The sequence below is a fragment of the Papio anubis genome, chromosome X (assembly GCF_008728515.1).
Source record: "Papio anubis isolate 15944 chromosome X, Panubis1.0, whole genome shotgun sequence".
Taxonomy (NCBI): domain Eukaryota; kingdom Metazoa; phylum Chordata; class Mammalia; order Primates; family Cercopithecidae; genus Papio; species Papio anubis.
The window spans coordinates 91,269,416-91,339,702 of NC_044996.1; the positions used below are offsets into that span (position 1 = coordinate 91,269,416).

Sequence of the window (70,287 nt, forward strand, 5' to 3'; positions counted from 1 at the left end):
TAATGCCTAATAAAGTGTAAATGCTATGTATATAGTTGTTATACTGTATTGTTTAGGGGAATAATATCAAGAAAAAAGTATGTACATGTTCAGTGCAGATGCAATTTTTTTCCTGAATATTTTCCATCTGAGGTTGGTTGAATTCACGGATGTGGACTGCCCCCCATAGGGAGAGCTAATTGTATTTTACTGTTGTTCGTCGCAGTATTCTATGCAGATGTTAAGATGCTTTTTTAAAATGCAGAGTTTTAAGGCTATACTCACTGAGTCCTCTGCCCCAGGGCCTAGAATCTGTATCTGTAATAAGTTCCCCACATATTTCCTCCGCAGTACCCACGGATCCGGAAACCATGACCCCACACGTCCTTCAGGTCTGGTGTCCTTTGATTGAAGTGAGTGACTCTGGTGGTGTCATTGATCGCTCTGACAGATTTTTCTTTTGCTCTAGTCTTGCTGCCAGGTCTGCGGAAAAGAGAATCCTGTGTTCTCAGGCTCGGCTTGCGTCTCATTCAGCCTGGGCCGAGCTACGGAGGGATTGGGCCGCCGGGACGTCACGTGGACCGGGGCCGGATAATGGCGGGCGCTGCAGAAGATGCGCGAGCTCTTTTCCGGGCTGGGGTCTGCGCGGCCCTGGAGGCCTGGCCGGCCTTGCAGGTCAGTGGGGCCAGGGCAAGGTCAAGGTTAGGGCCAGGGGCAGAACAGGAGTTGGTTGGGCTAGGTGCCTGAGGCTTGGCTAGGCGGCGTAAGAGGAGTTGGCTGGGCGGCGTAAGCGGCCTCCAGGCAACTCCAAGTCTGCTCCCAAGTTGACGTGATGGGCTTGGACCTGTGTTTACAGATCGCTGTGGAGAATGGCTTCGGGGGTGTGCACAGCCAGGAGAAGGCCAAGTGGCTGGGGGGTGCAGTGGAGGATTACTTCATGCGCAATGGTGAGTGAATGTGAGGCGCTGCGACCCGCCTGTGTGGGGGTGTGGAGAGGAGCCCCATCCCGCAGAGCCTGCATTTCCTCTCGAGCAGTTGTGGATTGTTACCTAAAGGCGAGGTGGAATGAATTCAGTTTTTGGAGTCAGAATCCTGGATTCCAGTGCTTTACGGGCTGTGCCACTGACTCGTGGGATTACTCTGGACAAGGCAATTTACCTCCCTGAGACTCCGTTTCCTTGTTCCTAAAATGCGTATAAAAGTATCCACCACAGCGCTGTACAGTAGAAATATTATGCTAGTCACATGTAATTTAAATTTTTTAGTAGCCACTTTAATAAAGCAAAAAGCAGATGAAACCAATGTTAGTAAACTCATTGTATACGAAATATTTCAACATGTAATCAGTATAAAACATTGAGATATTTTACATTTTTTAGTATTGTTTTCAAAATCTGGTATTTTACAGTTTTAGCACATTTCGATTTGGCCTAGCCATATTTCAAGCCCTCAGTAACCACCTGTGGCTGTTTGGACAGCAAAGATCTTCACTGTAGGCTTGTCTTGAGGGATATACAAGAACAAGAGGCCCAGTAGAGGGCCTGTTGCATAGTATGGTTTTAAAAAAAGCCTTCATTCAATTTCTAGCTTTGGAGATGACATTAGGCACAGTCATCTCTCTCAAGAAAGTATACTATCCAGTGAGGATCCACACACGTAAATAGTTACAACATTGATAGATTTTCTGATAAAGAGGAGCTCAGTGTGCATGGGGTAACAGGCTGGGGAGACAGGTTCTCAGTGGAGGTGGTGAATTGGGCTGGATCTTAATGAGAAGGAGTTAACTAGGTGGGAGAAGCAGAGAGACAGCAATACTCAAGTTCTGTGGCATGAGGGTATAATGTGTTATATTTGGAAAGTAGCAGGGAGCTCAGTATTGGAGTATGGGTGTGTGTGCATGGGGGTGGGTGGAGGAGTGGTAGAGAATGAAGCTGGGGTATGGGAAGCCCCCCTGAAAAGCATAAGACATGGAAGCCCTTATGTGCCTTTGATTTTATCATTTAGGCCAGTGTTTGCCAAAATTCATGCTAACTAGTCCTGTTAGATGTTCAGTGAAGAAGCTTCTCCAGTCACGTTATGTAAGAAAAACTCTTTTCTTCTGCTCCCACTGAAAAGTCTCAACACTCATGAACATATTAAAGGCTTGGGTAAGAATAAGAACCACTAAAAAACCTGTTTGCTTTTGTTTCTCATTAGCTTTCTATGGATAGTCCCTTAAGACCCAGCAGAACAGATATTTCTCAAAGGCAAACTATGAAACACTGCAGTAGGTGGTAAAAATTCGTGGGCAGGTTCTAAGGTGAGAAATAGGGTGGGATTTGCTGGCTAGAAAGTTCAGGAAGTAATCAGTATGAAGCATAGCCTGGAGAGGGAAAGACTGATGAGAATGCTGTTTTTGTCTGGACACTGATGAGGCCTGAAGTAGGACAGTGGCAACAGGCATGGAAAAGAAGGGGTGGAATAGGGCCTTGGAGATTGGTTGGCTGTAGACAGGGAGGGAAAAAGAGGCAAGTTCCTGGTTTGAGTTGATGGGTGGATTAGGTGTCTTTTCACGGAGTAGAGGAACCCTGGAGGATGCGAAGCAGGTTCAAAGAGTAAGGTGATGAGTCTGGCTTTGGATATGGAGGATTTGCGGCATCTGTGAAATGTTCAGGCACAGAGTAGTCTCAGTTGGAGATAAATTTGGGGGATATTAAGTTTGAGTGGTAGGCAAAGCCAAGAGTGTGGATGAGCTCTCCCAGGGAAAGCACATAGAGGGGAGAGGGCTAGGAGCTTTGTGGAAGACTTTCTTGAGATACTCTCTAATTCAGAAAAAGTAGAGCATAGGCCCATGGGTAACTGAAGCCCAGAGAGGAAGGTGGCTCAGTCAGAGTCACACAGTAGGATGTCAGTGTCAAGGCTATGGTGATTTCATCATTGGAATTACTATGTCCATTTCTTCTTAACTATCCCATTGGTCTGTGGCTTCTTTTTATCAGTGGAACCACAGTTGTGAAGGTTCTCTACACTTCAAAAACTTCAGCTTTTACATGACACAAATTAACATGGATTATGGATCTTCACTGTGCTAGGCATTGTGTTGGATGGTTCCTCCTAACAGACCTTTGAGGAGGCCACCATTAGCCCCACTTTACAGATGAGAAAACTGAGGCTCAGAAAGAAGTAGCTTGCTCAAGGTCTCATAGAGGGAAGGCTAGTTAGAATAGGCCAGATGAAAGAGGGTGAGTGTAGGGCTAGGAGTTGTGGAAAGAGGCCTTGGTAGGAAGAGATTGGAAATGAGGTATTAATATTTAGTGGTTCTTTAAAAACTTATGTTAAAACCCGGAATGCAGAACACTTTAGCAGATAAAAGGCAGGATGGAAGAGATTGGAAATGAGGTATTAATATTTAGTGGTTCTTAAAAAATTATGTTAAAACCTGGAATGCAGAACACTTCAGCAGATAAAAGGCTTACTGTGCCTTTACCCACCCAAGTTGCAGATCCACCAAGTAGATATTGAAGAGCAGTGGGCAGGGGTGATGAAGTTGGCTGGTCTTTGACTCAAGGGCCCTGTCCTTTTCTACTTAGCTGACTTGGAGCTAGATGAGGTGGAAGACTTCCTTGGAGAGCTGTTGACCAATGAGTTTGATACAGTCGTGGAAGATGGGAGTCTGCCCCAGGTGAGCTTACCATGGGCACAACTGCAGTCTCCCTACCTGCAGTCTTTCTTCTCCCCAACTGTCTGTTTTGGGCCAAAACTCTTGACTGTGACTCTCTGTTGCCTAGAGGAACAAGTGTGGCCTTTCCAAACCCTGCCTTCTTTTATTTCTTTCTATACATCATTCCCATCCAGGCCTGTTCCTCACCCCCATCCCAAGGGCAGGTCAGGCCAGTCCAGATCCATTTTGGCTCCCCAATAAGATTACCTGCCCTTTTACATCTTCTTTCTTTCAAAGCCCAGTTCTAGAGCCTTCCCTGCTAGTTAGGCCCTCTTTTGCTGCTTTAGGCCCTCATGTCATGCGTTAGGCCCTCATTTGAGCCCTTCATATGTGGTTGCTTCATTGGTTAATTCCTTGGGGAGGAAAGAGCCCTGTTCTCTTCTGGAAATATCCAACCTACTCCCGACTGTTGCTTCAAAATGGGCTGTTTGTATAGTAGATTCTCTGGAAAATCCAAACTGGTTGAATATTTTCTTGGTAGGTGAGCCAGCAACTGCAGACCATGTTCCACCACTTCCAGAGGGGTGACGGGGCTGCTCTGAGGGAGATGGCCTCTCGCATCACTCAAAGAAAATGCAAGGTCACAGCCACTGCACTTAAGACAGCTAAAGAGACTGATGAGGATGAAGATGATGTGGACAGTGTGGAAGAGATGGAGGTGAAGTGGGTGCCCCCTGGGTTGGGGATGCAGATGTTTTCAATTTTCTGGGAGAGCAGCTAGATTCACAGGGAAGTGATAAGGGGATGGTGGTGGTTGGTGATAGTAGTGGTATCCAAAGAGGGCAGGGAAGTTTCCTAAAGTTACACAGCCAATCCTGGAAAAACTGGAGCAGAGCCTGGGTCTCCAGTGGCCAGTGTATTCAGCTCTCTTTTAAATCTCCCCTCCAGGTCACAGCTACGAATGATGGGGCTGCTACAGATGGGGTCTGCTCCCAGCCTGAACCCTCTGATCCAGACGCTCAGACTATTAAGGAAGAGGATATAGTGGAAGATGGCTGGACCATTGTCCGGAGAAAAAAATGAGTGGGCATGGTTGGAAATGGCTTTGGGCCCTTATTTGCTAGTTCTGAGAGTTGTCTGTAGGGTTTTTTTTTTTTTTGAGGATTGTAGACCTGTGGACTGGTTGCCCCATCTCTACCCTCTCCCCTGTTCCCCTGTCTAGCTCCCTCCAGGGCAAGGAAACCCTAGGGTCCTTGGTCTTGGGGGTGGGGGGACCTTGTCCAGCACATTCCCTTGGGCCTTTAGTTAACATCTGAGTGACGAAGCCGGGTTCCCCAGTACAGTGTCTTTTGGGTGCAGTCATTGTGAGGAAGGGGATGAGTGAGTGTGGGTGTGGCTGGAGGAGGATCTAGATGCCAGTGGACGGTGGGCAGGTGGATTTGGGGAGGACAGGACCAGCAGCAGCAGCAGTACTCAGTGATAGGGAGCTGGCTGGGTCAGGAATGTGAGATGAACATGCAAGTGGAAGGGAGAATAGGTGAAGATGTGAACGAAAGTAGCTCTGGAGCCTTTCCCTTACCCCACCCCCCACACACGCAACAACTCTGTACCCCTGCCCAGAACTTGGAACCTCCCAGGAATGCTGCCTTCCTGCAGCCCAGCCTCCAGCCCTGGGTTCCCTCAGGAATTCGAAGACCTTGGCTAGGTGGTGAGCTTGGAAGGGCTGGGCTTTGTTTTCTGTCTCCTGTAACCTCTTTCCTTACTCCTTATCCCATCCCATTTGAGTTCAGGAGTGAGGCTTAAGATCTTAATAAATAATACCTTACTGCTTAACCTGTGGCTTGACCTGTGAGGAGTAGCCTTCAAATCCACCTTCTGGGAGCTGAGCTTCCGAGTTTACAAGGGAGCGGTTTTCTGAGCCCACCCTAGCAGCCTGGTACTTCGGACAACCAAACAGATGGACGAACGGAGCACAGCAGTGCTATGAAAGTTACTGTAAGCCTGAAATAAACTGTATTTTTCTTTAAAAAAAAAAAAAAACAAAAAAAAACGAGTATCCATTGTCTTCCCCCCGTTCCCCTGTCCTGCCCGGTGGCCCTGCCATGGGTCTGGACGATAAAATACTGGGTAGCCTTGGGGCCGGGTCGAAGCTGTAAGCCATGGGAGAGGCAGGAGAGGTCTAGTTGCCACCCCACGTGGAGTTGTACGTGTGAAGACACTGGCTGAGGAGGCAGGGGTGGGTCGGGGCCCCAGGGTCAGTGGCAGAGCTGGCAGTTGAATCCAGGTCTCCTACCTCTGGTGCTTTGTGGGGAATTGGGTGGAGGCAGGATCTGTGCTAGGGTATTGAGGGATGAGGGAGAAAAACGACCTAATTCAGGTGGGTCTAGCAATGGCTCCCACCCTCTCTGGGGACAGGGATTAATAAAAATTAACATCACTGTAGGAATATATTTTTTAAAAGCCCACGTTTTGTGAAAAGATGAATTAAAAAACCCAAGACCCAGCATTCGGGATTGAAAGTGCCCGTGATGGGAGTTCAAGTATTGACTGAGCTGGGAGGGAAGGGGCTAGAGCCCCCAATCAGACATGGGCAGCTAGAGTGTGGGGTGGGGGCTCCCAGTTTGCCCCAAACCCTCTAGGTCTTGTCTCGGGTCTGGGGGGATTCGGGGGGTTCAGCAGTGGCTCCTAAAGCAGCCACCGGTGCCTCCTCCATCTCCCTGTCCTCAGACAGTGTGGGCCCCGGGCAGAACGTGTCCCCTCGGCCCGCCCGGCCAAGCACAGCCATCCAGCGTCGCTGTAGTTCCTCTGTCTCAGGGCTGAAGTACCAGCTGAGGTGGCTCTGGGTAATCTTGAAGACATGCCTTCTGTCAGGCCGCTCCCCTGCCTCGGGTGGTCCCACCTCGAAGCCAATGAGGGGCAGGCTGCGCTGGGCTTTCACATCCTGCGGGGAGGAGGGACAGAGCTGGGGCCACCTTGGGGCTAGACCTTTCCCCCTGCCCCAGCTTCTAACTGGTTTTGCATATGCTCTTGTCTTCTTCCCCTACTCAGGAACCTTCCGTGGCTCCAGTGTTATCAACAGGAACATGTCAGAACTGGGGCTAAAATGCAGGCTGGTTTAAATACCTGTCTCCCCCCGCCCCTGCCTCTTCCCACAAAACTGCTGGGCTAATCTCTTTAGCATACCAAATAATGTTTTCAGGCCTTTGTCTATGCTATTGCCTCTATCTGCATACTTTTTATTTTATTTTTTTGAGACTCTTGCCCTGTTGCACAGGCTGGAGTGCAGTGGCATGAACTTGGCTTACTGCAACCTCCACCTCCCGGGTTCAAGCAATTCTGCCTCAGTTTCCTGAGTAGCTGGGACTACAGGTACACGTCACCATGCCAGGCTAATTTTTGTATTTTTAGTACAGAAGGGATTTCACCATGTTGGCCAGGCTGTTCTTGAACTCCTGATCTCAGGTGATCCACCTGCCTCGGCCTCTCACAGTGCTGGGATTATAGGCGTGAGCCACCGTGCTTGGCCCCATCTGCATACTCTTACCCACTGCAAATTGGACCTAGCAGTTCCCCATCTCTACTCCTTCCAGGAAGCCAGGCCCACAACTCAACCTGGTTTTCCCTACATACCACAACCACTCTTTGTCTCTAGCCAGTCATTGTCTCTCAAGGGTTGGGGTTCTGATTTCCTCTTAGAGATAGTCTCATCTTATCTTCCAAAGCCAAGGAGAGGTCAATGACTGGAGGTAAGGGGGTACCCTGGCTTTGCCAGGTGGCTGAAAGGACCCAAAGGAGTAGGATGCATACCTGAGGGGCTCCGTAGATATACAGCACCAAAGGTTCATTTTCAGGGACCACGAACCATGCCTTGTGCCATCCTTTGCCACCCTTCTCCATGTAGTGCAGGAAGCTGCAGATGACACTGTTCTCCGCAGCCACCGAGGCCTGTTTCTGTGGCCAGAGACACAGGACATCGATGTTGACAGAAGGCCTAGCCTGGCTCCTCCTGGCTTTAATGCCTCCTCAGTGTAGGGACTGCTATTCCCATCTCAGATGAAGACGCTCAAGCTCAGGTGGCAGGAGTGATTTGTCCAGTGCCACCCAGTGAATCAGCTAGAGCTAAGATTCAAAGCTAGGTTTGTCTGCCTCATTTGGGCAACGGCTGCTGCCTCTACTGGCCAGTGGAAGGAGTGTGTAGATCTCAGTCAGGCATTCTTTCTTCAGTCAGGGCATTCATTCCTCAAGCCATTCACACATTTAGGCCTCATGTTTTCTTCTGTCTTTCATCACTCATCCATTTTCTACACTCAGTGAGAGGTAATCTAGCATTGTGGTTTTAAGGGGGTATGTCGGTGGTTAATGAAGTCTGGCTTAGAATCCCAGCTCTAGATGAAAATGTATTGACTTGGAAGGAGAGCAAAGAGGGCTGATGTGAGAATTAAATGAATTAATATATGCAAAGTGCTTAGAATAGTTCCTGGCACAGGGTAAGTACTCTTTTAAGTGTTAAATAAATACCTAGATTTATTTTTAAAAAACCTCCAAAATGTGTGTTTGTGCATATATGCCTCGAAAGATAGGATAAGCCCTAACAGTAGTTAACTTTTGGGTAGAAGGGATATGGTATTTTATTATTTTTTGTTTATATTGTTTTACTTACCCTACTTTGTAGTAACAGAAGACAATTTTTAATTTTTTTTTTTTTTTTTTTTTTTTTTATGACGGAGTTTCGCTCTTGTTGCCCAGGCTGGAGTACAATGGCGCGATCTTGGCTCACTGCAACCTCCGCTTCCCAGGTTCAAGCGATTCGCCTGCCTCAGCCTTCCCGAGTAGCTGGGATTACAGGCATGTGCCACCTTGCCTGGCTAGTTTTGTGTTTTTAGTAGAGACGGGGTTTCTCCATGTTGGTCAGGCTGGTCCTGAACTCCCAACCTCAGATGATCCGCCTGCCTCAGCCTCCCAAAGTTCTGGGATTACAGGCATGAGCCACCACGCCCGGCCAATTTTTTAATTAAAAAAAAAAAAAATCCAGTGCTGCCACTTATTTGCTGTGTAATTTGGGCAAATGACCCCTCTGGGCCTCAGTTTCCTCGTTTGTAAAAGAGAACAATAGCATGAGCAGATTAGTTACTGTGGGGATTAAATGTCTAAGTACTTAAAGATGACTGTCTTTCATTCGCTCTTGTCCTCATTTTACTCACTCCAAGCCTGGGTCCCTTGATCACTACTGTTTCCCAGCTACTCGGACCTCCTCAGTCTCACTGGGTAGAGTTGGAGCCCATTTGCCCACTGTGGGAGACTTAGTCAGGGGCCTGGCTCTTACCTCCAGGATGGACCTCCGGCGCTGGGGTGTGTGCTGGCTGCAGGCTGGACTGCTCCCAGGCACCCCGTGCAAGGCCACATAGCAATCAGTGCACACACGGTTGGAGCGGTTGTTGTCATAGACGAGGCGGGCCCGGAACTCGGAGCACTTCCCACAAACCACCTGGGGTGGCAAGTGGGCAAGAGCAGCCTGATTCCAGCGGGTCTTCCCTTCAGCATACCAACTCCCACAGCAGACTTGCGGCCTCCCACCACTTGGAGGGTACCCACTCTGCAGTGGGCCTTTGGGCTGCCAGGCTGTCCCCTCCCTAGCTCTGCCCCTGCCTCCCAACACTCACATGCCCGCAGGCCTTGCAGTGGTGCCTGCGTTTGGTGATAGAATTGAAGGGCTCCTGGCAGCGCATGCACATGGTGACTTCCTTTTCCCGGATGGGTGTAGGTGCCCGCTTCCCAAGATCCACGTTCTGTGGGGAGGGCCAGGTCTCAGGTCAGAGACAGCTACTCCCCAACCCAGTCCAGCCAGCCCTTGTTCCTCCTCCAAGGCTTGGATTATCATGGGGTGGGCATGGGCTGGGGGTAGGGGGAGCAGCCACATTCAGAAGACCTGCCTTTAAGTCCTGGCTCTGCTCCTAGCTACTGTGCTACTGAAGACAAGTCATTTCTATTATACTTTCTGGGCCTCAGTTTCCCCAATGATTTCTCTGTGGCCCTACCAATGGAATACTGCTTCTGAGGTCATGCATTGCCTCTCTGGTCATTACCCTCTGGGAAGGGGAGAGGATCATCTAAAGGTCAGGTGGGGATTTGAAAGTCTGGAAGGGGTCCCAGTACAGGGGAAAGAGGGCAGGGACTCTTACTGGAGAGTTGGGCGGGGTGTCTTCATCTTCCCTGTTTGTTGAGTTCAACAGTTTGAAGGTCTCCAGCGTCTGTTCATGCTTCAGGAGGGTGGAGTTGATGGCCTGGGGAGGAGGTTTAAGAAATGAGAAGTCAGATCACCCCACAAACCACCCATTTCTACCTTCACCTCACCTTCCTATACCCTAGCCTGAACTTAGAAAAGCTGGGTTTCAGACCCAGCTGTGTCGCTGGTAGGTGGATGACTGAACAAATCCCCTCCCAAATCCAGGTCTCAGTGTTACAAGTGTAAAATGGGGGAGGGGGAGTGGTGGCTGAAAAACCTCAGGTGGCTTTCTTGGCCACCTTCTGGGCTTAAGATTTTACAGAGCTTGACACCCTCACCTTACACACCCTCAGAGAAATCAGCTTCCTAAAAGAAGAGTTTGTGAGTTTCTGCTGAACCTCTGCACCTCAGTTTGCTTATCTGTAAAATGGGGATAGTAAAGTTTGTTGAAAGGTGTCTGGGACCATTCTGGTTAGATGTGAGTTTTGAGGGAGAATCCATCAACCCCTAGGAGATTGTTAATACTCTTCTAGCCCCCTACCACAGAGCCTTGGATGTTACCTGGACCCAGTCTTTCTTCTCCTCCTCAGTCCTTGGGGTGGGGAATAAAAAAGAAAGATGTTTGGTTAGGCAGGCCCACAAAAAGCAATTGGAGTGGAAGAGCAGGTGTTTTGGAGTCAGAAAGACCTGGGTTTGACCCTCCTCTTCTTCACCTATTATTTATATGACCTTGGGCAAGTCACATAATCTGCCTGGGTTTATTTATTCAACGATTATTAATACTTTCCAGACCCTGTGCTAAGAACTTGAGCTTCAGAGAGGACCCTGCCCTCAAGAAGCTCATGGTCCAGTAGAGGAAATAGACAGGGACAATACAGGGAGATGATGGTGAAAATAAGGCCAAGGAGCCCAGAGGAGGGGACATGCCCCAGTCTGAAGTTTGGGTGAGGACTTTTCAAGTAGGTGCTAGGCCTCAGGTAGAGGGGTAAGGGTGAAATGTATGGGAGAGAATATAGAACATAAAAGAAACCATGTCAATAATTATCAGTTGGCCAGGTGTGGGTGGCTCACGCCTGTAATCCCAGCACTTTGGGAGGTCAAGGCGGGTGGATCACTTGAGGTCAGGAGTTGGAGACCAGCCTGGCGAAATTCTGTCTCTACTAAAAATACAGAAATTAGCTGGGCATGATGGCTCATGCCTGTAGTCCCAGCTACTCAGGGGGCTGAGGCATGAGAATCGCTTGAGCCCAGGAGGTGGAGGTTGCAGTGAGCGGAGATCGTCCCACTGCACCCCAGCCTGGGCGACAGAGTGAGACTCTGTCTCAAAAAAGAAAAAAATATTCTCTGTTGCTGGGATGTCAAGTTTGAGAAAAGAGGGTAGTTTTTTTTTTCATTTGTAAAATGGAGATAATGATTATCACTCTCTGGGTTCTGAGCAGTAACTGAGGTAACGTGTACAGTGCTCAGCACAATGTCTGGCACACTCGATGCTCAATCAGTGTGAGTTCCCCTTCCCTTTGTCTTCCCTCCCTGACTCTTCTATCTGCTCTGCACTGCACTGCAATCACCTTATTCTGATTGTATTCTTTTTTTTTTTTTTTTCTGAGACGGAGTCTCGCTCTGTCACTCAGGCTGGAGTGCAGTGGCATGATCTCGGCTCACTGCAACCTCAGCCTTCCAGATCCAAGCCATTCTCCAGCCTCAGCCTCCCAAGTAGCTGGGATTACAGGTGTGCGCCACCACACCTGGCTAATTTTTGTATTTTCAGTAGAGACGGGGTTTTGCCATGTTCGCCAGGCTTGTCTTGAAACTCCTGACCTCAGGTGATCCTCTCTTCTCAGCCTCCCAAAGTGTAGGGATTACAGGCATGAGCTACCGCGCCTGCCCTATTCTGATCGTATTCTTTTAAAAAATTATTTTATTGGCCAGGTGCGGTGGCTTACGCCTGTAATCCCAGCACTTTGGGAGGCCGAGGCAGGTGGATCACCTGAGGTCAGCCTAGCCAACATGGCATGGCAAAACCCCGTCTCTACTGAAAATACAAAAATTGGCCGGGTGTGGTGGCGAGAGCCTATAATCCCAGCTACTTGGGAGGCTGAGGCAGGAGAATCACTTGAACCTGGGAGGCGGAGCTTGCAGTGAGCCAAGATGGCGCTACTGCTGCCACTCCAGCCTGGGCAACAAGAGAGAAACTGTGACTCAAATAAAAAATTATTTTATTTATCTATATTTTCTAATTTATAATTGCTTAGAAGTGAACAAGTGTTGCTTTTTATTTTTAAGAGCCACAATAGGCCGGGAGTGGTGGCTCATACCTGTTGTCTCAGCACTTTGGGAGGCTGAAGCGGGAGGATCGCTTGAGGCCAGGAGTTCAAGACCAGCCTGGGCAACATAGTGAGACCTCATCTCTACAAAAAATACAAAAATTAGCTGGGCATGGTGGCATATGCTTGTATTCCCAGCTACTTGGGAGGCTAAGGCAGGAGGATCACTTGAACCCAGGAGTCTCTTGAGGCTGCAGGGAGCCATGATCATGCCACTGCACTCTAGCCTGGATGACAGGGAGAGACCCTATCTCAAAAAAAAAAAAAGAACTACAGTAGTGTTTTTTTTGGCTGTTCATGCTGAAGTGTATAGGGTCCTGATATTTGTAATTTACTTTAAAATGGTTCAGCAAAAGACATTTAATGTCAATAGTTGTTGACTCTTAAATAAGTGGTTGTACACCCTGATACACACATTAAAATCACCTGGGGACCAGGTGTGGCGGCTCATGCCTGTAATCCCAGCACTTTGGGAGGCCGAGCCGGGCAGATCACGAGGTCAGGAGTTCGAGACCAGCCTGGCCAACATGGCGAAACCCCGTCTCTACTGAAAATACAAAAAGTAGCCGGGTGCAGTGGCATGCACCTGTAGTCCCAGCTACTCAGGAGGCTAAGGCAGGAGAATCGCTTGAACCCAGGAGGCGGAGGTTGCAGTGAGCCGAGATCGCACCACTGCACTCTGGCCTGGGCAACAGCGAGACTCCATCTCAAAAATAAATAAAAATTAAAAACTAAAATAAAATCAACTGGGGAGCTTTTAGAGCTCTCCATGTTCAGGCTATCCCCCAAGCCCATTAAATCAGAATCTCTGCAGATGGGTCCCAGGCATCCGTAATTTTTAAAAGCTCCCCAGCTGATTCCAATGGCTGCCAAAGTTGAGAAGCAGCTGTCTAAGTTGTGAGCATCTGGGTGCTTGTACTTGTATTTTTCTGGATATTTGAAAATTTACATTAAATTTCTGTTTTCTTTTAAGGGCAGTAAAAGTGACTGCAAAGCAAAGCAAACCCTCCATGCCTTCCTGCGGCCACTAGGAGAAAATCCTACACTGCTTGGCTGCCCCTTCTGGACCCAGTGTCCCACTGCAGCCCCTTTCCTCTCTGAAGATGATGAGTCCCTGTCACGTGGCTTGTCACTCCCCTGGATGTGCAGGGCATGTGCTTTGCTCTCACTTTCCCTGCTGCAGGCCTCCTTGAGGCTCTCAATCTCCCCAAGCTTCAAGACTCACTTCATCCCCGAGGAGGACACCCTCTATCTCACATTCATCTCTCTCTCCCACCTCCTCACAGTCACAGCCAGTCATTTCTCACTTTCTCACAGCCTGTCAGAAGCAGGCCATCTACTGACATGAATCCATCCTCTGACCCTCACCATGACCCTGATACCCTTTCACCTGGGCCCTCAGAAGGCAGCATAGATACTGGTTAGGAACGTGGACTCCAGGGCTGGATGACCTGAGCTCCAGTCTCAGCTCTGCTCCTTTCTTGCTCTGGGATCTTGGGCAAGTACATAAATATTCTTTTTCTTTCTTTTTTTTTTTTTTTTAAGAGGCGAGGTCTCGTTATGTTGCCCAGGCTGGTCTCGAACTCCTGGCCTCAAGTGATCCTCCTACCTTGGCCTCCCAAAGTGCTGGGATTACAGGTGTGAGCCAGTGTGCCCTGCATGCAGAACTGTCCTACACCTAAGTTTCCCCATTTGTAAAGTAGATTTATGGTAACAGTAGCTACTTCTAGGGCTCTTGTAAGCTTTTGACTAATCAACTTAGACTTAAAATTTTAAGTTAACATTCACTCAAAACAGTACCTGGCAAAAAGCTAAGTCTTCAGGAAATATGAGCTATGATTATAATCATCCAAGTAGAAAATGGATATGAAAGGCCCCTCTGTTAAATGGCTGGCCATTATCCTATGCTATTATTTAAAAATGTTTGTTATAAAAAACTTCAAGCATACAAAAAAGTAAACAGGATAGCACAAGTACAATACATATCTATATACCCACTATAGAGATGCAAAATTTTTTTATATTTTGCCATATTTACTTCATATATATGTACATACAGTCACACGTCACTTAACCACGGGGATGTGTCCTGAGAAAGGTGTCATTAGACCATTTCATTGTTGTGCGAATATCAGAGAGTGTACTGACACTAGTACACTAGATGGTCTAGCCTATGACACACCTAGGTTATAAGGTACAGCCTATGGCTCTTAGGCTACAAACCTGTAAAGCATGTTACAGTTGTACTGAATATTGTAGCAATTTGTAGCACACTAATTATTTGGGTATGTAAACATATCTAAACCTAGAAAAGGTATAGTAAAGCCAGGCGCAGTGACTCATGCCTGTAATCTCAGCACTTTGAGAGGCCACGGCAGGCAGATCACTCGAAATCAGGAGTTTGAGACCAGCCTGGACAATATGGCAAAACCCTATCTCTACTAAAAATACAAAAATTAGATGGGCGTGGTGGCGTGCACCTGTAATCCCACTTACTCAGGAGCCTGAGGCAGGAGAATTGCCTGAACCTGGGAGGCGGAGGTTGCAGTGAGCTGAGATCACGCCACCGCACTCCTGGGTGACAGAGTGAGACTGTCTCAAAAAAAGAAAAGAAAAGGTAGAGTAAAATATGGTACTTTAATCTTATGGGGCCACTGTATATATATGCTCTGTCATTGACCAAAATGATGTTATACAGTGCATGACTGTGTATGTGTATGTATGTATATGTGTACAAATGTGTATGTATGGTTACATATGTATTTTTTGGGTGCTGAACCACTTTTAAGTAATTAACAGACATTGTGATACTAAGCCCTCAGCATGCACTGCTGCAAAACAAGGCCATTCTCCTGCATAACCACCATACCATTATCACACCTAAGACAGCAATAATTTCTCAATATCTAATGTTCGCTTTACATCCACATTTTCTCTTATTGTCCCACAAATGTCTTTTAGGGCTCTTTATCCCAAACCAGTCTTCTGTCATGGACCAAGTACTGCATTTGATTGTTATGTCTCTTAGATCTCTGAATCTACAATAAACTGTTTGTGGTGGTATTATTCATGTTGGGTTTCGCATCCCATTCTTCTCTCTCCTCTAACAAAATCCACCAGAAGAAATTCTTGCTTTAATTAGGGAGAGCTTATTCATTTTCCAAATGGTTCCCCCGGCAGGAGTGGCACATTTCCCCACATCGTGAAGTACTCACCCTGAATCTAAATGGCGTCTAACCCTTAGGGATCACCCCCACCGCTGAAGAGCAAGCCTGCATCTTTGGGGAAAGGTGCCCATCCTGTCTCTGGAACAATCTCTGGGCCTGGAATGCCTCAGCATAGCTGAAGAAAAGGGAGGTAGGCGCTGGAGGAAAGGCATAGGCAAGGACAAGTACCTGGCCTGGAGCTCCAGGGAGCGCTGCTTTCCTGACACCAGGAAGGTTCGAGGCAGATTGAGGTTGGAGCTCTCCTTTAGCTGAATGGAGGGAGAAAGGGGCATGGTGAGGCCACTGAACTCCACAGGGCCCTAGCCCTCTGCACACATACACACACAGACTGGGGGTCAAAGCCAGTATCTTTGTTCCTCCCAACACCAATGCCCCACTCCAGGTTCCCATTTCCCACCTCCTGGATGCTCACCTCCATGCCATCTACATCAATGCGTGCCCGCACGCTAAACTTCTGGCCAAGGAGCCGCAGCCTGGGCACGCAGTAAAGGAGGCGGTCGTTGAACTAGGAAGGAAAAAGTTTGGGATGTATGTGCGGAGGGCCTAGTGGGGATGTGGCCCAGCTCCTTGCCCTGAAGCTTTACTGCTGAGGACTGTAGGCAATAGATGGAGAAAAGACAGCCCAAATTGGGCACAGGGGTCACAAGGAAAGAGCCTAGGCGTGGAAGACACTCCCTAGTGGGGAACCTCGGGCAAGTCACTTCTCTGCAAGGCTTAGTTACTTCATCTGTAAAATGGAGAAAAAAAATCCTAGCTAGGTAGTGAAAATACAGTTCATTACTAGAGGAGAGAATGGCTAGCAGGAGGTATAGTCTTTGTTTTTCTTTTTTTTCCTCTTTCAGGAATGAAAGGAGGTATAGTCTTGAGTGAGTACCAGGTCACTGTGTGTGTGTGTGTGTGTGTGTGTGTGTGTGTTGGGAGGGGCATGACCCACCCACAATTCCATGCCTGGCACTTACTAGTATGAGGTATCGGTCTTGAGTGGTCCCATTCTTTGCTGACAGCTTAAGGATGTGGCCTTCTTTTATGAGCTCTTTGGTGGGGCTGACAATGTCCTCCTCGCCCCCTAACAGCTCATATACTTTCAGCAGCTTATGCATTCGCTCCTGGCAGAAGACAGGGAACAAAAGGCATGGTTGGGGTGCCAGCCTCCTGTCAGATGCTCACAAGTCATGACACCCCCACCCCAGGATGGAGACACCACAGGTGGGTGGCCAAGGAAGGGCAGGGGCTAGAAGGGCCACTCACCATTTTGCGGATGGCAGCATTCGAGTGCTCTGCTGCTGTGGCTATCAGCTCCAGAGACTCTACAGGCATAGAGAGGTGAGGTCAGATGGGGGACTAGCAGAGAGGAGCCTTGCCGGGGCTCCTTTTTTTTTTTTTTTCTTTTGAGACGGAGTCTCGCTCTGTTGCCCAGGCTGGATTGCAGCGGCATGATCTCGGCTCACCACAACCTCTGCCTCCCAGGTTCAAGCGATTCTCCTGCCTCAGCCTCCCAAGTAGCTGGGACTACAGGCGTGTGCCACCACGCCAGCTAATTTTTTATTTTTAGTAGAGATGGGGTTTCACTATGTTGGCCAGGCTGGTCTCAAACTCCTGACCGTGTGATCTACCCACCTCAGCCTCCCAAAGTGCTGGGATGACAGGCGTGAACCACCGCACCCGGCCTCGGGGTTTCTTTCCTCCCTGAACACCTCCTCCTGGCTTGATCACACCCTCCCATCTCAGAAAGCTTCACCCTCAAAGAGGTCCACAGCAACATCATTTAAAATCAGAAGTCCAATGTCACAATGCCAGAATCACAATAGATGGAATAGTTGGCAGCCAATAAAAAAAATGCAAGCTTGCCAAGATTATTATTACCATTAATAATAACAATAAGAGTTACATATGTAACCAGAAGGAAGCATACCCATGTTGTCTCTGGACGGTGGGACTATGGGTGGTTTTTATTATCTTCTTTAGTTTTTCTGTATTTTCCATATTTTTGACAAAGAACATGTATTACTTTTATAATCAGAAAAAGCCATATAAAGAAACAATGAGATGATCCTGTTCTTTGTCTCAATGATTCTGATTCTGGGTATCTGTGCTAGGAAAATACACATCCTATACACAAACACACTTTCATCATATTGGTATTTACAACAGTTCCAAGTGGGAAACAAAAATGTCTATCTGTAGGGGAGCACACCCACCTGTACCTCTTCCCTGCCAAAAAAAAAAAAAAAAAAGAAAGAAAAGAGGCCGTGCCTCTTCCCTGCCAAAACAAATGGCCACCTGTAGGGGTTCAGTTAAATACATTATGCTGTCTTCATATAATGGAATATTAAACAACCTTTACAAATGATCCTCATGTAGGGCTTTTAATAATCTGGGAAATGCTCAGGGTGTTTTAAGAAAAGGATACAAACATGTTTATATAGAATGATCTCACTTTTACGAGTATACATGTCTAAAAAACACCAGGAAGAATTTATGTCACAATGTTCATTGTGCTTATTCTCTGGGGGCTCAGATCACAGGTGATTTTTTCCCTACTTCATCTTTTTCTGTAATTTCCATATTTCCTATAGTGACCAGGTACTGTCAGAAAAAAAAAAAAAAAAAGCTGAAATAAGTCCCTGTACATCTCCACCCACTAATAAATCCCACCCATGCTTAAGGCCTGGCCACAGTCTCCGTGTACCCCGTTGGGATCTCCCCACTCAAATCAGCCTGTGCTGGAGGAGCAGAGGTGCTGAAGAAGGTCCATATGGCTGGCCAACCAAGTCTTGTTTTCCTAAGAGGCTCTCTCTTCATGACCAAGTTTTGGTGCTCAAGGAGATCTATGGCCCCAGTCCCAGCTCAGGCGTCCACATGCCTTTCAGGGGCCGGGCTCTAATCTCCAACCCTTCTTCCGAAATCCTGGCTGCCAGAAGGAACTTTCTCACACCGTTTACTGCCACTCCTCTGCTCAAATCTGTCAGTGGCTCCCCTGTGCCTGCAGGGTAAAGACCTAGCCCTTTAGCCCAACACTCAAAGCCCTTGGTGAGGCCGGGCGCGGTGGCTTACGCCTGTAATCCCAATACTTTAGGAGGCCAAGGGGGACAGATCACCTGACTTCAAGACCAGCCTAGCCAACATGGCAAAACCCCGTCTCTACTAAAATTACAAAAACTCCCCAGGGATGGTGGCATGTGCCCGTAATCCCAGCTACTCGGGAGGCTGAGGCAGGACAATCACTTGAACCCTGGAGGTGGAGCTTGCAGTGAGCTGAGATCATGCCACTGCACTCCAGCTTGGGCGACAGAGCGAGACTCCGTCTCAAAAAAAAAAAAGAGAAAGACTCAAAGCCCTTGGTGATGTGGCTTCTGCTGACCACTCCAGCTTCCTGCACTTCCCTAAACATGTCCCGTCTTACTTCATCTGGCCAACGGTCACTCTGTCTTCTGGATCCAGCTCACCTCCTCCAGTGAGCCTGCCCAGAGTTGCCGGGCTGGGTTAGGACCCTGTCTGGGTTCTCACATTCTCCTTTGCTCCCTTCTGTCCCACTAGTCACAGTGCTCATCATGTATTTATACATCTGCATCCATATTCCTCAGTAGACTAGGAGCTCCCTAGGACAGGGCCAAGGTCCCAATGCCCTCTCCAGGCAGATGCTTTGGATAAATTAGCTCCTTCAACCCTCACAACAACCCTGTAACATAGGTGATTGTGCCCCATTTATCTAATGAGGAAATCAAGACTCAGGGAGAAGGTGGCCACCCTAGGTTGCCTACCTGGGTGGCAGAGTTGGCATCAGAGCTGGGAATGATCTCCCAGCTGCCTCTTTTCCTACACATCCTACATCTCCCCAACCCCAGGGCAGGGGGCAGGCTGAGTGGTAGAGGTAGGAGGTACCCAGGGAAGGGGATAGGAAGAAGACTCTGGCAAGTTGTGGGCACACAAGCTCAGGCCTGTGTAGGCTGATGGGCTCTGACTGGAGGCTTTGTTACAACGAGCTCTGTCTGGAGATGTCTCATGTGGAGTATAGACCGGCATTTCCAAGGATCCAGGGTGTACAGTCCTTATCTGGGGCCTCAGTGTGGGGATTTCAGTCTAGAATTTCACTTAGGGGTTCAGGCTAGGGACTGCAATCTGGGGGGCCTGATGTAGGGGCTTGGTTTGGAAGCTTTAGTGGGGCCTGGTCTGGGCTTGGCAGTCTAGGATCTTGGTTTGGAGTTTAGTCTTGGGCCCATTGTAGGCAACAGAGGCCAGGAGTTCCAGATGGCCTGGTATGGGGAGACTGGTCTAGGGTCCAGGCTCTAGAGTGCAATCTGGAAACTAGAAAGTGGGCAAGTCAGTTTGGGGAACCAGACATATGATTCTGTGAGGCTCAGCCTGGGGAATTTAGTCTGAGGGGTAAAAAATTGGGAGCTCAGCTTAGGATCTTGGGCTGAGAATCTTAGTGTGCATATCTCAGGTGGGCTCTCATTCAGAGATTCTCATTCTGAACAGCTCAGAAAACCAGACCGGGAAGTTGTTTCTGGGGACAAAGTTTCATCTCTGGACTTGATGTGGGGAGTGCAATCTGGGAGGCTCCATTAGGGAAGCTCAGATGGCCAAGCTCAAGCTCTGAGGTTCATGCTGGGGCCTGAGATAGGGTTGGGATTGATACAAAACAGGAAACTCAATTTCTTCAACTCAGGCTGCTCTGCCTATGGAGTAGCCATTCTTTATTTCTTTACTTCTTAATAAACTTGCTTTCACTTAAAAAATAATAATAATAAAAGGCCAGGCACGGTGGCTCACGCCTGTAATCCCAGCACTTTGGGAGGCCGAGGTGGGCAGATCATGAGGTCAGGAGATTGAGAATATGCTGGCCAACATGGTGAAACCCCATCTCTACTAAAATACAAAACTTAGTCAGGCGTGGTGGTGCGTGCCTGTAGTCCCAGCTACTCGGGAGGCTGAGGCAGGGGAATTGCTTGAACCCAGGAGGCGGAGATAGAAGTGAGCCGAGATTGTGCCATTGCACTCCAGCCTGGCAAAAGAGAGAGACTCAGTCTCAAAAAAAATAAAAATAAAAATAGGCTGGGTGTGGTGGCACATGCCTGTAATCGCAGCACTTTGGGAGACCAAGGCGGGCAGATCACGAGGTCAAGAGATCCCTGACTAGCTGGGATTACAGGCGTGCACCACCATACCTGGCTAATTTTTGTATTTTCAGTAGAGACGGGGTTTCACCATGTTGGCCAGGCTGGTCTCAAACTCCTGACTTCGTGATCCACCTGCCTCGGCCTCCAAAAGTGCTGGGATTACAGGTGTGAGCCACCGCACCCAGCCTAGGACTGCTCCTTCTAAGTCTCCTTTGCTGATTCCACTTCCCTGAGGTTTGTCCTTGGCCCTCTTTCCCCTCCTTTTACACTTGCTCCCTTTGGTGATCTCGGCCAGCCCTATGGCTTTGGAATACTATCTATGTGCAAATGACATCCAAATCTCTCCCTGGAATTCTAGATTCATCTAACTGCCTGACTAGCAGCTCACTTTGAACATGTCCAAAAACAGACTCCTAAGATCATCTTAGAAACCACCACCACCAGCCAAAAACCTACAAGTCATTCCTGACTCTTTCTCTCAAGCCCTGCATCCACTCCACCCTAGTCCTCTCAGTGCTGCTTCTGAAAAGAATATATCCTGAATCCAACCATTTCTCACAGATTCTACTGCTACTGTCCTCATCCAAGCCAACTTTTCTCACTTGGATTATTGCAAAAGCCTTCTAACTGATCTCTCAGCTCTCTCTCTTGCTCCCCAAGTGATCAACATCGAAACCTTCCCATGGCTACTCACCACACTCAGAATAAAATCCATCTCCTTATCTTGGCCTTCAGTCTTTGCTCCTCTCTCCAACCCCATTTCTACCATTCTACTCTCACTTGTCACGTTCAGAGATATGCAACCTGTCCAGCACCCCACCTCCTCTAATATCTCCCCTTGCCTTGGACACTATACTTGCTGTTGCCTCTGCCTGGAACATGCTCCACTCCAACAGGCATGTGCTTACCTTCTTTTTATTCAGGTTTTGACTCACTGTCTTCTAGTCAGACAGGCCACCCAATCTCAAGTAGGCTCTCCAGCCACTGTCATGCCATCCTCTTCTAATTCTCAGAATTACACTCAGCACCTATCTAATATTCTACTGTGTATTTAGTTACTTATTTATTTATTCTTGAGATGGAGTCTCTCTCTATCACCCAGGCTAGAGTGCAGTGGCTCAATCACAGCTCAATGCAACCTCTGCCTCCCGAGTTCGAGTGATTCTCCTGCACTGGCATCCCGAGTAGCTGGAATTACAGGCACCCACCACCACGCCCAGCTATCTTTTTTTTTTTTTTTTTTTTTTTTGAGATGAAGTCTTGCTGTTGCCCAGGCTGAAGTGTAGTGACGCAATCTCGGCTCACTGCAACCTCCGCCTCCTGGGTTCAAGCAATTCTCCTGCCTCAGCCTCCCGAATAGCTGAGATTACAGGTGCCCGCCACCACGCCCAGCTAATGTTTGTATTTTTAGTAGAGACAGGGTTTCACCATGTTGGCCAGGCTGGTCTCAAACTCCTGACCTCAGGCGATCCCCTGGTCTCGGCCTCCCAAAGTGCTGGGATTACAGGCATGAGCCACTGCGCCTGGCCTCTGCTGTGTGTTTATTATTTTTGTTTACTGTGTCTCTTGCTGACTAGAATATATGCTCCCTGAGATCAAGGACCTTGTCTGTTTTGTTCACCTCTATATCCCCAGTACCTAGAACAATGCACAAAAACATGGAGGTGCTCAGTAAGTAGCTGTTAACTGAATGAATGAATGAATGAAAATAACAATCTGAGGCCGGGCGCGGTGGCTCAAGCCTGTAATCCCAGCACTTTGGGAGGCCGAGATGGGCGGATCATGAGGTCAGGAGATCGAGACCATCCTGGCTAACACAGTGAAACCCCGTCTCTACTAAAAATACAAAAACTTAGCCGGGCGAGGTGGCAGGCGCCTGTAGTCCCAGCTACTCGGGAGGCTGAGGCAGGAGAATGGCGTGAACCCGGGAGGCGGAGCTTGCAGTGAGCTGAGATCCGGCCACTGCACTCCAGCCTGGGTGACAGAGCGAGACTCCGTCTCAAAAAAAAAAAAAAAAAAAAAACAAACAAAAAAAAAAAAAAACAATCTGGGGAAGAGAAAGTGAGGTAGGCTGTGGGGAGCTCTATCTGGGGTATGGGGTTCAGGCTGATACTGGAGGAATCGGGATAGAAGACTTTTCTAGTGGTTCAATGTATAAGGATTCAGTCTGGGGAGGAGGTATCTCAGCCTAGAGATCCAAATTTGAGAGGTGGAAAATTTGGGGTCCAGTCTAGGGTGCTCAATTTGGAGGTTCTTTTGGGAGGTTCATTCTGGGTAGTGGCTGATGGACATGGAGGAAAGCTCTAAATCTGGAGGATGGAAAATTGATGAGCCAGGGCTCTCTCTGGGTTGCTCAGCTGTGGAGATTCTGTGATGTGGGTTTGGCCTGAGAGGTCAGTCTGGCCTCTCAGCGTGGTGGCTCAGTCCCTGAAGTTTCAGGCTCAGTTTCCTTTCTCATTTGGTACAACTTCATTTGGGGGTGAGTCTAGGGGTCAGCCTTGGGGTCTCAATCTAGGAAATGGATGAGTTCCTTTAGGGGATCATAATAGGCATGCTCCTCAAACTCTGGGCTTCCAGTTGGGAAGTTCAGGTTGGGGGTCTCCTTCTGAATGTTCTCTTCAGGTATTTGGGCAGGGGTCTCAACTTGGAGGGTCCTGCCTGAATACCCAAAGAGAACATTCAGAAGGAGGATCTCATCCTGGGGTCTCACTTCAGAACCTCAATGTGGGCCTTTCAGTTTGGAGATCCTCCTCTGGGATCTCAATCATGAGGCAATGGAAGGCTGACCCTGTGAATTAAGTCTTGGGGTCCTGCCTCAGAGGTCTGGCCTAGAGTTATTAGTGTGGAGGAGCAGGAAGGGGCCTGGGTGCACACACTCACTTTGGGCATCCTTGCTGTCCGGGGAGCCATGGGGCAGCTTTAACAGATAGTCCTTGAGAAGAAGCTCATAGCGGGGGATGCGCTGCACAGGCTCCAGCATGTGGTGCTGCAATGTCAGGTTGCCACAGGCTTCCTCCTTCTGTGACAGGCAGAAGCAGAGGGGCTCAGATCTGGCTGCAGATCCCCCACCACGTCCCTGCAGACCTCTCCTCCCCCAGTCTGCTCCCTCCAGCTTGACCACTTACCTGCACCTCATGGATGATGACTTTAAACTGGGTGGAACGCTCTGTCCAGGTGTTGACCAGTTCCACAGCCCGGTCAAAGTTCTTCACATACTCACCATACATCTTGAGGAAGGGGGCCAGTTTCTGCAGGATGTCTCCAATGCGTGGGTAGCGGTCCCTGGGGTGGAATTAGGGGCTGATGTGGTCCTGCTGCTCTTTGCCCCTCAGAATCTTCCCCCACAGGTCTCCAGATACCTTTCATCTCAGTCTTAGAAACCTACTTCTCAGCTAGTCTGCTCCTTCAGAAATACTGCTTACATTACAGGCCAATGAGGCCAAGAGGCTCGGCTTGACTTCAGACCACAGCCTGGGATGCCACCTGCCTCAATTCTGCCCTGCCCGAGTGCTGGTTGGAGTACCCACCCTGAGACCTTACTGCCAGGACCACTTCATATACTGATTATCAACTGTGTGCTGGGTGATGCTTGGGACACAGAAATGAGTCACACCCATTTGAGCCCTGAGAGGGTCACCATCTGGTAGGTAAGACAAAGAGACCAGGCCTGGTCTTACTCCTCATTGGTCAGTCTGGTGCAGGAGCAAAGCAAACCAGACTTGGTCCCAGCCCTCAGGGTTCACAGACTCGTGGGGAAATATAGGAACCAGGCTTCATGCTGGCCCTCTGTGGTCACAGTCTGGTGAGGGGGACACACTTGACTCTGTAGGTGTGGAGAATCTGTAGGTATGGGGAATGTGGACATGATTTTAAGCAGGGAGAGACACGGTCTGACTGTTGTTTAGAAAGACCATTCTGGCAAATTGTGTGGACTCTAAAGGCTGGATTGGAAGAAGGCCTGGAGCCTGGGAGGCTGCCTGTAAACCTTGCCTTTCTACCTGAGGACTCAGCTTAGGCATCACCTTCTCCCTGAATCCTTCTGTAATCTCCAAGCTAGGCTTGGTCCAGTTGTCTGGATTCCCACAGCCTCCCATTCTCTGCTCTATCATAGCACTGTAAAAATAAAAAATGCTCATGTCCATTGAGCACTTATTGTATACACCTGGTACTGTTTTTTGTTTGTTTGTTTGTTTGCTTTTTGTTTTTTTTTTTTGAGACGGAGTCTTGCTCTGTTGCCCAGGCTGGAGTGCAGTGGCCGGATCTCAGCTCACTGCAAGCTCCACCTCCCAGGTTCACACCATTCTCCTGCCTCAGCCTCCCGAGTAGCTGGGACTACAGGGGCCCACCACCACACCTGGCTAATTTTTTGTATTTTTAGTAGAGACTGGGTTTCACCGTGTTAGCCAGGATGGCCTCGATCTCCTGACCTCGTGATCCGCCCGCCTCGGCCTCCCAAAGTGCTGGGATTACGGGCGTGAGCCACCATGCCTGGCCTATACTGGTACTGTTCTAAGCTCTTTTATGTATTAAGTTATTTAATCCTTAAAACAACCCTACAAGGTAGGCCGTTATTATTTTCCCCCATTTTATAGATGAGGAAACTGAGGCACAGCAACTTAAGAAACTTGCTCAAAGTTACCAATTGGCACAGCTGGAATTTGAACTCAGCCAATTTGGCTTCTAACCTAATACTCCTGTAGGCTATGCTATTCTGTTGTAATTTTCTGAGTTCTGGTCTGTGTTCCACATCAGACTGGGAGGTCCTGGAAGGCAGAGCTTGGGCCTGATTCTTTTTTCTTTTTCTTCTTTTTTTTAAGAGTCTAGCTCTATCACCTAGGCTGGAGTGCAATGGTGCAATTTTGGGTCACCACACCTCTGCCTCCGGGTTCAAGTGATTCTCGTGCCTTAGCCTCCCGAGTAGCTGGGACTACAGGCACGTGCCATCAGGCCAGGGTAATTTTTAATATTTTTAGTAGAGACAGGGTTTTGCCATGTTGGCCAGGCTGTTCTCAAACTCCTGACCTCAGGTGATTCACCTGCCTCAGCTTCCCAAAGTGCTGGGATGACACCGTGCCCGGCTCTGATTCTTTTTTCAAAAGTCACTAAGAGGAAGAGCAAGTAGCAATGAAGTCTTGTGTACACCTCTGGGTCTGGGCTCGGCAGGCAGGTGGACAGGGGAGTGGGCAGTCTAGGTCTAGGGTCCCTCACCATTCCTCCATGCGCTTCTCTAGCTCAGGCAGCAGGAACTGCTGGTGGAAGCAATAGATGGAGCAGATGTTAGAGAAGATGCCGTGGACAACGTCGGCCGGGAAGGAACTGCGGTTCCGAGCTTCTTCCAGCAGCCGGGCACAGAACACCTGTGGGGCAGGGCAGAAGCACTCAGCCCAGCTGGGCCTGGGGCTTGGCTGGTGAAGGGGCAGCTTATGGGTGAGGGCAGTATTTGTGGGGAGGCTTGTGGAGCTTTGGAATCAGCATTGGTCTTGAGACTGAGGATACAGGGAATGGGGTTAGGGTTATATATTGGGGAGATGGATTTCAGGTTATTCCAGCAGTCCCTGGCTTTGGCCCCCACACTTGTGCTTGATCCTGGCAGAGCAAGTATTCTGGCTGAGATCTAACTCAAGTGCGAGGGTGCCTTCTGAAGAAATGTTAGGCTGCCCAGGCACAGAAAGGGGTCCCTGCTGCCAAGAGTTAGGCTTTGGAACAATTAGAAGTCAGGATCAAGGTCAGGCTTAGAATTAGATTCGGGTCAGAGAGAAAGTTGGAATTAGATCCGTTTATTTAATGAATATTTTTGAGTGTCTGTTGTGTGCGAGGCACTGTCACAGAGGGTAAGATAGAGCAGTGAACAAAGATAAAAATCTCTACTCTCAGGGATTCTAGTGGATTTGGGATCTGGAATAGGGCTAGGGTTAGAATGAAGTTCACAGCTAGGGATAAATTCAGGATCTGGGTCTGAGTCAGTACTAGTGTCAGGTCGCAGTCAGGGCTGGTATACCTGCCCAGCATTAGGAGTGAGGGTTGGTATCACGATCAAGCTTGGGGCATAATCAGAGTTGGCTTCATGGACAAGTTGACTTCAAGGTCAGAGAGGAGTCTTACCGCCTCTAAATTCTGGCCACAATGGTGGGATTGAACTCAGGCCCTATCACTTCCTCCTTGAAATGCACCTACAAGGTCCTGGGGCCCTGGTACCCGCAAGGGGTCACTCACCTGATCCAGGAGATGGAGCCTGGAAACGTAGGCCTTCTCAGTTTGCAGGAGCTCATTGGCAATGTGAAACACCTTTTGCTGCACAGTCAACTGGAAAGGAGAAACAGTAACCCCTGATCCATCATCCTCTATCCTAACCCTCATCCAAGCCCCCAGAATTCTTAAAACAGTTCCCATGCCACTCTAAGCCTAATACCACCCTAAGATAACCTTGACCCCCATCTCCAGATCTGTAAGTCCTTCAGCTTCATCCCTGACTCCCCAGTCTACCATAAGGCCTACCCCTCCATTCTGATGACACGCACTCCCTCACTCAACAACTCATTCACCCGCTCTCTCTATTCTGACTCAGCAGAGTGTAGTGGTTAAGCATTTTTGGGATGGTAAGTCAGACTTCCTGGGTTCAAATCCTAAGCTCTGCCATTCACTAGCTTGCATAACTTCTTTAACAGCTCTGTATTTAGGACGCCTCATCCATAAATACAGATAATAATAGGATCTATTGAACGTAGAGGCTGGCGAGAAACAAAAACAAAATAATAATAGGACCGAAGTCTATTGATAATGTATAAATAAAACACAGCAGACTACAGATTAAATGGCGTATAAATGTGAATTAATCATTTATTCACCTATTCAGTACACTATCAGCAAGGGCTTGCTGAGTACCTGGGGTGTGAGAAAAGCACAAAAGTATAAGAACGTATAAAACTCATTGCCTGTTGGCCCAGTTTCCTATTCGTTAGATATATTTGTTGACTACCTGCCATGCTGGCAGTCCCTGGCTTTGGCCCCCACACTTGAGCTTGGTCCTGGCAGAGCAAGTATTCTGGCTGAGATCTAACTCAAGTGCAAGGGTGCCTTCTGAAGAAATGTTAGGCTGCCCAGGCACAGAAGGGGGTCCCTGCTGCCAAGAGCCTTCATCTGCACAGCCTCAGGCCCCTGCAGGGCTCTAGCTCTTGCGCCCCTCCTCCAGCTGTGGAGAAGTCTCTATGGATGTAAGAGACTTTCCATTTTACAAATAAGGAAACTGAGGCTTATGGTAGGGGAGCGGAGGGGGAAAAGACTTGCCCAGTGTCACAGAGCTTGGAAACAAGGTCTTATTTCGAGAAATACTGAGCTAGGGGAAGAATCAAGCATAAAAGGCTCCCAGGTTCTCCACATGGTCCTGCCTCTCAGTGAACACAGGTCAGTACCTCCACAGACTCCTGTCTCTCCATCAGGGGCACTGGGATTTCTCTGTCCTTCTCTTCCTCCTCCTCCTCGTCGTCCTCCTCCTCCAGGTCACTGTCAACCTCTTGGGAGCCAGGCCGGTGGGGGTCGGCCAAGGCAACAGGCACACTAGCCAGGGCAGCGGGCCCAGGGCAGAGGCTGTGGCTGGGGGGCCCGTCATCACTGACGAAGCAGGTCTCCTCGCTGTTGGATGGCGAGCTGATGCTATCAATGCCGCTGTCCCGGTTGGGCACCTTCTCGCCGTCCCGGGGCCCAGGAGCCAGCAGGAACAGGCAGCGAGAGGCCTCGCCCTCTGGGAGCTGGGGCACTGGTTGCTGCGAGGGTGGCTGTGGCAACATGGCTGGCTCTGGGGGACCTGGGCTGGGGCCAGGGGCTGGCCTATCCGAGGCGACAATCACAGGCTCTCTGAGGTGGGTGGTGGACACACATGGAGGCAGGGTATGAGCTTGACTGAGGCCTCTCCTGACTATCCTTTCCTGTCCCAGGCTCCCCCTTTCCCCTAGAGGGTGCCCTAGGGACCAGACTCACCTTTCAAACTTCTCAATCAGTGAGGATACTGCTGCAGAACTGGGGCTGGCCTCTGCTCTGGGGGCCAGGCCTTTGGCCACTCGGGGGTCGGCAGGCAGTGGGCGTGATGGTGGAGGGGGGATGGGCTCCAGTGGGGGTGGCATCCGGGGCATCTGCAGGTAGCTGGGCTTTGGGGGCACTGGAGAGATGAATGGGGAAGAGAGAAGGGAGACATCAGTGAGCTGGATTTGAGCCTGGCTAACATGGTGAAATCCCATCTCTACTAAAAATACAAAAATTAGCTGGGCGTGGTGGCACGTGCCTGTAGTCCCAGCTACTTGGGAGGCTGAGGCAGGAGAATTGCTTGAACTCAGGAGGCAGAGGTTGCAGTGAGCCAAGATCATGCCACTGCACTCCAGCCTGGATGACAGAGTGAGATTCTGTCTCAAAAAAAAAAAAAAAAAAAAGCTGGATTTGGAGGTGGCTGGCTGTCATGGCCAGGCCACAACCCCCTCCACAAACCACAATCTGCACCTTTGCCTGAGGTAGACACAAAGGGGCTGAGGTGAGATCACAGTATGCACACATTAGCCTCAGGCCACAGCCCTCTGTGCACTAGGTAGGTAGCACTGCCCCCGGAGCACGGTGCCTCCCCATCCTTCTAACAAACCCTCTTCTCTGCCACTGGCTAACTTCTCCCTTCCTCTGACCCCTCCCCTGGGCCACTTCTCTGCTCTTTTCTGGGACCACTTACCCTGTGGCTTTGGGCCCGGTGCCCGCTTCAGTGGTGAAGGACGCTGGCTAGGGGTTTCGGTGGGGGGGCCTGGGTCTGAGCGAAGCCTCTGGGGACCTTCTGGATGAGGCTCTAGGCTCTGGCCAGGGTCAAGGGACAAACTTTTAACCAGGATCCGGTTTCCCTGGTGCAGCCCTGCAGGAAGAGAGAAAATGGGTGTGAAGTAACTGACTTTAACCCAAAGGGGAATGGGGTTAAAGTTAAGACTGGCATGTCTTAGCAGCTATCTGGGGTATTGGGTTTCTCTGAGCCCCTTTCCTGGCCACAGTGTTTTTCTGGGAAGCCCCTACCCTAGCCCTCAGATGGAGAGCCAGACCCAGGGCTGGGGCTGGCTGTTTTCATCAACAGATAAGAATTCTTTGTGACTAGTGCATTGATTCCATGTATGTCAGCAGGCAGTATTACTAGTGAGTTTAACCAGGCTGGGGGTGGCTGTGAGCACCCTGAACTTTATATACGCATTTGTGACCTTTGTTTATACAGCCACATAGGTATGCTGAGTATAAACCATTCTTCAACGTTTTTGTTAAGGTTCTGACAATATCTAGATTTTCTTGTTTACAATTTTGTGCAGCTAAGTATGCTTAAAAATGATGAAATTGTGTTTCATGAGCAAGTTTTGCTTCTTGAAATCCCAACTTCTGGCTGGGCACAGTGGCTCATGCCTGTAATCCCAGCACTTTGGGAAGCCAAGAAGGGAGGATTGCTTGAGCTCAGGAATTCGAGATGAGTTTGGGCAACAAAGTGAGACTCTGTCTCTACAAAAAATATAGAAGTTAGCTGGGCATGGTGGTGTGCACCTGTATTCCCAGCTACTTGGGAGGCTGAGGTGGGAGGATCAGTTGAGCCTGGGAGGTGGAAGTTCCAGGGAGCTGAGATCACCCCACCGCACTCCAGCCTGGGCAAAAGAGCAAGATGCCGTCTCAAGAAAAAAAAAAAAAAAAAAAAGAAGAAAAATGAAAACAAAATCCCAACTTCTCAGCAATCTGTATTACCCTCCTCAACTTCCACATCTACACAGACCCACACGCATCTTCCACCCCTGCCACACACACACGTGCAGCATCCAGAGTTCAGGTCACTGAAATAACTTTAAATCAAGCAGCCAGTTTGGAAAAAGGGGAGGCCTTTTTGTACTGTCCCTCTTCCCTCACTGTATGTCCCCTAAAGCCACCTCTATCTTTGGCTCTAGAGGAGATGATGGTCATGCTTAGGAGAGAGGATTTGGTCTGGGAGGCAGTGAGGGATCCCCCACCCCAAAGAAAGGAATGTGGGGCTCATGTGATCCTGGCTGGGCAGGGGGCTGTGGGAGTGCCTCAAATGATAGAGAGGTCAGGTGGGGCCAGAGAGGAGTGGGAAAGGCCTTGGATGCTAGGCTGACATCCATCCTGTAGCAGAAGGGAGCCACAAAAACCCCTTGCAGAGGGAGAGATGGAGGCAAACAGGTGTGAGGACAAGAGAGTAGTAGTCAAGAGCTCCCGGAGGTACCACCATCACATGGTGTAGGTTATGCTGTGCCACAGCCACATGGCCTCCCACTCAGCGCCACAGAGGGTCTGTTAGCCTATATCACACACAGTCTCATAAATGACTAGACACAAATGGGCCCACTCAGTCACAGAAACACTTGGTGTTATTTATACCATCTCACCCAACTGTAGGTGATCGCCCTCCTGAAAGCCTAGTTACACACAGTCACAAAGATCTGCGGTCACAACCTCACATACGATCACACAGCCTCGCGGTATCACACACACCTGCAAACATGGTCATGCAATCACAAAGACACACAGTCACACAATGGCAATTCTACCATCTCACACACAGCCTCATATAACTGCCCAGCCACATACAATCATATACCCAGCTAGACATTCTTCAAACATGGTTTCACTGAGTCACAAAGATGTACATTGTCATTTACACCGTGTCTCACAATTGCAGGGCCATGGAGTGTCATACACACCATAATGTCACACCTGCAAACATGGTTACACACAAACACTATAGGCACACAGAGTCAATTATACCATGTCAGACACAATCACATACAGTGGCAAAACAGCATAAAGTCACATGATACCACACACTCAGAATCACAAACTCACAATCACAGACATGTGGCATACAGGTGGCCCTCCATATCCATTGGTTTTGCATCCTCGGCCTCTGCATGGAGGCTGATTGATCGAAAATGTTTGGGAAAAAAAACAAAAAATAGCAATACAACAATAAAAATTATATAAATAAAACCCAATACAGTATAGCAACTATTTACATGGCATTTACATTGTATTAGGTATTCTAAGTAATCTGGCGATGATTTAAAGTATACAGGAAGGGTCAGGTGCGGTGGCTCACACCTGTAATCCCAGCACTTTGGGAGGCCAAGGCGGGTGGTTCACAAGGTCAGGAGTTCAAGACCAGCCTGACCAACATGGCAAAACTCTGTCTCTACAAAAATACAAAAACTAGCTGGGCGTGGTGGTGGGTGCCTGTAATCCTAGCTACTAGGGAGGCTGAGGCAGGAGAATCGCTAGAACCAGGGAGGTGGAGGTTGCAGTGAGCCGAGATCACACCACTGCACTCCAGCCTGGGTGATAGAGACTCCATCTCAAAAAAAAAAAAAAGTATACAGGAAGATACACATAGTTTATATGCAAATAACATGCCATTTTATATAAGGGACTTGAGTGTTGGTGACTCTGGTATCTTCAGGCCATCCTGGAACCAATTCCCCATGGAGACCAAGGGACAAATGTCATTTACTATGTCATACTCATCTAACAAACACATCCACAGTGTCCCTGGGTCTTAGCCTTAGGCCCAGGAATATACACACCTGTGGGACACTTGCCACCTCCTAAACAGTCACTATGTCACATGCAAACTGTTGTGAAAACACACACACACACACACACACAAAGACCTCTGCACCCTCCCCTTCCAGGGTCACACAGGCAGAAAGAGTCACAGGGGATTTTAGGTCTCCCAGTCCCGGAGGGAAGAAATAGCCCAACCCACAGGGTTCCAGCAGCTTCCCTAGGCCTCTGACCTCACCCCTGGCTACATCCCAGTCAGGTCCACCCCAGGGGACTCAGATCAGGGTCCTTTCCCAGCACTGAGGGAACAGGGTGCCCCAGGCCCCAGGCCGAGCGCCCCTCCCCAACTCTGTACCTTGCTTTGGGTGTCGTTCCTCACTTCCTTCCCCACCTAAGCTGGCAGGGCCTGGCCAGAATGGAGGAGGCGCTCCTCTCCGCTCAGCTGTGCCGCTTACCCTGCCCTGCTCAGCACATCCTGGCCTGGTCTTGCCCTGCCCTCCCCCTAGGCGTGGGGGTGAGGAAGATGAATCACCTGGAGGGTGGCACAGGCGGAGACGTGGTTAGAGAGACACATGGCCAGAGCAAGGGAGAGAGATAGAGAGAAGCTGACAGGGCCAGAGATGCAGTGAGTAAAGCCAGGTACCCAGCCATGCAGAGACCCCTCCTCAGACATATACACATAGGTGCCAGGGTCCCTGGTGGCCCCTGTCTGCCTCCTTGGGCCTGGGGGAGCCCACTTATCTCCACACCTCAACGCAGGCAGGCCTCCTCTGGGCAAGCCCTCCTACCCTATCTGTAGCAAAGCAGCAGGGTCCCTGGATAAGGCTGCTCTCCTCCTGCTCCAATGCTGGTCCTTGGGATGGAGTGACCATACATGCCACTCTCCATGGCCCTGCCCTAGCCCACCCACTGCTCCCTCCTCACCCATCTCACCTGAGAGCCCACAGACAGGCCTGCCTCTCCATTCTCTCTGCCTCCTTGCAGGCAGCCCTGCAGGAAGAGGAGGCCAAATGAAATGCAAAGATTCCCTGGAGTCCCAGGTGAGAGGAACAGAGATTATCAGCCCAGTTTCTAGTAAGGAGATAGGGTCAGAGAGAGAGGCAGTGACTTGCCCAAGGTCGCAGAGCAAATCAATGAATGGCACACTTTCTGGCAGACTGGTCATGGACTGGATTCCTTCTTATTAACCCCACTCTCCAAGGGGAAGCTGGAAAAGAGGGGAACCAGGAGGGGCAGGGTGGACCCAAGGGCTTCAGAAAGTCACAAACTGCAGTGTAGCTAGTAAGAGGGACACCCCTCAACCCTGTCCACAGGGAATTGAACAGGGGTCCAGTTTAGGAGCCTAGGCCTGACCAAGAACCAGACTAGGTTTCACCGAGCGGGGGAAGGTTCAAGATCCCTCCCTCTTGTTTCAGAACTCCCTCTCCCTTGTCTCTCTGCCTACATTTCCCTGTCTGCTGTTTTCCCTCAGTGGCCTCCTTGGCTCCAAGTCTTGCTCCCTCCAGGTGGCTGAATGAACTTTCTTACAGTCCAGCTCAGATCATGCCACTTACCTGCACAAGAACCTTCTGTAACTCCCCACTGTCCATGGGAAAATAGAAACTTCTCAGCTAGGCCGGGCGCGGTGGCTCACGCCTTTATTCCAATACTTTGGGAGGCTGAGGTGGGTGGATCACCTGAGGTTGGGAGTTTGAGACCAGCCTGACCAACACGGAGAAACCCGATCTCTACTAAAAATACAAAGTTAGCTGGGCATGGTGGCGCATGCCTGTAATACCAGCTACTCGGGAGGCTGAGGCAGGAGAATCACCTGAATCCAGGAGGTGGAGATTGCAGTGAGCTAAGATTGTACCATTGCACTCCAGCCTGGGCAACAAGAGTGAAACTCTGCCTCAAAAAAAAAAAAAAGAAAAGAAACTTCTCAGCTAGCCCTCAGTGGCCCCTCATTACCATGCTGAACTCTATGGCTTTCCTTGGCTGAGTTTGGTCTCCAGAATATTTTTGAACCTAGCAGACCCTGTGCTTGGGGATGAGAAAATCCCATCCCTGCCCTTGGGGAGTTCCCAGGGTAGGCCCCCCTCCTCCTTCCTAGAAACCACAGCCCTTCCCACTGCCCCATCCTGTCCCTACCCAGCAAGGTCCTGGATTCATTTTCTCCAGCCCTTTTTTTTTTTTTTTTTTTTTGATACAGGGTATCTCTCTGTTGCTTAGGGTTAAGCACGGTAGTGTGATCAGGTCACTGTAACCTCAAATTCCTGGGCTCAAGTGATCCTCCCATCTCAGCATCCCAAGTAGCTGGGACTCCAGGGTACTCACCACCATGCCTGGCTTTTTTTTTTTTGGTAGAGATAGGGACCTTCTTTGTTGCCCAGGCTGGTCTCAAACTCGTAGCTTCAAGAGATCCTCTTGCCTCTGCCTCCAAAAGTGCTAAGATTACAGGCATGAGCCAGTATGTGCCCAATTCCTGCCTATTTTTCTTGTGGTTGATAATCCACAACATTATCACACCTACACCCACACCTCCACACCTGACAAGATCCTCCACCAGCACTGCCCCTTCCATCAATGGATTTACAATTCCCCAGTGCCCAGTAGAGCAGAGATCACCAAAAAGCCCCCCTCACACACATTTGGTCACACCACCAAATCTTTTTTATTTTTTACTTTTGAGGTGAGGTCTTACTATGTTGCCCAGGCTGGTCTTGAATTCCTGGGCTCGAGCAATCCTCCTGTCTCAGCCTCCCAAGTAGCTGGGACTACAGGTGTGTACCACCACACCCAGCCACCACCAAATCTGGTAATACTTTGTGGAAATGTACCCAGCCACACACCAACTGGGCACATCCCTCAAAGACCCAGAGAGAGAACCACAGAGCTACTTGTGTCTGTGCACCGTGCTTGGCACAACTGCACACACACAACCACCACTGCCACTTGGACATCTCTTGTCACCTACGGAAAGCATACTCTAGGCACCCCAGGAGTGCCACTGCACTGTGCCAGCTCTGCTATGGGGATGGGGGTGGGGTGTGCACCCTTCCTGCCCCACTCTCAAACCCCTGCTCCCCCAGGCATTCATCAGGCCAGAAGGGCAATCTTGACTCTTACCCTCAGGGAGTTCCCAATCTCAAAGACAAAAGACTCTAACTCAGGAAAGGTAAGGAGGGTCAGCCTGTGGGGACTGGGGAAGCTCAGGGGAGGGGAACGGATAGGGTGGCCAAACTACAGGACACTCACTCAGTTAATTTTTTTGTTTTGTTTTGAGACGGAGTTTCGCTCTTGTTACCCAGGCTGGAGTGCAATGGCGCGATCTCGGCTCACTGTAACCTCCGACTCCGGGGTTCAAGCGATTCTCCTGCCTCAGCTTCCCCAATAGCTGGGATTACAGGTGCCTGCCACCACACCCAGTTAATTTTTGTATTTTTGTAGAGATGGGGTTTCACCATGTTGGCCAGGCTGGTCTCGATCTCCTGACCTCAGGTGATCCACCTGCCTCAGCCTCCCAAGGTGCTGTGATTATAGGTATAAGCCACCACACCTGGTCACTCAGTTAAATTTGAATTTCAGATAAACAAGGAATGTTTTAGTATAATATGTCTCATGAATACTTATACTAAAAATTTCTTAAGCTATACTTAAAAAATGACTTGTTGGGGTGGGCGTGGTGGCTCATGCCTGTAATCCCAGCACTTTAGGAGGCCGAGGCGGGTAGATCACGAGGTCAGGAGTTCAAGACCAGCCTGGCCAACATGGCGAAACCCCGTCTCTACTAAAAATACAAAAATTAGCTGGGCGTGGTGGCAGGCGCCTGTAATCCCAGCTACTTGGGAGGCTGAGGCAGGAGAATGGCTTGAACCCGGGAGGCGGAGGCTGCAGTGAGCCGAGATCATGCCACTGCACTCCAGCCTGGGCAACAGAGTGACACCCTGTCTAAAAAAAAAAAAATGACCTATTGTATATCTGAAATTCAAATCTAATTGTATTAAATAGTTTTTGAAGGCTAATTCTGGCAACCCTAGTCAGGGAAAGCTTCCAAATGAATGTGGCAGAGCCAGGCCTTCAAGACAGCACCTGGTAGCCAGAGTTCCCCCCGACTCTTGTCCACTTAAGTCTCAAGCAGGCTAGGGACTCTACCCAATTTTTTCTGCAATGGGCATCTGAATGCTCACGACAGTGCCGTTATTTCAGGGATGGCCTTGAATCTGGTCTTTTTTTTTTTAAGTCACTAATTTAAAAAGCCATGATACTTGACTATTCCCAACAAGGGTGGTGTCATCATGATCACTGACTGGACTGCATGGATTGAACTGCTGCAGCACTTGTATTAGGAACAGCTGGCTTAGGACTTGCACAGACCTCAGTTTAGATTCCAACACTACCTTTTACTAGCTGTGTGGCCCTGGGCAAGTCTCCCCATCTACCTGAGCCTCAGTTTCTTTATCTGGAAAAAAGGACTATAATAGCAGTTCCTTGGTTTGGGGGAGCCTATGGGACAACGAAGGGAAAGAGCACAGTGACCCACCCTGCCACACACACACAGAGCGATATGGGTTAAACTTGAAAACCAACAGAATCACACATCACAAAGCCACAAAACTACACACATAGATACATAAGCCCACGGGCTGTAGGCTGCAACCCAACGTAAAACTGTGGATACACTGAGAAACACAAGCAAACTCAGCCAGAGATAGACAGAGAACCCAGATCCGCTCACCAGGACAGCTCTGCAGATCAGGGCAGGATTCCTATGAGAGGTGGTAGGGCAGTGAAGACGATGGTGCCCTGTCCTCCCCATTCAAATTCAATTCAAAATACAAGCCAGAAAAAAAAATTGTAAAATAAGTGTCAAGAAGTGTAGCTGAGGTTTGAATTTTCCCATGACAACTTATTGTTGTTGAAATAGGAAAATCCTTCCAAAAATTGTTTCTGGTTGCTGCATGCCCCTGCGTGGCAGGTGTCCTGAGCACATGCTTCTGGGTTTACTGGCAGATAAAGTCCAGCATCTAGCTAAGTTTGAGGACAAGGGCTCCTTTTGCCCATTCCCACTGGAACTGGACCCTGCATCTCCCTCAGCCCTTCCTGGGAATTTCAGCTGCCAACTTTCCCCCTCCTCAGCTAAATAGCAACCCCTCTCGCTTCTCTCAGCTACTGTAGCCTTGGCTTACTCTCAAGACAGCTATTAGGGCCCCTGACTGGACCCTGGTCATTAACTCCCTGGTGTCCTGGGGCAAGTGGTTTCAAAGCGCTGGGCCCCAATTTCCCCATTTGGGGCCCAGAGCTATGAAGGATAGCTCTGCAGAGATGCTAAAATGGGGAGAAATGCGTTCTGCTTGTTGTGAACAATCGGCGACGAGATCCTAGGGTAAGCAGAAGCCGGCCCCTAGCACACAGGCCTCCTGACAGCCCAGGCAAACTTCTCCCTACAGCCCTCAAATCTCTTCCTTTCCCGGCTGAGAGGTAGGCTCCAGGGACAGCTGGAATTCCTGGGGGTGGGGTGGGGAAAGGGAACAGAGGGAGTGGAGAACAGCAGAAAGGAAAGTGCCTTTTGGGAAGCCAATTCTGTGGGGCGAAGGGGCATCTCTCTGCTTGACAAAAACAAAAAAACAAAAAAAACAAGAAAAACAGCCATAACTGCCCCACCTCTTCCCAACTGCCCCTTGAATGTGAGCTGCAGGCCAGCTGCCCCACTCCACCTTCAAGGCCAGACTGCACCCAGGCCTTGCCTGACCTAGCAGATGTTGTCTCTGAAAGTTCAAACTCAAAGCTCGGTCAAGTGTGAAATGTGCAGAAGGAGCTGTTTACAGGAACCCTGTAGGTAGCTCAGGGGTTCCTTCTCTGAAGTCCACTGTTCTTCTGAACATAAGGACTCTGCAGAAAAATGGAGGCACTTTCTATAGCGTGAAGACACTTTCAAGAAGTGGGGGCCATTCTGGCAAGTCAGGAGCTTCCTAACTCTTTCGAGTTTCTTAAAGAGCATTCTATCCTTCAAAATCGAGACACTTTCTGTGAAATGGAGGTCTCTTTAATAAACAGAAGGCCCTTCTGTAAAGGGAGGAAGTTTTTCCAAAAACAGGAGCCTTCTTCAAAGTGGAGGGACATTCTGTAAAGTGACAAGAGTTCTCTAAAGGCCCTTTTGTAAAATGGATGGCCTGTTTGTAACCGAAGAATTCTTAAGGATCATGACAAAACAGAAGACTGTGAAATAGGGGAACTCCTTTTTGTAAAGTGGGGCCCCTTCTTTAAAGAGAAGGATGTTTCTGTAAAGTGCGGACCCTAGTATAAACTGAGGAACTTTCTGTAGAGTGGGACAGTCTAAGGCCATAGGGAATGGTGGGGACTGGGTTAAAATGGAAAGCACATGCCTAACCTGAAGTAGAAACAGCAGCTTCTCCCCTCCACGCAGGTGTCACCTTGCAGTAATGCAGCCCTGTATTGTCAGGTCTTCCAATATTTCAAGGGAATTCAGAAATCCAGATTTTTCTTCTTCTTCTTCTTCTTTTCTTTTTTTTTAGACAGAGTCTCACTCTGTTACCCAGGTTGGAGTACAGTGGCGTGATCTCGGCTCAGTGCTACCTCTGTCTCCTGGGTTCAAGCGATTCTCCAGCCTCAGCCTCCCGAGTAGTTGGGATTACAGGTGCACGCCACTACATCTGCCTGATTTTTGTATTTTTAGTAGAGATGGGGTTTCACCACATTGGCTAGGCTGGTCTTGAACTCCTGACCTCGGGTGATTCACCTACCTTGGCCTCCCAAAGTGCTGGGATTACAGGCATGAGCCACTGTGGCCGGCCGGGAAATCCAGGTTTTTCATGTGAAATCCCTTAATTTTAAAAACTGTGGGCAGGCCAAATGAAACTTGTGAGTCAAATTTAACTTGTGGGCCATCACGTTGCACTGTCTGAGTTAGCTGATCCTGAAGGCTCATTCTACCCCTGCTGTTTATGCCTTGCCCTATCTCCCATGCTCTTGCCCTTGAGTAGAAGCCTTGCAGGTCCCATCTCCCACTCCCTGGAAGGGCCCAGTCTCCTCTGTGTCTGAGCAGGCTCAGGGAGCTGGCCCATGCATTACTTGTCAGAAGTTCCCCGAATTGGAATCTGCCTTTTGTTCTGTCTGACCCGGTTTACCTTCTGCCCTGTGCAGGATGCCTAAAGAAGAGAGAGCAGGAGATTGTAAGAACATGCAGAAATCTCTGGAACTCAAGCTGTTCACTTTTTAGTAGAGGATATAAGATATGAGGATTCAACTGCTGAACACCTACTCTGGGCCAGGTGGTGTGTTGATGCTCTCGTATGGCATCCTCCTAATGATCCGGTGAGCTATTACCCATTTTACAGATGAGGAAACTGACGCACAGAGAGGCAAAATAATTTGCCTGAGGACAGCTAAAAGTGGTTGAGCTGGGACCAGATCCCAAGTGTATCTGTGTCCAGAGTCACAGAGCACATCTTCAGTGACTGCTGAGTTGGGAAAGAAATCACATTTGGAGCGGGGAGAAGAGAAGACTTCCTAAAGGAGGTGGTTTTTAGTTGCACCATCCAGGCTGGGGTGTGTTTTTTTAGGTATAGATGGACTGAGAATGGTTCTGCAGACAAGGGAAGAAGAGTGGGCAAAAGTGTGGATACTGGGTGGGGAGGTAGGAGTGAAGCATATATTTGGAGCACGTAATGTCCTGGGTTTGCAAGAAGGCTCCACAGCAGGAAGAAGGATTAGGAAAGGCCAAAAGATAAAAGCAAGCAGACACCCCCTTCCCTACACCACAACCACCACCATACACCTATAGGGGGCATGCAGAGACAGACGCAGGCACGGGAACAGACACAGGTATAGAAACAGACGGACACATCCACAAGATCTAAGGAGACCCACATGCAGAAACATCTAGAAACTCCCATATGCTTAGTGCCAAGGTGACATACAACCAGGCACAGAGGAGCACGTAACATATACAGACCCAGAGACACACATGGATCTATATACAAACACACAGATGGCCATACAGAAACAAGAACATTAAGACACACACACAAAATAGATCCACGGGGACAAAGAAGGCCAGGCACATGCACGCGCGCGCGCGCGCACACACACACACACACACACACACAGAAACCAAGCAGCCACATGAGAGCATAAGCAACCCATCCCTCTTCCAGTTGCTTGATTACTGTGAGGGCCCAGCCACCTCCTCCCTGCTTCTCTAGACTAGAGGCCAGAGAAGGATAGGGGGCGGTAGCTCCACCCCCCCCCCCCCCCCCCCCCCCCGCCCCTCGCCCCGGGAGGAGCTGGGGACTTCAGAGGACAGGAAGGGAAGGGAGTGGAGCTGCAGCTGGGAGCACTGGGAGCAGTAATTACCCGATGCTGGGGCTGCCACGCTGGCTGAGATTCCCCTTCCCGTGAGGCAAAGCCGCTAGGGGGATGGTCCCTCTGACCCTTGCCTCAACCCCAGGGACCCCAACACCCACCCATCTCCCTTCCCATTCACCAGAGGCCTGACCAAATCTGAGAGTTGGAGACACAGACGGATCATGAGGGGAAAAGACAGATGATAAGAGAAAGACACTGGGACAAACACAAGGAGGGAGAGGACAGGAAAACCACAGAGACCCAGAGATGGACATAGAGGGAGATGGACAAAAGGGACAAGTCAGAAGAGAGACAAAAGACAGAAAGGTCCACACAGTGCATGGCAGTCAGCGAGGGATACAGGCCCAGGCAGAGGGGCAGGGACAAAAAGGGCAGGCCAGGGCCATCTGTTGAACGTGGTGACAATGTGCCATGCCAAGGGCTGTGGGATGGATCTGTGGCATTGAATCCTTACAACAACCCTAGAAGGTGGGAATGACAACCCCATTTTCCAGTTGAGAAAACCGAGGCTCAGAGGGGTGAGGTGACTTGCCCAAGGTCACATGACACTTTAGAAAGTGGCAGACCTGGGTGTGGGGGGCTCTCTCTGCTGCCGGCCCCTGCCAGAGACAGGGAGGCCCAAACAGAGATCCCTGAGGGAATTCTCCAGACAGAGAAGCAGTCAGCGAGCCTGGGAGATGCTCCCTAAGAGATGCGGTGAAAGCGACCCCAGCCTTCCCTGCCCCTCCCGCACCCCTACACCTGGAATGCATTAGGTAGGGGGGCCCCCGGCCTAGGGGAGCAGGGAAGGAGCTGGAGGGGAAGCAGGGAAGGCAAAGGCGAAGGCAAAGGCGGTGGTGTGGGCGGTGGCGGCCCAGGCCTAGCAGGCCCCCGGCGGCGGGCCGGAAGGGCTTCTATGCCAGCTGCAGCTCCCAGAGGCCAGCCCTACCAGTCCCGCCTTTCCCGCTTTCCACAGGCGTCTTCCCTCCGCGATTTAACCCTTTCCCTGCAGGGGCCATGGGGAAGCGCCAAGGAGGGCTCTTCCCTCTTAGTCTCAGCTACATAATTGTGCCCCTCACCCACCTGCCCTTACTCTGGGACCCAGATAGGCATGTCTGATGCCAACTGGGTGCTGTCACCTAGATGTCCTGTCTTCAGGCTCCTCAGCCTCAGCACATTGTGAACGACACTCCTACCCCAGCCCTGGTCTGCTTCTCCTCCTGCCTTCCCCATCGCAGGAAGGACAACTCCATCCGCCCAGCTGCCCAAGTCCTAGGCTTCTCCCTCTTCCTCAACCCACATGTCCAGCCAGGCCCCGAGTCCTTTAGATGCACTGTCCTCAGTTGCTCTAGAATCCCTAGCTTCATTCCCCATCCAGCCCCCTAACTGGTTTCCCTCCCATCTTCCGGGCCTCTACGAGGCATTCTCTACACCACTGCCAGCTTTTGGAAAACACAGTCCCCTGCAATCCCTTCAGCCTTGTGAAGGGCTCCCTTTGCCTTCGGGGGTGAAACTCCTGAGCACAGGGACAAGGAAGGCCTAGCTCAGGAACATTTCCCCGCCCCACGCTCCAGCCACAATGGCCGTTTGTCTGTTCCTCGAAAGTGCTCTCTTCCGCCTAGGGCTTTGGCACGTGTTGTTCCCATGACCCGAACTGCTAGTCTGCTTCTCCCTACCTCTGGACTCCTATTTATCCTTCAGGTCTCAACTCAAATTTATCTTCTTTGCCCTGTCCGCCCACTCCCCCCCATCCTCATGTGTTCTTGCAGCATCTGCACTTGGAATTGCTTGTAGTGTGTCTTTCCTGCTAGATATCAGCTCCACCAGGACAGGGATAGTGACTGTCTTGTTGCCTACCTGGCACCTAGCACAGGGCCTAGCACATAGTAGGCACTCAACAGGTACATGTTAAAGAAAGAAATGCCCCCCTTGCTCCCCTCGTTCACTTTCCCTTCCCCTGTCACCTGTTTGCTCACCAAGTATTATTTACTGATACCACAATGACCAGGTCTGGGATATTACAAATAGGGAAACTAAGACCCTGAGAGGGGAAGGGAGGCCTGGAGGAACGGTGAACCAATAGCAGAGCCAGGAGTGCTGAGGCTCCCTCGGCTACTGCCCTGCAGCCTTGTCTCTGGAGCTGTGTGTGCTTTCAGACACTGTTTGGAGGTGTCACACCTTCCAGGTCCAAGGAACTGGGCACCAGAGCCCAGAGAGGCTGGACTCATTGCTCCAAAGATGTTTGCTCTCTCCAGATGAGGGAACTGAACTCTGTGGTGCTAGCCAATGGCAGACTGCATTTCCTGCCCTCATTCCAGACAGGTCCTAGCCCCACCCAGCCAGCGTCTGGCCAGCTCCACATCTGCCTAAGGCATTTAGCTAACTGGCCCCCAGAAGGCCATGGCTTGGGTTTGTCTGGGGCATTGTTAGCTGCCACTCCACTCTCCCTTGAGGAAGCAGGCAGCCTCACCTGGGCCCTCCCCCAGGGACAGAGGGGCCTGAAACGGCCAAGAGTGGACTGCCAACCATCTGTAATTTGGAAGCTTCTATTCTTTTAGTCTTGTCTGGAGAAGTCCTTTTCCCAGCTACCCAGAGTCTTTACATTTTGTTGTGTTTGTTTGGAAGGCCCTAGTGGACTAGGAACCAAATCTGGTTATTTCCCCAGACTCTCCCTTGGAATCTCAAACTACTGCTCTCCAAAACTCGCCAGCAGACCCCACTACCTCCTCCTGTCCCAAGCCCTCTCTTCTCCTTTCCATAAGCAAACCCCCTCATTGCCCTCTCAGGATGCCCATAACAGAGAGAACACTGAGGGAAACCACACAAATTTACTTTACCAATGTTTGATTTGCTTTTCAGAAGTACTCCTCCCTCAATACTTTGCAATAGCCAGCTACCCTGGGTACATGAAATGGGTCTCAGTTTCATGCAAATATGCTTATTTATTATTTTTTGAGACAGAGTCTCACTTTGTCACCCAGTCTGGAGTGCAGTGGCACAATCATACTCCACTGCAGCCTCGAACTCCTGGGCGCAAGTGATCCTTCCACCTCAGCCTCTCGAGTAGCTGTGACTACAGGCATACACCACCATGCCCTGCTAATTTAAAAATATTTTTTGTAGAGATGGGGTCTCACTAGGTAGCTCAGGCTGGTCATGAACTCCTGCCCTCAAGCAATCCTGCCCCATTGGCCTCCGAAAGTGCTGGGATTACAGGTGTGAGGCACCATGCCTGGCCTCAAATACGCTTTTTTTTTTTTTTTTTTTTTTTTTTTTTTTGAGACGGAGTCTTGCTCTGTCGCCAGGCTGGAGTGCAGTGGCAAGATCTCGGCTCACTGCAACCTCCGCCTCCCAGGTTCAAGCAACTCTCCTGCCTCAGTCTCCTGAGTAGCTGGGACTACAGGTGTGCGCCACCACGCCCAGCTAATTTTTGTATTTTTAGTAGAGATGGGGTTTCACCATGTTGCCAGGATGGTCTCAATCTCTTGACCTCATGATCCACCCACCTCGGCCTCCTAAAGTGCTGGGATTACAGGCGTGAGCCACCACGCCTGGCTGATTTCTGTATTTTTAGTAGAGAAAACATTATGCCATGTTGGCCAGGCTGGTTTCAAACTCCTGGCCTCAAGTGATCCACCCGCCTCAGCCTCCCAAAGTGCTAGGATTACTGGCGTGAGTCACCGTGCCTGGTCGATTTTATTTTTTAAGACACAGTCTTGGCCGGGCACAGTGGCTCATGCCTGTAATCCCAGCACTTTGGGAGGCCAAGGTGGGTGGATCATAAGGTCAGGAGTTCAAGACCAGCCTGGCCAACATGGTGAAACCCTGTCTCTACTAAAAATACAAAAATTAGCTGGGCATGGTGGCTTGTGCCTGTAATCACAGCTACTGGGGAGGCTGACGCAGGAGAATTGCTTGAACGGGGACCCGGGAGGTGGAGGTTGCAGTGAGACGAGACTGCCACTGCACTCCAGCCTGAGCGACAGAGCAAGACTCTGTCTCAAAAACAACACAACACAAAACAAAACAAAGAAAACAACAACAACAAAAAACACAGTCTTGCTCTGTCACCCAGGCTGGAGTGCAGTCGTGTGATCTCGGCTCACTGCAACCTCTGCCTCCCGGGGTCAAGTGATTCTCGTGCCTCAGCCTCCTGAGTAGCTGAGATTACAGGTGTGAGCCACCGTGCCCAGCCCTCAAATATGCTTTAAAAACGGCTGGGTCTCAGCTTCATGAAAATATACTTTAAAAACTGCTTTCCCGGCCGGGCGCGGTGGCTCACGCCTGTAATCCCAGCACTTTGGGAGGCCGAGGCGGGCGGATCCCGAGGTCAGGAGATCGAGACCATCCTGGCTAACACGGTGAAACCCCGTCTCTACTAAAAATGCAAAAAATTAGCCGGGCGAGGTGGTGGGCGCCTGTAGTCCCAGCTACTCGGGAGGCTGAGGCAGGAGAATGGCGTGAACCCGGGAGGCGGAGCTTGCAGTGAGCCGAGATCGCGCCACTGCACTCCAGCCTGGGCGACTAAGCGAGACTCTGTCTCAAAAAAAAAAAAAAAAAAAAAACTGCTTTCCCCCGAAAAAAGGCATTTCTATGGCAAAGTTCCAGCAGGTACTGAATAATTCATCTGAGTGTCACCCTGCCAACCTTACTGTCTGTCTTCAAGGATGGGACTGGCTCCCAGATCTATACATGGTATGCGTTGGTGGTGAAAACTCCCAAACATCACTGGCCCAGGCCTCTTTCCTGAGCTTTCCAATCTTACATCCAAACGTCTGCTTGTGAGATGACACAAACAAATGGGAAAACATTCCATGCTCATGGACTGGAAAAATCAATATCGCTCAAATGGCCATACTGCCCAAAGCAATTTACAGATTCAATGCTATTCCTATCAAACTACCAATGACATTCTTCACAGAATTTTAAAAAACTATTTAAAAATTAATATAGAAACAAGTGTCCAAATAGCCAAGGCAATCCGAAATAAAGAGAACAAAGCCAGTTGGGCATGGTGGCTCAAGCTTGTAATCCCAGCACTTTGGGGGGCCGAGGCGGGCGGATTACCTGAGGTCAAGAGTTCGAGACCAGTCTGGCCAACATGGAGAGACCACGTCTCTACTAAAAATACAAAAATTAGCCAGGCATGGTGGTGGGCACCTGTAATCCCAGCTACTCAGGAGGCTGAGGCAGGAGAATCACTTGAGTCCTGGAGGCAGAGGTTGCAGTGAGCTGAGATCATGCCACTGCACTCCAGCCTAGGTGACAGAGTGACACTCCATCTAAAAACAAAAACAAAACAAAAAACCCACGGTGGCTCACACCTGTAATCCCCAGCACTTTGCGAGGCCGAGGCAGGCAGATCACGAGGTCAGGAGTTCAAGACCAGCCTGGCCAACGTGGCGAAATCCTGTCTCTACTAAAAATACAAAAATTAGCTGGGCGTGGTGGTGTGTGCCTGTAATCCCAGCTACTTGGGAGGCTGAGGCAGGAGAATTGCTTGAACTGGGACCAGGGAGGAGGAGGTTGCAGTGAGCTGAGATCATGCCACTGCACTTCAGCCTGGGTTATGGAGTGAGACTCAGCCTCAAAAAGAAAAAAAAAAAAAAAAAAAAGGGCCAGGCGCGGTGGCTCACGCCTGTAATCCCAGCACTTTGGGAGGCCAAGGCAGGTGGATCACGAGGTCAGGAGATTGAGACCACCCTGGCTAACACGGTGAAACCCCATCTCTACTAAAAATACAAAAAATTAGCTGGGCGTGGTGGTGGGCACCTGTAGTCCCAGCTACTCCGGAGGCTGAGGCAGGAGAATGGCGTGAACCCGGGAGGCGGAGCTTGTAGTGAGCTGAGATTGCACCACTGCACTCCTGCCTGGGTGACAGAGCGAGACTCTGTCTCAACAGCAACAACAAAACAACAACAACAACAACAAAAAACAAAACCAGAGGCATCACACTACCGACTTTATATTTACAGGGCTACAGTAACCAAAACAGCATGGTACTGGACAAAAACAGATACACAGACCAACAGAACAGAATAGAGAGCCCAGAAATAAGGCCACACACCTACAACCATCTAACCTTTGACAGAATTGACAAAAGCAGCAATGGGGAAAGGACTCCCTGGTCAATAAATGGTGCTGGGATAACTGGCTAGCCACATGCAGAAGACTGAAACTAGACCTCTTCCTTACACCATATACTAAAATCAACTCAAGATGGATTAAAGACTTAAATGTAAAACCTAAAACTATAAAAACCCTGGAAGACAACCTAGGAAATACCATTTTGGATATAGGACCTGGCAAATATTTCATAATGAAGGCACTAAAAGCAATTGCAACAAAAACAAAAATTGACAAATGGGACCTGATTAAATGAAAGAGCTTCTGCACAGCAAAAGAAGCTATCAACAGAGTAAACAACCTACAGAAATGGGAGAAAATATTTGCAAACTATGCATCTGACAAAGGTCCAATATCCAGAATCTGTAAGGAACTTAAATCAACAAGCAATAAACAAACAACCCCATTAAAAAGTGGGCAAAGGACATGAACAGATACATTTCAAAAGAACACATACATGTGGCCAATAAGCATATGAAAAAAATGTTCAACATCGGCCGGGCGTGGTGGCTCACACCTATAATCCTAGCACTTTGGGAGGCCGAGGCAGTTGGATCACCTGAGGTCAGGAGTTCTGGACCAGCCTAGCCAACATGGCGAAACCCCGTCTCTACTAAAAATACAAAAATTAGCTGGGTGTGGTGCCAAGCACCTGTAATCTTGCTACTTGGGAGGCTGAGGTGGGAGAATTGCTTCAACCTGGGAGGCGGAGGTTGAAGTGAGCTGAGACAGAGCCACTGCACTCCAGCCTGGGTGACAGAGAAAAAAAAAGAAAAGAAAAAATGCTCAACATCACTAATCATTAGAGAAATGCAAATCAAAACTGCAATGAGATACCATTTCACACCAGTCGGAATGGCTATTACTAAAAAGTCAAAAAATAACACGCCAGGTTGCAGAGAAAAGGAAATGCTTATACACTGCTGGTGGGAATGTAAATTAGTTCAGTCATTATGGAAAGCAGTTTGGTGATTTCTCAAATAACTCAAGCAGAATTACCATTCAACTCAGTAATCTCACTATTGGGTATATACTCAAAGGAGTATAAATCGTTCTACCATAAAGACACATGCATATGTATGTTCATCACAGTGCTATTCACAATAGCAAAGACATGGAATTAACCCAAATGCCCATCAATAGTGGACTGGATAAAGAAAATGTGTTATGTATACACCATGGAATACTATGCAGCCATAAAAAAGAATGAGATCATGTCCTTTGTAGGAACACAGATGGAGCTAGAGGCCATTATCCTTAGCAAACTAAGGCAGGAACAGAAAACCAAATACCGCATGTTCTCACTTATAAATGGGAGCTAAACATTGAGTACATATGGACACAAAGAAACAAAAAGCAGACACTGGGGCCTATTTGAGGGTGGAGGGAGGGAGGAGGGTAAGGACTGAAAAACTACCTATCAGGTACTATGCTTATTACCTGGGTGGTGAAATAATCTGTATACCAAATCCCCCTGACATGCAGTTTACCCATATAACAAACTTGCACATGTACCCCTGAACCTAAAATAAAAGTTTTAAAAAAGATTATGGTAAATCCATACAATGGCATATTATTACGCAGTCATTAAAATGTTCAAAAAAAGTTCATGAAGAGTTTTTAATGATGTTGGAAAAATACATTAAATGAAAAAGCATGATATAAAATTGAACATATAATATGATTTCAATTATGTAAAATACACACCAATATGTAGAAAAAGATCTAGCAGAAAACAGCCCACAATATTAAAAGTGATCATCCTGGGTAGTAAAAAACAAAAATGAACCAAACCCACAAATGCCTGCTGGCCATCTTCACCTGCATGTACCCGCAGGCGTTTCGAATTCAACTTGTCTCAAACACAATTTACTATCTTCCCTCAAACCTCCTCCCTCTCTTGTATATAGATGGCCCCACCAACATCCACCAGGTCACTGCAGTTGGTTTCAGAAAACAACATGGAGCAATCTGGACTTTGCCTTCTGTCTCAGCCTCTACATCCAAGCTACTACCAAGGCCTGTCCATGCTAGCATCTAAATATCTCTCAGATCTTACCCTCCTTACCTGCCATCGCTCTAACCCAAGCTACTATCACCTCTCTCCGGGAAGACTGCAACACTCACCTGCCTGTCTCCCTGCTTCCACTCTTGCACCCCTTCCATCCATTCTCCCTATGCAGCTAGGGAGAGCTTCCAAACACCCCCATCTGAGCACATCATTCCCGTTAATAAACCCTTCGATGGTTTCTCTTCGTCCTCAGAAGAAAGTTCCTTCTCAGCCTTGTCACTCCACTCCTCCCAATACTAGCCCTATTCCCCAGTGCCCCATGTCTCGCTGCCTTTGCTCCCACTGAACCTCTTACCTGAATTGTCCTCCATGTTCTTCTCTAGCTCTACAACCCTTTTTTGACACCCCTCTAGAGCCCTTTCTTAGGGCCAGACCCTGCACTGGGCACTGATGATGCCAGGGTTTCCTCTGCCTAGAGTCCCAGAATGGCAACTGCCTTCCAATTTGAACTGCCAAATGGCAGCCATTCACGAGAGCTGAGAATAAGGGGTAAACTGAGGCAGCCAGTGTTTGTGTGTACGAGGGCGAGAGGTTGACTCTCCCTTTGTGTTTAATCTTGTGCCTCCATTTGGGGTTAGGAGTGAGTTAACAGAAGCCCACATGGGTCCCTGGGGAAAGGGCCTTAGAGGGGTAGGCCGATGTATCCTCCTGGCCCTAATGATGCTGACTCACTGTAGGACCATGGCTAAAAAAAATCACTACCTCTCTGAGCCTCCACTGCCCCATCTGGAAAACGGACTTAACTAGTGGTTCCCACTCCAAGCTGTGCATCACAATCACCTAAGGAGCTTTTGAAAATAGATTCCTTGGTTGTCAACCCCAAGATTCTGGAGCGCTGAGGTGGAGTGTGGAATCACATTTCTTTTTAAGGTCAACAAGAGATTCTGATGCTCACTCAGTTCGGGAAACCCAAAATGAGACAGTATCTAGGGTCTTTTCTAACTCCAATTTTTACTCTTGGAGACTCTGAAGATGCCTCAGGATCCAAATGAGAGTCAGCCCCTCCTCTTGCCCCCCTCAACTGGCTCAGTTTCCCCCATTACCCACAAAACGGCTCTAACATCAGGTACAACTCCTTTGACTTAGCTAGGGTCAGACACCAATATCCCCACAATCCCCGCATCTGGAAGGACATTCTAGGCCTCAACCCTGAGGAATAGAGCCGCCATCTCTGCAAACCCCTGCAAGCAAACCACTTTCTGACTCTCTCAAACCCCTCTCTGGCATTTCACTGGGTTTTCCCAGTGACCCTTCGGTTTAATCAACCTGGAAAATCGGCATAATAACAACTGTCCCTTTCCCCACCAAGAAGCAGACAGGATCACTAAAAGAGAAAGCACTTTGAAGCAATTCAAGGCTGTTCACATGGATAAGATACAATTATTATTTTTAAAAGCCTCCCCCCACCCCCAGGATGAGCCACTGAGCCCTGAAGATGGTGATTCAATAAAGGTCTCAGCAGTGTTAGGGAGGAAGTCAGCAGGCACATGGAAATCTTAACATGTGGACCAGAATGTTTCAACCCTTTAATTGAAGTTCAGGAAACTCTCTCTCTCTCTGGTACACACACACCCTACAACCACTAACCCTGCCCTCTTAGGGCCAATTATAGGCGAGTCCTGTGGAGAGAGAAGTCAAGTCACTTGTGCCTACCCCTGGGCCAGCTGGGCAGTGGGGGAGGCGGGCCTCTCACAACCCATGCTGCAGTGAATCACATGGCCCGGCGCCCACCTAGTCAGGGCCTGAGTAATTCCTCCGCCTCTTCTTCAGAAGGTTTTTCTCTTATTTTTTAACTCAATTTTATTTTTTTTAAACTCCTGGTTGCTGAGGATTTATACCATGCTGCAGGCTTTACAACCATTAACTCATAGACTCCTCATTGCATTCTCTAGATGAAGAAACTGAGGTTCAGAGAAGGGAAGTCACTCATTCAGGGTCACAAAGTGAATTAGTTAGAATAGGAGGCCAGGTCCTTCCCTGACACTTGCCTTATTCGCAATCCCCATCTTGAATTAAAAAAAAAAAAAAAAAAAAGACACCCACTATGCAATTACAGAGGCAGGGACTTTGTTGGGGAAAAGGATCCTGGGAACTCTGTGTTGCCTTTTTGGGGAGGAGGAGAGTGGTTTAGGAAGGGTATTATGATTTGTAATTTGAATGAATTGGTGGATTGGGAAGGCATACTCAGAATCATCACCATGTATTGATTACAGAGGCCAGAGACTAGGGGTCCAGACATTGCCCAGCTACTGACTTTCAGATCAAGAGTATCCAGAGGGCAGGAATTTGGTGTCCTTTTTTTTTTTTTTTTTTTTTTTTTTTGAGACGGAGTCTTGCTCTGTCTCCCAGGCTGGAGTGCAGTGGCATGATTTTGGCTCACTGCAAGCTCCGCCTCCCGGGTTCACACCATTCTCCTGCCTCAGTCTCCCGAGTAGCTGGGACTACAGGCGTCCACCACCACTCCCGGCTAATTTTTTTGTATTTTAGTAGAGAGGGGTTTCACCGTGTTAGCCAGGATGATCTTGAACTCCTGACCTCGTGATCCACCCGCCTTGGCCTTCCAAAGTGCTGGGATTACAGGCGTGAGCCACCGCGCCCGGCCTGGTGTCCTTCTTTTAGGCAGTAGTTACTGCGGGGCCTACTATGTGCTTCTTTAGTATCTGTTTAGGCATTTATTTAATGAGGATTTATTGAGCAACTACCGTGTGTTAGGCACTGTGCTAGTTGCTGGGGATACAACAGTGAGCAAAACAGATATAGTCGCCTTGCCCCCATGGAGCTCACATTCTAGTGAAGGAAGACAGGCAATAAACGAGTACACACATACAATAAGATAATTTCAGACTGTACTAAGCGCAAGGATGGAAGCACACTCACAGTCTCTGATGGAGGCTCACAAGTGGCCCCACCTAAAGTGGTCAGGGATGGTCTCTTGGAAGAGGTGACATTTGACCTGAGACATGCAAGACGAGGAGCAAGCCAGGTAGAGAGGGCTGGGGGAAGAGCTTCCAGCCAGAAGGAAAAGCCAATGCAAAGTCCTGGGGTGGGAGTGCTTGTGGCCTGTTTTGGCATCTGAAAAAAGGCACTGACTTTACACAGTGTCAAGGGGAGTTTGGAAAGCCAGCAGAAGTAACATGCAGGCCAGGGCGTTAAGGGCCTGTTGCCAGTTGGTTATCTTCAGCCCACACGGAAGGAGCCCCCTGAAATCTCCCATAGGTTCCATGCCTAGCCCAAGGTCATGACGGCAGCAAAAGGTACATCCTGCCCATGCTTTATACTTCACTACTGCTACCTGGTGCAAGGCCATGGTCCCAGAGATCTGTGGAACCTGAGGTGTGAACCCGGGAGCCCCCAAAGGCTTAATAACTCCTTCAGTCCCAGTGGAAGGCAGGGCAGATGTGCTGTGCTCTTCTTCTGTGGCTCCTGGGCTCAGGCCCATATGAGAATGTCCCCGGCCGGGCGCGGTGGCTCAAGCCTGTAATCCCAGCACTTTGGGAGGCCGAGACGGGCGGATCACGAGGTCAGGAGATCAAGACCATCCTGGCTAACACGGTGAAACCCCGTCTCTACTAAAAATACAAAAAACTAGCCGGGCGAGGTGGCGGGCGCCTGTAGTCCCAGCTACTCGGGAGGCTGAGGCAGGAGAATGGCGTAAACCCAGGAGGTGGAGCTTGCAGTGAGCTGAGATCTGGCCACTGCACTCCAGCCTGGGCGACAGAGCGAGACTTCGTCTCAAAAAAAAAAGAGAGAATGTCCCCATATGGGGGAGGTCCTGCTGGGCTCCTCAGACACTTAGGCCTGTGTAGCACAAAGGCAGTGGTCTGTGGCCTCAGCCTGACCTAGAGCTGCTCCACCTTTTCAAACCCAAGAAACCATCCTGATTTCACATCACAACCAACCTCGTGGCCCTGCAGCTCTCCAGCTCCTGCTACAACTGGCTTCTGCCTCTGTTGGCTTTTCTGCTGTCTCCCTACCTATCAGCCCCTCCAACCTTCTCCTCTAGCCTGACTCCCAAGGCCCACCTCTTCCACCTTTCTCTCTCATCAGCACCGTCTACTCCTTCCTTCCCTTGCTCTCCCGCCACACACACCTGGCAAAATCCCAACCTTGGATCAATCCACTATCCTTCTTTTTTTTTTTCTGCTCATACTCCAGGGCTGCTGAATAGTACAGGAGAAAATCACATAAGCAGAAGGCTTGGCATTACTTTCATGGTCTCCAGCCTCAGTGTGGGGAAGCAGAAAGACCACAGACTTTGGACACAAATAGATCTGGTTCAAATCCTGGCTCCCTACTAGCTGTGTGACCTTGGGCAAGTAGCTTAACTTCTCTGAGCTTCAGTTTCCTTCCCTACAAAATGGGACTAATAGTATCTACTTCATGAGGGTTCCTGCAGCTGAAATGAAAATCTACGTAAAGCACCCAGTCCAGTGCCTGGTACAATGTAGGCGGTTGGCAAATGGAAGACTCCTTTTTTTTCTTCTGTTCTCCAAACTAAACCCTGGTTTCCCCAACCAAATATCCGTTGCTGCCTTGCAATCCTCCCTCTTTTTCTCGCGAGTGCTCCCTCTCCCATTAGCCTCAGCAGACAGACAAGAAGGGGGTTGGAGTGGTTGAGGGGCACAAGGGACAGAGAGAGGAGATGGGGACAGAGGTTGAAAGGACTGGACACAAGGCCAAGGGGCGTGGGGAGGGGAAGAGGGTTGAGGGGACCCAAAGGGCCGAGGTAAGGGAGCCTGTCCCGAGGTGGGGCTTAGAGGACTCGAGAACAAGAACCCGCTTCCAGTACCAGGCCCGTGGCCCGGGCTCCCATGCTCTCTCGGTCACTCACTCACCAGGCCGAGGCTGCGAGCCCTCCAGGTGGTAAGAGAAGCGTAGGGCCCGGTGGTGCTGTGGACTGGGACCGCAGGGCAAGACCCGGTGGCCTGGAGCAGCACCCAGGCTGGTGTCCGAGGGTCCGACAAACTGGGGATCCAGTGGGCCGCCAAGAGCCGAACCTGAGCCCCTGAGCACCAGCAGTCCGGGTTCTGAGGCTCCAGGGTCCGAGTCGGCACAGGCCGGCGGAGCGGCGCCCGGCGGGTTCGCGGCCGGGTGTTCGGGCTCCGAAGGCCCGGCGCCCCCCGGGGCCTGGGGGCCATGCATGGTCCGGGCCTGGGCGCGGGGCCCGAGCTCCCCGCTTGGCTCCAGCTCCTGGGGCGGAGGCGCGGGCGGAGGAGGCCCGGCGCCCGGCGGAGCAGCGGCCTCAGGATCGGGGGGCGGGGCTGCGGGCTCAGCCCCACTGCGGAGACTCAAGCCCCCAGCCCGGGCCCGGGCCAGCAGCCGTGGCAGCGGTGGCAGTAGCAGCAGCAGCCGCGGCCACCGCCGCTGCCGTGCCAGGCATCGCCGGCCCCGGCCCCGGCCCCGTGCGGGGAGTGGGCTCGACGGGGCCGGGGGCCCGCTGGGGAGCGCTGTCTATGCGGCTGCGGTTGGGCGAGGGTTGAAGGGCTACGCTCGGCGGGGACTCTCTCGTAGACTGCGAGCCACTTCCGTGGCCCCGGGGCGAGAAGTCGGTCGGATCCAAGTGCGGGGTCTCTTCTTTCTCCCCGAATGGGAATAGATCTGGGCTCTCCTGGCTGGTTGGAAAGCGTTCTTCCTCCCGCCGCAGCCGAGGCCGGGGGCGGAGGAGAGGGGAGGGGAGAAGAGAGGAGGGAAGAGAACGGCGGTGGCCGGGGGCGCGCGTGTGCGCCGCGCTTAGGCTGCGGGGCTCGCCTTCAGCCAGTCGTCCCAGACGATGCTCCAGCCCCTGGGGCAGGAGAACGGCCTGGGCCGGGCTCCAGTGTCCTCCCCAGCCTCGGCCTGGGGCTCGGCGGCGGCGGGCGGGAAGGAGCCCTGGGAAAGGGGGTGGGGAGGCGGGAGCCTCGCAGAGGCAGCCGCAGCCACAGCGGCGCTGGGACCCAGTTACCGGGGCCCCGCCCCCTCGCCCGGGATTTGCGCCTGACCACGCCCCCTCGCTCGGGGCCGCCTCACTTCTCGCTGCTACCGCTCTCAAGGCCCTCCTGCCCCTTAAAAAATTCCCCCTCAGCCTGCTTTCCCCACAGGCAAGTCTCCGGGCTCAACCCCCCTTCCCCCATATCTGCCCTTCCATCCCATCTCAGGTCTTCTCCCCTCTGCTTGCCTTTCACTCTCTTTTCCAAAAGCCTTTCCGCATGTTCCCGAGTGTTCCTAGGGCTGAGCTCATAGAGGACCTGTCTCTGATTCTCCTTCACTCTGCTCAAACCAGATATCATGGTCCCTTACTTAGTCACTTTCTTAAATACCCTCAGTTCCCTGATTTGTCGCATCCGTCTGGCAACATCCCAATCTTGAATCAGTCCAACTGTCCGCCTTTTCCATGCCTGCGCCCAGGCAGCTAAACATTGCTGGAGAAAACTATTCAACTTCACAGATTTGTGCCACTATAAACCCATGGTTCCCAGCTTCTACCAGGCCCTCAGTTTTGACCCACAACCCTACTAGTCAGCTCTCCCTCCCGTTCTCCACAGTGGCCATTTCAGACCTCCTTTCCCCTCAAACCCCCAACTTCTCCATCTGCTCTGTAACCCTCAGCAAATAACCTGACCTACTGCAGAGAGTAAACAGAAGCCACCGTAGAGGAAGCTCTTGACTTTTTGCTACGAAGCCTAGGAATTTGTCCTTGCTCCTTCCCAACAGCATCTAAACATACTCATGCCTGTTCCATCTAAAAACAAATAAACAATTACCAAGAATTCTCCCTCTCCAACCACCTCCTTCTCTTCTCTTCCACAAACTTCTCAAAAGAGTTGCCTACACCCAACTGTCTTCATTTTCCCACCTCCTACTTATCTTTCGGCTCACTACAATCTCCGCCTCCTGGGTTCAAGCGATTCTCCTGCCTCAGCCTCCGGAGTCGCTGGGATTACAGGCGTCCGCCACTACGCCCAGCTGATTTTTTGTATTTTTAGTAGAGACGAGGTTTCACCATATTGGCCAGGCTTGTCTCGAACTCCTAACTTTGTGATTCGCCCGCCCTATTACAGGCGTGAGCCACCGCGCCCAGCCCCCATAGAATCTTTTCAGAGGTTATCCTACTTGGTTTCTTGATAGCATTTGGCACTGTTGACCACTCCCTCCTCCTTAAACCACTTCCATGACACTGCACTTTCCTTGTTTTTCTTCTGCTTCCTTAGTAATTCTTTTTTTACTTTCCAGGCTTCTCTTTGTCCAACGCTTTATGCTGGTGCTCTTTAGGGCTTTGGTCTGAGCTCTCTCATCCTCTCTCTATATATGCTTTTTTTTTTTCTTTTTTTCTTTCTGAGACAGAGTCTTGCTCTGTCGCCCAGGCTGGAGTGCAGTGGTGCGATCTAGGCTCACTGCAACTTCCGCCTCTTGGGTTCAAGCTATTCCTCCTGCCTCAGCCTCCCAAGTAGCTGGCATTACAGGCACGCACCACCACGCCCGAATAACTTTTGTATTTTTAGTAGAGACGGGGTTTCGCCATGTTGGCCAGGCAGGTCTTCAACTACTGACCTCAAGTGATCCACTTGAGCAAACAGCAGCCTCGGATTAGAGGCCGCTCTTTTTCTATATCTCATTTGCTCCCATGGCTTCAATGATCATATCTTTGCTGATGACTCCCAAATTGATACCTCAAAACCAGATGTTTCTCCTGACCCATGCATTCAACTGGTTATTAGGCAGCTCTACCTGAATATCCCAGAGACACCTAAAACCTCAGCTTCTTCCCAACTCAAGGCATCCTCCTTCCAACCTGTTTGTCCTTCTTTGTGTCTTACCTTAGTGAATGACACCAGTCAGAGCAGAAACCTGGGTTACACCCTTAATTCTTTTCTCTCCTCCATCCCCCATTCAGTCACCAAGTCCCATCATTTTGACCTCCTACCAAATCTATTTATGTAATCTCTACATTTCTGTTGCCACTACCCTGATTTAGACCAGAACCATTTCTAACTTGCAATACTGTCACAGCCTCCCTATTTCAGTCTTGTTCTCTGGATTCTATTTTCTACACTATAGGCAGTGTATATCTTTTGAAAACATAAATAAGGCCAGGTGCAGTGGCTCACGCCTGTAATCCCAGCACTTTGGGAGGCCGAGGTGGGCAGATCACTTTAGGTCAGGAGTTCGAGATCAGCCTGGCCAAGATGGTGAAACCCTACCTCTACTAAAAATACAAAAATTAGCCACGCGTGGGGGCGGATGCCTGTAATCCCAGCTACTCAGGAGGCTGAGGCAGAGAATTGCTTGAACCCTGGAGGCCGTGGTTGTTGTGAGCGAAGATGGTGCCGCTGCACTCCAGCCTGGGCGACAGAGCAAGACGTGTCTCAAAAAAAAATAATAATAATAAATATAAATTAATTAAATAAATGTTAAATCAAATTATATCACTCCCATGTTTAGGACCCTTCAGTGAGGGTCTCTACTGGCTCAAAAGGAAACCCACCTTCCTTAACAGGAAAGGTTACGCTGGACCCTTCATGATCTGTGCCCCTGACAGCCTTTCCATGCTGAAATTCTTAAACTATTCCTTAGTCTCTCAAGCCTCCAAGTTTTTGCATATGCTGTTCTCCCTGAGTGAAACTTTCTCCACATCTCCCCAATTCCACTTCATTTGTTCTTCAGATCTCAGGTCATTCAACGAATATCTTTTGAACACAAACTATGGGCCAGGCACCATGTGATGCACTAGCTATGCAGCAGTGAATAAGACAGACATGAACAAGATAATGGTGAAAAAACTGTCCTCAGAGTTCACTGGCTGGTACTGGAGAGGATGTGAAATAAACACATAATTACAACACATAAACACACATAATTACGAATTGTGATAAGGTTATAAAGGGACAGAACAGGGTGATAGGAAAGAGAATAAAGGGTAAGTGTGTGGAGGGGGAGTGATTTAGCCTGAGGGGTCAGGCAAGGGCCGCTATTTAAGCTGACCCCTGAAGGAGTGGGAGTTGGCAGATGAGGAATAGAGACAAAAGTGCTCCAGGCAAAAGATACAGCAAGTGGGAAGGCCCTGGGGGGAAGATAAATGGCCTATTTAGGAGCTACAGAAGGCTAATATAGCTAAAGCACAGTGTTTGGAAGGCAAGAGAGGTGGGATATGAGATCCAAAAGGTAGGCAGGAGCTAGATTATGCAGGGCTTTTCAGGCCACGTTAAGAATAATGGGTTTTATTCTACAAGCAATGAAAAGGTATTGAAGCAGTGCTTTCAAATGTGGGTCAAACTGGAGAAGGTACTGAAATCTATTTAAGAATAGAAAATATAAGAATGGGCTGGGCGTGGTGGCTCACGCCTGTAATCCCAGCACTTTGGGAGGTCGAGGTGGGTGGATCACCTGAGGTCAGGAGTTTGAGGCCAGCCTGACCAATATGGTGAAATCCCGTCTACTAAAAAAACAAAAATTAGCCGGGTGTGGTGGAGCGTGCCTGTAATCCCAGCTACTAGGGTGGCTGAGGCAGGAGAATGGCTTGAACCCAGGAGACGGAGGTTGCGGTGAGGCGAGATCGCGCTACTGCACTCCAGCCTGGGCTACTCTGTCTCACATACACACACACACACACACACACAAAATTAATTAATTAATAAAAAGAGTATATCATAGGATCATGTAGGAAGGATAAGTATGTTTCATGAAACGCTTCAGTTTGTATCATATGTGAACTGGATCCGGAGGAAATAGTATCTCTTTTGCAGATACCTCACATCCCCAAAATGCTGAAATACACATTGAAAGGTTTTAAGCTTGAGGTTCACAGGGTATATTTAACATTTTACGAAGATGACTTTGGTTGCTCTAGATTGAATTGCAGGTGGACAAGATTAGAACCTACTGCAGCCAGAGATGATGGTGAGCTGACTAAGGAGGTGGCAGTGGAGATAGAGAGAGGCAGACCGATTTGAGAGATATTTAGAATTGAGAAGGCTTGGTGTGAAGGCTTGGGAGAGGGAGGGGGAAAGGAGAATCAAGGATGGCTCCAAGGGATCTGGTGATGGTAGGCCAGTCACTCATTGAGATGAAGAAGACAGAAAGAGGAACAGATTTTCAGGGGAAGATCAAGAGTTCAGTTTTGGATATGCTAAGCTGGACATGCCCTTGAGATATCCAAGTGGATAAGTCAAGTAGATAGTGGTATACACATCCCAGGGGAGAAGTCTGTTTCAGATATAAGTGAGAGTTGTCAGCATAAAGATGGCGTAAAAGCCAACAGTAGAAAAAATCACCCTGAAACAGTAAAGACTGAGAAAGGAATAGGATCCATGACTGAGCTTTGAGGAACTTCAACTTTACAAGTTGAGTGAAGGAGCAGAAGTTGGCAGAGACTGAAAAAGAAGTAAAGAGCTCTGGGAGCGGTGGCTCACGCCTGTAATCCTAGCACTTTGGGAGGCCCAGGCAGGCGGGTCACACGGTCAGGAGATCGAGACCATCCTGGCTAACACGGTGAAACCCTGTCTCAACTAAAAATACAAAAAATTAGCTGGGCATGGTGGTGGGTGCCTGTAGTCCTAGCTACTCAGGAGGCTGAGGCAGGAGAATGGCGTGAATGCAGGAGGCGGAGCTTGCAGTGAGCCGAGATGGCACCACTGCAGTCCATCCTGGGCCACAGAGCGAGACTCCGTCTCAAAAAAATCTTAGGCCAGGCGCGGTGGCTCAAGCCTGTAATCCCAGCACTTTGGGAGGCCGAAACGGGCGGATCACGAGGTCAGGAGATCGAGACCATCCTGGCTAACATGGTGAAACCCCGTCTCTACTAAAAAAAAATACAAAAAAGTAGCCGGGCGAGGTGGCGGGCACCTGTAGTCCTAGCTACTCGGGAGGCTGAGGTGGGAGAATGGCGTAAACCCGGGAGGCGGAGCTTGCAGTGAGCTGAGATCCGGCCACTGCACTCTAGCCCGGGCGACAGAGTGAGACTCCGTCTCAAAGAAAAAAAAAAAATCTTAAAAACAACAACAACAAAAAGAGGCAGGGATATAACCAGGAGTGTGTCAAGGATGTTCCAAGAGTGCTGAGAAGTTGAGGATTTAAAAGGGTCCATTGGCTATGGCAACATTGATATCATTCATGACCTTGATAATAGTGGTTTTGGAGGAGTGGTGGGGGTGAACACCAGAATGGATGAAGAGTGAATGGATACCATTGGTGGGAGTGTAAATTGATACAACCATTCTAGAAAAACTTGGGCATTTTCTAGTAAAGCTGAATGATGCACATACTCTGTGACCTGGCAATTCTAGGTATATACCCCAGAGCAGCAGTTCTCACAGTGTGATCTGGGGATCCTGTGGAGGAGGGTAGTGGGGAGAACCAAAACCATAATATAGTAAGATGTTACTTGCTTTTTTACTCTCATTCTCTCAAGAATGTAGAGTGGAGTTTTCCAGAGGCTACATGACATGTGATATCACAACAGATTGAATGCAGAGGCAGATATGAGAATCCAGCTGTCTTCTATTAAGCCATAAAGAGATTTACAAAAATGTAAAACAATGCCACTCCTCACTAAATTCTTTTTGTGTTGAAAAATAGTCATTTTTCATAAAAATATATTGTGTTAATATAATTGGTTTGTTATTTTAATGTATTTAAACTTTTTCAGCTTTAATTTCGAATACAGCAAATATCAATTGATATAAACCACATAAATCAAAGCTCTTTGGGGTCTGCAATGCTTTTTAAGAATATAAAGGGGTCCTGAGACCAAAAAGTTTGAGAACTGCTCCTTAAAGCAACATGTATGTGTATTGGGAGTCATGTACAAGAATGTTTACGAGTCTGTTTGTAACAGCAAGAAACTGGAAACAAGAGTATAGGATAAATACACTCATACTTTTTTTTTTTTTGAGATGGAGTTTCACTCTTGCTGCCCAGGCTGGAGTGCAAGGGCGCGATCTTGGCTCACTGCTACCTCTGCCTCCCGGGTTCAAGCATTTCTCTGCCTCAGCCTCCTGAGTAGATGGGATTACAGGCATCTGCCACCACGCCTGGCTAACTTTTTGTATTTTTAGTAGAGATGGGGTTTCAACATGTTGGTCAGGCTGGTCTCCAACTCCTGACCTCAGGTGATCCACCCGCCTCTGCCTCTCAAAGTGCTGGGATCATAGGCGTGAGCCACCGCGCCCAGCCCACTCATTTACACAACAGAATACTATAAGGAAATTTAAGAAATGAATGAATTGTAGCTACATGTATCCACATGGATGAGACTCAGGAGATCTAATACTGATTTTAAAAAGTCTTTGGGAGGCCGAGACGGGCGGATCACGAGGTCAGGAGATCGAGACCATCCTGGCTAACACCGTGAAACCCCGTCTCTACTAAAAATACAAAAAAAAAAACTAGCCGGGCGAGGTGGCGGGCGCCTGTAGTCCCAGCTACTTGGGAGGCTGAGGCAGAAGAATGGCGTAAACCCGGGAGGCGGAGCTTGCAGTGAGCTGAGATCCGGCCACTGCACTCCAGCCCGGGCTACCGAGCAAGACTCCGCCTCAAAAAAAAAAAAAAAAAAAAAAAAAAAAAAAAAAAAAGTCACAGAAGAATATGTTTATACAAAGCTGAAAACCATGCAGAATTAAACAGTATGTGGATGCAGTCATATATTACAAAACGAGAAAAGCAAGGAGTGAAAAATGAAAAATTCAGGACAGCAGTTACCTGTCACAGAGGTGAAGGAGATGTGACTGGGGAGAGTCATACAAGGAGTTTTGTCATTAGTAAATGATCTCTTATTGAAGCTAGGTGATAGGGACACAGATTTTTAAAATTGTTAATTCAAACTGTACAGATACGTATATTATAAAATTTATAATGTATATCATGAAAAACAAATATATTGATAATTAATTAATTTTAAAAAACACGACTAATTGCCTAGAGGGCTGGAGGGAGTGTAGATTGTTATAGGATCCTCACTGAGGTTAGAGGGAACACTCCTCCCACCCCAGTGAAGTGGGGTTACGTGTGTATGCAGTTCCCTTGAGAAACATGGCTGTGAAGGGAAATAGATCCTAGGGAGATAGCATGATCATAGGAAGAGGGTCAAATAATGATTTTTTTTTAAGATGAGAGATGCTGGACTATGTTTGCTTCTGGGAATGATCCAGTAGAGAGAGAGAGAGAGGGAGAGAGAGAGAGAGAGAAAGGCACTAACACAAGGGAAATGAAAGGTTGGTACCGAGCCTCAGAGGGTTCCTGGACCCTTAATTGTAACACGAAGGAATGAGAAAAAGACAAATGCAAATACAGGTAACTTTACAGATTGAGTGGAGGGCAGATAAAGGCCCTGCAAAAAATTCTCGATGGCTTCTATTTTGTCACTGATGCATGAAGTAAGGTTATTTGCCATAGAGATAATAGAGGGCCAGGCGCGATGGCTAATGCCTGTAATCCCAGCACTTTGGGAGGCTGAGGCGGAAGAATGGCTGAGCCCAGGAGTTGGAGACTAACCTGGGCAACATAGTGAGACCTGTCTCTACAAAAAATTAAAAAATTAGCCAGGCATGGTGGTGCCTGCCTATAATTCCAGCTACTTGGGAGGCTGAGGCAAGAGGATCCCTTGAGCCCAGGAGGTTGAGGCTGCAGTGAGCCATGATTGTGCCACTGCACTGCAGCCTGGGTGACAGAGCAAGATCCAGTCTCAAAAAAAAAAAAGAAAAAATTAGTCTTTCTTATTAGCATGGTTGATAGAAATTTGTTTTTTACTATTGACAGTTTAGCAAACTTTCATACTATGATAATATTTTATATATGTTTAGGACTGCTATCAAATTTGGGAAAACCCTTGTCTAGTTTCTTTCATAAATGAGTTATAAGATTTCAGGGCATTTTAATTTTTTTGTAGAATGACAAATCTCCAGTACTGTGATTGTTCACTGTTCTTTAAACAGGGCCTTGGAAGAGACCTATGCAAAGGAGGGGCCCTGAAGCTTAAGCTTCATTGACTTCTATGTAAATCTACTTCTGGCCTCTTTAAATTACCTCCTCCTCCAGGAAGCTTTCTCTGATTTTCCCAGGCTGTTTTTCCCACAGGACTTTATTTCTGCCGTTTCCCCAGTTTTTCTGAGCTTTCCCAGTCTCTCTAAGCTAGGTAGGTCTGCCTCCTCTACTAGAAGGAGGGAGCTCCAGAGGACAAGGAGTCAGGACACACTTACCCTAGAGACCGCAGTCTTCCATTAGTCTGTCAGCAAACCTTCAATTGAAGCAGTATGGCATGGTAGTCAAACATGTAGTCCTTGGAAGCAGGCAGACTGGAATTTGGCTTTTTATATCTTCAGTGCATGGAAAAGGATTCATCCCAATCCTTGGTTCATGATATACTCTCACCATTGGTTTGAGCTGGAGCTTCACTCACTCTTAGCTCCTCTGTGTGATGTTGGGCAAGTTGTTCATTGTTTGGAGTCTCAGTTTCCCCATGTGTAAACTGTGGATGATAATAACACCTTCTACATTAGAGCTGTGAGGTTCTGATGACATAATCCATGAAAAGGCATGCACAGGACATGGTGCCTAATGTTTAATAAATGGAGCTCTCCATGTGACTGGCACTCTATCATGAGTGTAGGATACAGTAAGGAATAACAAAGGCCTGGGCCTTGCCTTCCTGAACTCATAGTCTAGTGGGCCCCATACGGCCCAGTGCTCGCCCTGATATAGCCAAGAGACTTGTGAATGATTGTCGGATCAGAAAGATTTAATCCTTTTGTCTCTATTTCTCTCTCTCTCTCTCTCTCTTTTTTTTTTTTTTTTTTTTTTGAGACAGAGTCTCACTCTGTCGCCCAGGCTGGAATGCAATGGCACAGTCTCAGCTCACTGCAACCTCTGCCTCCTGGGTTCAAACAGTTCTCCTGCCTCAGCCTCCTGAGTAGCTGGGATTACAGGTGCCCACCACCACACCCGGCTAATTTTTGTATTTTTAGTAGAGACAGGGTTTCACCATGTTGGCCAAGCTGGTCTCGAACTCCTGACCTCAGGTGATCCACCCGCCTCGGCCTTCCAAAGTGCTGGGATTACAGGCATGAGTCACCGTGCTCAGCCACTATTTCTTTCGTGTTTTTGTCTCTCTTCCTCCCAGTTAGCCATCACTGTCACCATCTCTCAGACATCCACTATCTCTGTCTCTATTTTGCTTTTTCTTGTCTGTTTACAATTGTCTGGCTGTTTCTTTTTCCTGTCTCTCCTATTGTCTCTCTCAAACTCTCTCCCCTCTCACTCTTTTTCTCTCATTCTATTAGTTATGTTGCCGGCTACCCTGCCATCCTGTCTGAGTCTAACTCAGGATCCTCATCTTGGTCCATGTCTCTGTCCTTATATATATGACCACATTGTTCTCCCTCATCTGTTTTTTTTTTCTGAGACGGAGTCTCACTCTGTCACCCAGGCTGGAGTGTGGTGGTGTGATCTCAGCTCACTGCAACCTCTGCCTCCCAGGTTCAAGTGATTTTCCTGCCTCAGCCTCCTGAGTAGCTGGGATCACAGGCATGCACCACCACACCCAGCTAATTTTTGTACTTTTAGTAGAGATGAGGTTTCACCATGTTGGCCAGGCTGGTGTCGAACTCCTGACCTCAAGTGATCTGCCTGCCTCAGCCTCCAAAAGTGCTGGGATTACAAGCGTGAGGCACCGCACCCTGCCTGTTTCTAAATTTCTATGCATTCCAGAATTTCTGTCCTTTGTTTTCCTTTCAATTTCCATCGGTTCCTTGGCCTCTTTTATGTCTTTCCAGAAGTCTCCATCACTCTGTCCCAATTTATCCTACCTCTGGCTCTCTCAGTCCTCATTTCTTTGTGTTGCTGCATTCATCTGTCTCTGCTCCCTGCTACCACTGTCTTTCTCTATTCTTACCTTTCTGTTCCGATCTTTGTATCTCTGTCTTCATTTTTTCCCTCTTAACATTTACATTCTTGTTTCTGTCTTTCCCTCTCTCACACACACCCCTATGTTGGTCTTCTTGCCTCCTTCTCCCTGATTCTCTCTCACCACTCTATATCCAATTTTTACCTCTATTTCTCTGTCACCATCTCTCTTGTTGGGCTGTTTTCCTCATGTGTCTGACTCTTGTCCCCATTTCTCTGTCGCTAGGTGTGCTTCATCTGCTATCTTGTCCCCAGCTCCATGTCCTTCTGTCTCTACCTGTGTCACTGACAAAGTAGTCAAGAGTATGGTCTCTGGTATCTGACTATTTGGATTCCAATCCTAGATGTGCCATTGACTTGCTGTGCCTCAGTGTCCTCATCTGTAAAATAGGGCTGATAATAGTACCTGTGCTTCACAGCGTTACTGTGAGGATTAAATGAGTTAATACATGTATACCTCTTAGAAGATGTTTCAGACAGAACAAATGCTCAAAGATGTAGACTGACATCATTGACATTTTCCTCCCCATTGTCACCACCATCTCTGTTTCCATCTTTGTTTATCTAATCCTAGTCACTTCCCCTCCATCTACCTGGCTATTACTATTGCTTTGTTTTTCTCTCTGCCCACAATTGTTTTGTTTGTAATTAATTTTATTTATTTATATATATTTATTTATTTAGAGACGGAACCTCATTCTGTTGCCCAGGCTGGAAGTACAGTGGTGCGAGCTTGGTTCATTGCAACCTCTGCCTCCTGGGTTCAAGTGATTCCCCTGCCTCAGCCTCCTGGGTAGCTGGGATTACAGACGCACACCACTACGCCAGGCTAATTTTTTTTTTTTTTATTTTTAGTAGAGACGGGGTTTCACCATGTTGGCCAGGCTGGTCTCGAACTCCTGACCTCAGGCGATTTGTCCGCCTCAGCTTCCCAAAGTGCTGAGATTACAGGCATGAGCGAAAGCACCCAGCCTAATTAATTTTATTTTAAAAAAATTTTTAATTGAGGCATAACACATGTACATATTTTGGGGATACATATGATTTTTCTTTTTGAGATGGAGTTTCGCTCTGTCCCCCAGGCTGGAGTGCAGTGGTGTGTTCTCCACTCACTGCAACCTCTGCCTCCCAGGTTCAAGCGATTCGCATGCCTCAGCCTCCAGAGCAGCTGGGATTACAAGCGTGTCACCATGTCTGGCTAATTATTTTTTTTTTTTGAGATTCTTGCTCTGTCACCCAGGCTGGAGTATAGTGGCACAATCTCGGCTCACTGAAACTTCTGCCTCCCTGGTTTAAGCGATTCTACTGCCTCAGCCTCCCAAGATGCTGGGATTACAGGTGACTGCCACCATGCCCAGTGAATTTTTGTATTTTTAGTAGAGACAGGGTTTTACCATGTTGGCCAGGCTAGTCTCAAACTCCTGACCTCGGTGATCCACTTGCCTCGGCTCCCAAAGTGCAAGGATTACAGGCGTGAGCCATTGCACCCAGCCTAATTTTTAAATTGTTAGTAGAGATGGTGTTTCACCATGTTGGGCAGGCTGGTCTTGAACTCCTGACCTCAGGTGATCCATCCACCTCGGTCTCCCAAAGTGCTGGGATTACAGGTGTGAGCCACCGTGCCTGGCTGGGGTACATATGATTTTTAACATTGTTTATTATTATTATCTTTTCAGATAGGGTCTCACTCTTTTGCCCAGGCTGGAGTGCAGTGGTGTGATCTTGGCTCCTAAAGCCTCTACCTCTTAGGCTCAAGCCTTCCTCCCACCTCAGTCTACCAAGTAGCTGGGACTATAGGTAGGCACCACCATGTGGGGCTAATTTTTTGTTATTTATTGTGGAGATGGGGTCTTGCTATGTTGCCCTGACTGGACTCCAGTAATCTCCCCACCTTGGCTTCGACCTTCCAAAGTAGTGGGATTACAGGCATGAGGCACTGTGCCCATCCACGTATGATATTTTAATACATTTATATTATTTGTAAAAATCAAATCAGTGTGATTGGGATATCCATCACCTTAAATATTTGTCTTTATGCTAGAAACATTTGAATTATTCTCTTCTAGCTATTTTGAAATGTGTAATAGGTTACTGTAAACTATAGTCACCCTACTGATCTATCGAACACTAGGTCTTATTTCTTCTATCAAATAGTATATTTACCCATTAATCTCTCCCTCATTTTTAATGTAGCTGCTCCTCTAACCCCAAACTCTGTCTCTGTCCCCATCTCTTTATCTCTCTCCCTACATTCCTGCCTCATTTCAGTCAGTCCCTCGTTCTCCACTTTGCTCACTCCATCTTTCTGTATATCTATCTCCATCCTTCTGTTTCTTCCTATTTATATAAAGAAATATTTGAGACAGGGTCTTACTCTGTTGCTCAGGTGGGAGTGCAGTGGCACAATCTTGACTGACTGCAGCCTCAACCTGTCAGACTCAAGCAATCTTCCTACATCAACCTCACAAGTAGCTGGGGCTACAGGCATGTGCCACCACACCTAGCTAATTTTTTCTTTATTTTTGTAGAGACAAGGTCTCATTATGTTGCCCAGGCTGGTCTTGAACTCCTGGGATCAAGTGATCTTCCCGCCTTGGCCTCCCAAAGTGCTGGGATTACAGGTGTGAGCCACTGCACCTGGCTTATTTTTTAAATTTTTTTTTTTTTTTTTTTTTTTTTTTTTTGACACAAGGTCTAACTTTGTCACCCAGGCTGGAGTGCAGTGGTGTGGTCGTGGCTCACTGCAGCCTCGACCTCCTGGGCTCAAGTGATCCTCCTGCCTCAGCCCCCTAAGTAGCTGGGACTACAGGTACACACAAACATGCCCAGCTAATTTTTTGTATTTTGTAGAAATGGGGTTTCGCCATGTTGCTGAGGCTAGTCTCGAACTCCTGGGTTCAAGTGATCTGCTCACCTTGGCTTCCCAAAATGTTGGGATTACAGGCATGAGCCACTGCACCTGGCCCTCCTTCTGTTTCTTTATCTCAATTTTTTACTGTCTGTTCTCACCCTTCAAACCCTATTTCTTGGTCTCTGTCTTTCTGTCCCTGTATCTATCTTTATTTATTTACTTAATCTTATGCTGTTTCTTTGTCCCCATCTCCTTGTGTTTTCCTCTGGTTGCTCTGGACAATTTAGATTGGAATTGTTCTGGTAGATAATGTGGAGCTATGAAAGGGTTCAAGAGGAAGAAGTAGGTCTGGCAAGAGGTGAGTGGCAGGGTGTGGAATTTCATGGGTCTGCCAAATCTTCCTGAAAGACGTGGCCTCTGAGGTCAAGGTTAGCATAAACCCCCTCAACTCAGTCTCTTGAAAGACAAAGAATGCTGCATTTATTGGGAGGACCAGGAAGGGGTACTTCTCTGAGTGAAATTCCATCCGGAAGCTGGAATCCAGAGCATTTCCTGTTGTAATGTTTCTTCCAGACTTGGAGAGTCTGAACTTACCACGTAGCATGTGCACTCCATGCATATGCTTCTACAGCGAAAGACAGAGATGCATACAGAATCCTCCACCCTTACAGACCCAGATGTGTGCAGAGACACAGAGACACACATAGAATCACAGACTCTTACAGATGCAGATACTCAGAGACATGGAAAAGCACACAGAATGAATCACCCGCTAACAGAGATGCAGATGTACATAGGGACATCGAATGAGAGACCCACGGAATTACCCCCTCTCAGCTCAGGGACCTCTGTGAACAGATACAGAAGAATAGCTACATGGAGGATAATTTAACCAATTTTCTTTTGAAAAATTGTTCTTGCCGGGCGCGGTGGCTCACTCCTGCAATCCCAGCACTTTGAAAGGCAGGGGTGGGCAGAGCACCCAAAGTCAGGAGTTCGGCCGGGCGCGGTGGCTCAAGCCTGTAATCCCCAGCACTTGGGAGGCCGAGATGGGCTGATCACGAGGTCAGAGATCGAGACCATCCTGGCTACCAAGGTGAAACCCCGCCTCTACTAAGAAATACATGTAAAAAAAAAAAAAATAGCCGGGCGCAGGTGGCAGCGCCTGCAGTCCCAGCTACCTCGGGAGGCTGAGGCCGAGAACGGCGTTGAACTCCTCGTGAGGCGGGGAGCTTCTGCAGTGAGCTGAGATCCAGCCACTGCACTCCAGCCTGGGCGACAGCGCCAGACTCCGCCCCCGAAAAAACAAAGTCAGGAGTTCGAGACTAGACTGGCCAACATGGTGAAACCCTGTCTCTATGAAAAATAGAAAATTAGCCGGACGTGGTGGCGCATGCCTGTAATCCCACCTATTAGGGAGGCTGAGGCAGGAGAATCTCTGGAACCCGGGAGAAGCGGAGGTTGCAGAGCTCTCAAGATCGCTACGCATTGCACTCCAGCCTGGGCAACAAGAGCAAAAACTGTCTCAAAAAAAAAAAAAATTGTTATCTTTCAGTCTTATATTTTCATGTAAACAGAAGCACAGTAGAGCATCATGTATAAACATACACATTCCTAGAAGTATGCACAATCACACACAGTCACAAATATCCAAAGTCACAGAGAATCCCATTCCTTTGCTGGAAGTGCAAAGGTAGGCAAACTCCCTCCGTTCCCCAAATGACAGGCACGCTGCTCCTCTGCTGCCCTCCTCTGTGAAGCCACCATCAGGCACTCAAGTCAGAAACCAGACCATTAGGAACTAGACAGGCTGGGCATGGTGTTTCATGCCTGTAATCCTAGCACTTTGGCAGGCCGAGGAGGTGAGGGGAATCACTTAAGGTCAGGAGTTCAAGACTAGCCTGGCCAACACCGTGAAATCCCGTCTCTACTAAAAATACAAAAATTAGGTGGCGTGGTGGTACATGCCTGTAGTCCCAGCTACTTGGGAGGCTGAGGCAGGAGAATCGCTTGAACCCGGGAGGCGGAGGTTGCAGTGAGCCGAGATTGCGCCACTGCACTCCAGCCTGGGTGACAGAGCGAGACTATGTCTGAGAAAAAAAAAGAAAGAGAAATGCAAAATAAGAAAAATGGTATCTGAAGAAATAGAGAATTTGAATAGACCACTAAGTATTAATGAAATTAAAATTGGCCGGGCATGGTGGCTCACACCTCTAATCACAGCATTTTGGGAGGCCGAGGCAGGTGGATCACCTCAGGTCAGGAGTTCACCTGGCCAATATGACGAAACCCCATCTTTACTAAAATTACAGAAAATTAGCTGGGCATGGTGGTGCTTGCCCGTAGTCTGAGATACTTCAGAGGCTGAATTGCTTGAACCCGGGAGGTGGAGGCTGCAGTGAGCCGAGATTGCACCATTGCACTCCAGTCTCTGTGACAGAGCTAGACTCCCTTTAAAAAAAAAAAAAAAAAAAAGAAAAGAAAAGAAATTAAAATGGTAGTCAAGGACGTTCCCCCAAATTCAGGCCCAAATGGTTTACAGGTGTATTGTGCCAGATTCTCAAGAGAACCATTAATTCTCTTCTTGCAGAAATTATTCCAGAAAATAGAAAAGGAGAGAAAGCTTCCTGGCTCACTTTATTAGTCTACTACAATCTTGAAATCTTGATTCTAAAACCCGATAAGGACAACAGAAGAAAATAAAATTTTAGGCTCATTTCACTTATAAATATAGATGCACAATTCTTTTTTTTTTTTTTCCCCCGATACGGAGCCTCGCTGTGTTGCCCTGACTGGAGTGCAGTGGCGCCATGTTGGCTCACTGCAAGCTCCGCCTCCCGGGTTCACGCCATTCTCCTGCCTCAGCCTCCCCACCAGCTGGGACTACAGGCGCCCACCACCACGCCTGGCTAATTTTTATATTTTTAGTAGAGACGAGGTTG

At 48.9% G+C, this 70,287-nt stretch overlaps 2 protein-coding genes across 4 annotated transcripts; one reads left to right on the forward strand and one right to left on the reverse strand.

The window, feature by feature from the left end:
• Positions 1–527: 527 nt before the first annotated feature.
• TSR2 (TSR2 ribosome maturation factor) lies at positions 528–5,659 on the forward strand. 3 transcript variants are annotated; one of them, XM_003917764.5, is made up of 5 exons: positions 528–654; positions 836–926; positions 3,549–3,640; positions 4,161–4,337; positions 4,568–5,659. In XM_003917764.5, the coding sequence occupies exons 1-5, from the start codon at positions 574–576 to the stop codon at positions 4,700–4,702; spliced, it is 576 nt and encodes a 191-aa protein (XP_003917813.1). In that variant the 5' UTR covers positions 528–573; the 3' UTR covers positions 4,703–5,659. The 3 variants fall into 3 exon arrangements, with proteins under 3 accessions (XP_003917813.1, XP_021788829.1, XP_031516672.1); XM_031660812.1 differs by lacking the exon at positions 528–654 and adding an exon at positions 1,984–2,126 and having other exon boundaries at positions 837–926; XM_021933137.2 differs by lacking the exon at positions 836–926 and having other exon boundaries at positions 532–654.
• On the reverse strand, positions 5,610–54,563 carry FGD1 (FYVE, RhoGEF and PH domain containing 1). Its single transcript, XM_003917763.5, has 18 exons — positions 53,460–54,563; positions 29,221–29,394; positions 28,488–28,665; positions 27,923–28,364; positions 26,727–26,816; positions 25,722–25,870; positions 23,639–23,795; positions 23,394–23,532; positions 16,642–16,700; positions 16,353–16,499; positions 15,806–15,898; positions 15,562–15,641; positions 10,404–10,434; positions 9,799–9,900; positions 9,280–9,405; positions 8,943–9,104; positions 7,427–7,570; positions 5,610–6,560 (listed from the first exon to the last, which is right to left on the reverse strand). The coding sequence occupies exons 1-18, from the start codon at positions 53,764–53,766 to the stop codon at positions 6,255–6,257; spliced, it is 2,886 nt and encodes a 961-aa protein (XP_003917812.2). The 5' UTR covers positions 53,767–54,563; the 3' UTR covers positions 5,610–6,254.
• Positions 54,564–70,287: the final 15,724 nt, after the last annotated feature.

What these genes read in the sequence shown, in the direction of transcription:
- FGD1 (XM_003917763.5), bottom strand. Translation starts at nt 53,766, where the DNA reads ATGCATGGCCCCCAGGCCCCGGGGGGCGCCGGGCCTTCGGAGCCCGAA. An exon ending in ATGCTGCCATCCGCAAAATG is followed by an intron (nt 16,500 to 16,641) that starts GTGAGTGGCCCT and finishes GTCTTCTGCCAG; the next exon opens with GAGCGAATGCATAAGCTGCT. An exon ending in ACTGCAAGGCCTGCGGGCAT is followed by an intron (nt 9,105 to 9,279) that starts GTGAGTGTTGGG and finishes TTGCCACCCCAG; the next exon opens with GTGGTTTGTGGGAAGTGCTC.
- TSR2 (XM_003917764.5), top strand. Translation starts at nt 574, where the DNA reads ATGGCGGGCGCTGCAGAAGATGCGCGAGCTCTTTTCCGGGCTGGGGTC. An exon ending in AGGCCTGGCCGGCCTTGCAG is followed by an intron (nt 655 to 835) that starts GTCAGTGGGGCC and finishes CTGTGTTTACAG; the next exon opens with ATCGCTGTGGAGAATGGCTT. An exon ending in AAGATGGGAGTCTGCCCCAG is followed by an intron (nt 3,641 to 4,160) that starts GTGAGCTTACCA and finishes TTTTCTTGGTAG; the next exon opens with GTGAGCCAGCAACTGCAGAC.